General features: G+C 49.1%; 1 long non-coding RNA gene across 1 annotated transcript; it reads left to right on the top strand.

The window, feature by feature from the left end:
• Nucleotides 1-12,272: 12,272 nt before the first annotated feature.
• LOC144510352 (uncharacterized) lies at nt 12,273-42,730 on the top strand. The gene is made up of 3 exons (XR_013500622.1): nt 12,273-12,378; nt 18,629-18,733; nt 42,390-42,730. It is a non-coding gene; the product is annotated as an uncharacterized LOC144510352 (long non-coding RNA).
• Nucleotides 42,731-72,089: the final 29,359 nt, after the last annotated feature.

The following is a 72,089-nucleotide window of genomic DNA, read 5'->3' as shown; positions in this document are numbered from 1 at the left end:
TGGGGACTGACAGCATCACATGTGCCAAATGTTCATGCAAATTGGAAGGCAGGAAGCGTTAACACCAGTCAGAGATGTGCAATTATAAAAAAGCCCATTGAAAATTTGCATGTTCTTCCTGTTCTATTTAAAAATAAACTCATACAGAAACTTGACTAAATGTACATCATTACTTGACAAAGGTGAAACACGGGGTTTTCCAGCTATTTATTTTACAGCTTCTCACCACCACTGATCAACAGTCATTAACAGGAACTGCTCATTTTAGACAGGTTCAAAATAAATATAAGGACACATCAAACACACCTTAAAACAAGTGGCAACATAAGCCTTGATGACTCAACCTTTTCTGGTTCTGAGCTAACGTCATGCCCCATTGAACAACAGACTATTTCGGTGGTTTAACTCAGTATGCAGAATGCTGGATCTGTACAAGTTTCAGTCCCAGAATGAGCCTCCTCTGTCAATCAACCAATGTTTCAAATAATTCCTCCTCCCTTTTCCCACAAGATTAATCACCCTGCTCCCCTGCAGCTAACCCTGAAGGCCATTCCTCCTGCCAATTAATCTGGAGAGCATCCCTCCCCCCACCACCACTCCCCCCCCCCCCCACCCCCCCCCCACCCCCCCCAGACACACACCCACCCAACCGTACCCTGTTGCTCCTTCACTCCATGTTTGACTGGTAAAGTCTCACAGCAGTCAACATTCACTGAGTTTTAGGTGCACTGGCCACACTAAATTGCCCCTTAGTGTCAGATGGACTAGCTTCAGTCAGGTGCAGATCACAAAGACTGGAAGAGATTCTCCTTTGCTCTGAAAAGGTAACAGAAGAAATCTCCAGCAACGACTCATCCACAACCTGTAGGACCCTGTCCTATTAGCAGCAGAACTTCGGGGTGCAGGTTGGCAATCGTAGTCACCCACATACCCACTGGAATGTTAATAAACACCACAGATAATGAACATAGTCCTGCTCTGCCCAAGACCGCAAGAAACTACAAAGGGTTATGAATGAAGCCCAGTCCATCACGCAAACCAGCCTCCCATCCATTGACTCTGTCTACACTTCCCGCTGCCTCGGAAAAGCAGCCAGCATAATCAAGGACCCCGGACATTCTCTCTTCCACCTTCTTCCGTCGGGAAAAAGATATAAAAGTCTGACATCACGTACCAACCGACTCAAGAACAGCTTCTTCCCTGCTGCTGTCAGGCTTTTGAATGGACCTACCTTGCATTAAGTTGATCTTTCTCTACACCCTAGCTGTGACTGTAACACTACATTCTGCATTCTCTCCTTTCCTTCTCTATGTACGGTATGCTTTGTATAGTGCGCAAGAAACAATATTTTTCACTGCATACCAATACATGTGACAATAATAAATCAAATCAAATCAAAGACAAATAAGAACTGTCATATCTTTGACCAAGTTGCTTCCTTTATCTGGATTTCTTTAAATTTAAAAGCCTGGATTTAGACTTAATCACATAATTCTCATGCTTAATATGAATTTCTATCATTTAAGCTCAAGGAAGCATTTGGTTGAGCATGGCCCAGCAAATTGGATCAGGGGGTAAACTCGCCACTGGTTGGAGTCATACTTGGCGCAAAGGAAGATGGTTGTGGTGGTTGGAGGTCAACCATTTCAGCTCCAGGACATCACTGCAGGAGTCCCTCAGGATAGTGTCCTTGGCCTAACCATCTTCAGCTGCTTCATCAATGACCTTCCCTCCATCATCAGGATAGAAGTGGGGATGTTCACCAATGATTGCACATTGTTTAGCGCCAATCGTCACTCCTCAGATTCTGAAGCAGCCCATGTCAAAATGCAACAAGACCTGGACAACACTCAGACTTGAACTGATAAATGGCAAGAAACATTTGAGCCACACAAGTGCCAGGCAACGGCCATCTCCAACAAGACAGAATCCAAACATCTCCCCTTGACGTTCAGGGAGTTCCGGCCTGTTGCATTGGAGTGAGCCTGGTTTGAGGAAACTATAACTTTGTACCATTGTCCACTTAAAGCCTGACCTGCTTTTCCAGACAAAACACCATTTTGAGCCGGACTTGGTCAGTGTTGAAGTGGCACAGTTAGTGGTTAGCGGCAGTAAGGTGATGCAGTCAACTATTTCATTAAAATATATCTTAAAATTAACTTATATTGGAACAGATGCAATTTACACCAATGCGTGTGACTGACAAATAAACCAAAGTGCAGTCAGTATTAATCAGAGTGAGATAATGGAGCAAACTGATCACTCCAATATCCCCTATTTTGCATGGTAACACCCACCTCAGAAGTATTTCCAAATCTTCAAACCTAAAGGTTTTTCCTTCTCGGTCCTCATTATACTGAAATTAAGATTGCCATCTTCACTCATTCGTTGTCAGGAGTTAAATCTGGGTAACATCCCACCTCCCTCATTATCCATACAATCCTTACAGTGCAGAAAGAGGCCATTTGGCCCATTGAGTCTGCATTGACTCTCTGAAAGAGCATCCCACCCAGGCAATGCTATCCCCCACAACCCTGCACATTTACCGTGGCCAATCCACCTAACCGGCACACTTTTGGACACTAAGGGGCAATTTAGCGTGGCCATTCCACCTAACCTGCACACCTTTGGACTGTGGGAGGAAACTGGAGCACCCAGAGGAAACCCACGCAGACACGGGGAGAACGTGCAGATTCCACACAGTGACCTGAGCCGGGAATTGAACCCGGGTCCCTGGCGCTGTGAGCCAGCAGTGCTAACCACTGTGCCACCGTGCCACTCCAATCCATTCCTTTAAAAGAAAAGGCTTCTAAAACATGAAATCTAATCACTACTCGCTGACCTACATTGAATTACACAGAATTTACAGAATAGAAACCAGCCAATTAGCTTAAAGTCTTTGCAATGTCGTACACAAGCCTCTTCCGTTCCTTCCAGGACATTCTGTTCCTTTCTCACACATGTTTAGCTTCCCCTTAAATGCATCTACACTTCTAACCTCAACCACTCCCTGTGGTGGTGAGTTCCACATTCGCACTGAGTAAAGAAGTTTCTCGAATTGCTTACTGGATACATTAGCAACTGATATTTATGGCTCCTAGTTTTGGACTCCCCCACGTTTTATCTTTGACACTACTCTTTCCAGCCTTCAGAGCGTCCCATGAGACGTGATTGCTGTATTTTTTTAAAAATGAAGAAAGGAGATTCCCCTCCCTTGCGATGTAAATTCAACCTCACAGAAACGCCTCCCACTCTTTTCACCTGTCAGCATTCAGGGTCTAGGTTCACTGTGATTTTCTGTTTTGGAATTAAGACAGCTACAGAGTTTCCGACAATGAGACATCGTTCTGATTATGAAGAGTTATCGAGGTTTACAGCATGGAAACAGGCCCCTCGGCCCATCGTCAGCCCTTTTTTTTAAACCACTAAGTTAGTCCCCATTGCCCGCATTTGATACCCAAGCTGGGAATCGAACCCGGGCCCCTGGCGCTGTGAGGCAGTAACCACTGTGCCGCCATGCCGTCCTAATTCTCACTGATACATTTTGAAACTGATAGTCACAATAGTTGAATGAATTCCAGAAAGAAAAGTGAAATACTTGGGCCAAAGTCTTCTTCAAAGCAAAATTAATGTGAGGTGGCACAATCTCATTGTTGCCCAGACAAGTATGAATGAAATGGATTGAGTAACCTTGTGAAAGTACACATGGTTTCATTATTAGTCACGAAACAGAAATTAAACAGTTGATGAAATCACGTATCACTGAGCGAAATTCTACCCAGAATTAAGTTTCAGTTCTGCTCTGGAAGCAACAGACAATTCTTTGCGATGCTTAACTTTTGCTTTCAAATGCAAACAATCACACAATTTTGTCCCGTTGCCCCACACCCCAAGGAGGGACTTGGTGGTAATAAAAAGTCCAATAGCAAGGAGTGGATTTCAACAGCGATCGTTTATCGGGAGAGAGTTGAGGAAGTGTTGTGAAATAAACAGTTCAAAAACACCACGTGCAACACGGGATTAATCATTCAGAGGAATGGTTTATTTACACTATGAATGATTAAATAAAGAGGTTTAAAGGTGGGATTGAAGGTCATGGGCTCTGTGTTCATTTGTGGATTTATAAATGAACACAGGAAAATCATTAGAACGGCCTCATAGGTGAGGGCATTTTAGAAATATACACACTATAGTTTTAATTGTCCAACCAACTTATAAAACTATCACTCCAGAGAAATAGATGTATTTCACACTTTGATACAGGACGGCATTTTGTGAGGTTTGCCTGCCTGGTTAGCAACCGGTCGATCAGAAATATAATGGCAGCTCTGACAGGTTAATTAACTGAGAAATTTAAAGGCAGTCAGAATGAGAAAGCAGTGGCAAACACTTGTTTGTTTACAAATACAGAGCATTGATGTTATCGCATCATTGGGTCACCTGGTTCACTGAAATGCAGGGTTGGATGGTCTGCACAGTGCGCTGGTGTGGGGAATGATGCACAGCTCCTCACTTTCAAATAAAGGTTTGACAACCAAAAATCATTCCAATATCGCTTGAAGAAATATATTTCTTTAAGGGGTGGCACGGTGGTTAGCACTGCTGCCTCACGGCGTCCGGGTTCGATTCCCAGCTCGGGTCACTGTCTGTGTGGAGTTTGCACATTCTCCCCGTGTCTGAATGGGTTTCCTCCCATGCTTCACAGATGTGCGCGTTAGGTTGATTGGCCATGCTAAATTATCCATTAATGTCAGGGGGATTAGCAGGGTAAATATGAGGGGTTACAGGAATACAGCCTGGGTGGGATTGTGGTTAGGGCAGACTCGATGGGCTGAATGGCCTCCTTCTGTACTGTGGGGATTCTATGAAATATATTTTTTCAGATTTAAAGTCCTTCAGATATCCCTCTGGCAGATTGTTTCATTCAGTGCTTGTTTCATTTGTTTAAGTCTGGAACCTGTAATGGTCTCGTCCACCCAAAGACTGACCTTTAAAGTTTATTTATTAGTGTCACAAGTAGGCTTACATTAACGCTGCAATGAAGTTACTGTGAAAATCCCCTAGTCGCCAGACTCTGGCGCCTGTTCGGGTACACTGAGGGAGAATTTGGCATGGCCAATGCACCTAACCAGCATGTCTTTCAGACTATTGGAGGAAACCGGAGCACCCGGAGGAAACCCATGCAGACACGGGGAGAATGTGCAAACTCCACACAGACAGTGACCCGAGCTGGGAATCGAACTCGGGTCCCTGTGTGTGAGTGTGTGCCTGTGTGTGTGTGTATGATTGTGAGTGTGTGAGTGTGTGTGTGTGTATGATTGTGAGTGTGTGTGTGTGAGTGTGTGTGTGAGTGTGTGCCTGTGTGTGTGTGTGTGTGTGTGTATGATTGTGAGTGTGTGAGTGCGTGTGTGTGTGTGTGTATGATTGTGAGTGTGTGTGTGTGTGTATGATTGTGAGTGTGTGAGTGTGTGTGTATGATTGTGAGTGTGTGAGTGTGTGTGTATGATTGTGAGTGTGTGTGTGTGTATGATTGTGAGTGTGTGTGTGTGTGTGTGTGTATGATTGTGAGTGTGTGTGTGTGTGTGTGTGGCTGTGAGAGCATGTGTGAGGCAGCAGTGCTAACCACTTGTGCCACAATGCCACCCTTTTAATGTCATAAAGTTCAGTTCTAGTTATTGACCTGCCGATTGTGCCTTTACACTTTAGCATGGCACTTTGGGCCCTTCATATAGCACAGTGCAATCGGAAATCCTGCCTCAGAGATGCTTGTTATTAACTTTCTATTCAAGGTTCTCCTCAAGGCGCTGACTCTAGTCTGAGATGTTTGCCGGTAACCTTTTAGATTGAGCAAACCAGAGCAGCAACTGAGGAAGTGATTGCAGAGGAAGTCAAACTTTGGCACAGTGCAATGTAGAACATTGTGCAATATATATTCAGTAATAAAGGCCAAATGAAGCAAGTAAAAACAAATTACTGTGGATGCTGGAATCTGAAACAGAGAAGGTACATGGCCTGTCACCACGACTTGTCTGAGTTCCAAATTACCCTCCACCCTCCATCCATTCTTGTAGCTATCTTTCAGTGAATCAATGGATACCATGAAAGGATGGCATTCAGGTCATTTCAAACACATTAACTTTCTCCTGAAGCTTGGTGCCGACTCTTCGACCACAGAATTAGTGGGTGATCCACTTGCTGCCCACTAGTGCCCAGGGCACCTCACTGTGAGGGTTCCACTTCTAACCATAGTCTGTAAGGTAAGCATGTCAGCTGTGCTCTGAGCTGGAGCCTGTGACAGCGATATTGACAGAGGGCCTTCTTCCTCACCCTCCTACCCCCTCCTCTCTGTCAGGGGAGGGGAGTTGCGAAGTGGCTCTTCTTTTCTTCCAGGGAGTGTGCGGAGGCTCTTGTTCCTGGCAGGCTGCAGTGATAAAGTGGGAAGGGTTAGGGTTCAGAGTGCGGTCACTACCGAAGGGTGTATGGGATGAGAGTTTGTGGAGTTTGTGAGTGGGGATATGGGTTTGGGTAATCAGTGATCAGGGATCGCTGTGCAGCTGTAAGGAAGCTAGATGGTGAGCTGTCTCGAGGTGAAGTGTCCCCTGTTCTGCCACAACATCTCCCACTCTCCACCAATCATGTCCAGTACTGTCTCCTCAAAGTGACTGTGTTTGTGTGCGTGCATGCGCACATGTGTGTGTATGTGTGATGCGCGATTGATTCACACGGGAGGCTAGGACGTACCCGGGAATAAAGGCTTTTATTCACAACAAGATTGGAGCACACTACTTAACAATACTATCCCAGACTAAGGGCTACTAGGAAGTAGCAGTGACCTTTATACTCCTGTAAGAAGGCAGAGCCGAACGGAGTGTACCACATAAACAATAATAACAGGTGGAACACCCCAACCCTAACCCCAACAGTAACAAGAGTAACATATGTACAAGTACCCATAGTGATAACCATCTATGGTTCAGTACCCATAGTAGTAACCATCTATGGTTCACCACAATGTGTGATTGTGAGTGTGTGTGAGTGTGTGCCTGTGTGTGTGTGTCTGTGATTGTGAGTGTGTGTGTGTGTGGTTGTGAGAGCATGTGTGTGTGTGTGTGCGTGTGTGTGTGTTTGATTGTGTGTGTGTGTGTTTCGGTGTGATGTTCATATGTTCACATAGCTGTAGAACTGGGAGATGTGTGTGAGGTGTGAGCAGTGTGTGTGAAGGATGGTGTGTGAACAAAGAACAATACAGCACAGGAACAGGCCCTTCGGCTCTCCAAGGCTGCGCCGCTCATGTGCCCAACTCGACCATTCGTTTGTATCCCTCTATTCCAAGTCTGTTCATGTGGCTATCTAGATAAGTCTTAAACGATCCCAGCATGTCCGCCTCAATCACCTTGCTTGGGAGTGCATTCCAGGCCCCCACCACCCTCTGTGTAAAATACATCCCCCTGACATCTGTGTTGAACCTTGCCCCCCTCACCTTGAACCCCTGACCCCTTGTGTTCGTCACCTCCGACCTGGGAAAATGCTTCCCACTGTTCACCCTATCTATGCCCCTTATAATTTTATACACCTCTATTAGGTCGCCCCTCATCCTCCGTCTTTCCAGGGAGAACATCCCCAGTTTACCCAATCTCTCCTCATAGCTAAGACCCTCCATACCAGGCAACATCCTGGTAAACCTTTTCTGTACTCTCTCCAAAGTCTCCACGTCCTTCTGGTAATGTGGCGACCAGAACTGGACGCAGTATTCCAAATGTGTCCTAACCATCGTTCTATACAATCACAATATCATATGCCAACTTTTATATTCTATGCCCCGTCCAATAAAGGCAAGCATGCCATATGCCTTCTTCACCACCCTTCTCCACCTGTGCTGCCACCTTTAAGGATCTGTGGACTTGTACACCCAGGTCCCTCTGTGTGTCTATACTCCTGATGGTTCTGCCATTTATTGTATAGCTCCCCCTTACATTAGATCTACCGAAATGCATCACTTCGCATTTATCTGGATTAAATTCCATCTGCCATTTCTCCGCCCAATGTTCCAGCCTATCTATATCCTGCTGTATTCTCTGACAGTGTTCATCACTATCCGCAACTCCAGCAATCTTCGTGTTGTCCACAAACTTACTGATCACACCAGCTACACCTTCCTCCAAATCATTTATATATATCACAAACAGCAGAGGTCCCAGTACAGAGCCCTGCGGAACTCCACTAGTCACAGACCTCCAACCGGAAAAAGACCCCTCCACTGCCACCCTCTGTCTTCTCTGGCTAAGCCAGTTCTACACCATCTAGCTAGCTCACCTTTTATCCCGTGAGATTTAACCTTTTGCACCAGCCTGCCATGAGGGACCTTGTCAAACGCTTTACTAAAATCCATATAGACGACATTCACGGCCCTTCCCTCATCAATCGTTTTTGTCACCTGTGAGTTTTGTGCTGTGAGGATGTCAGTGTATGGTTAGATGGTGGGTTCAGTGTGTTGAGGTTTTGACGGTACTGCTGTTATTGAGCAATCTGTTTGTGATTTGGGCTCTTACCTGGACCATTCTTGCCAAATGGTTACATTTCTTGCTGCACTGGGGCCTTGACCTTGGTAAGGCTCCTGGCTGTGACCCACCCCTTCCACATCAGCCGCATGAGTTGCCTGTGTGGTATGCTTCCCTCATCTGCATACAGAACATGACTAATGCCCAGGACCTCCAGCACTGCAACCGAGAAGTTGAACACCCATTGGACCTGGCCCAGATCAATTCTGATATTTCATGTTGTCCATCAGCCAGTGCACTCCACATGTTCAGTCTATGGCCGTAGTTTCCCAATCCCTCCCTGCTGTGGGACCAGAAATTCCTTCCCAAAGTCAAATTATCCATCCAGCTGGCTACTTATACATCAGCTGCCTCCACTGAAGTGGAATTTGGGTAGACCAGGAGTGTGAAAGCTGGAGTGTGTAGATTAGACTAGGTAAGAGCTGGATTTGTTTGAATGGGTGTGTGCATTAGGTAAAGTACCCCTTGGATCTGATCCCAGAGCAGCTTTGGAGGAGTTAAGGTGCCCTTGAGAAAAGTAATATACCCTTTGGGTAGGTCAGCTGCTCTATTGGACTTGTTAAAAGTAGACATAAATGTATGTAAAAAGTGCATAAACCCATTACTGTCACACCCATTGGAACTATCGACAGATCTGACAAAAGATCTCTCAAAGGGATCTGTCCAGCTGTCAAGACATTTAAAGGTCCCGCCTTTTAAACATTGGAAAAAATATATGGAGTTTTTAAAAAATGCCTCCGAGTGATACAGGGCATGGGGTGGTATGGAGGGTGTGGGGATTATGATGAATGCGTACAGGGCATGAGTGGGCATGGGTTGGGCTAGGGTAGGGCATAAGGTGTGTGTGGAGGTGGGGGTGAGGACTTGAGGAATGATTTTTGTTTTATTGGTGTTTTTTGTCAATCTGTCACTTAGTGCTAATGCCAGCCTGCCTCCACACCCAGCAGCCTCAATACTCGTTCTGGGGGGGGCAGCATACTCGATTCCCGTTTCGCCCCCACCCGCCCCAAATCCACCCACCCACCTCCCCTGCCCCATCCCCGAAGAAACATTAACTTCTGGGGCTCTTTTTCCCAGCTGGGTTCAGGGAGCCAGGAAACGTGCTGACTCTGCACGCCTGGACCAGGAGCAAAAATGCCGGCGTAAGTGTCCTTTACAACCCTCCCTCAAAATGATCCTGTCAAATTCCTTCCCCATCAAACATGAGGAGCCATGAATAGGGCAGCAAGTCATCTCGTGCTCACATTGGACACCAGCTCACTGATGGAGGGAGGATATTCCCGATGGTGAGGGAGTCCAGAACCAGGGGTCACAGCCTGAGGATTCGGGGTAGACCATTTAGGACAGAGATGAGAAGACATTTCTTCACCCAAAGAGTGGTAAGCCTGTGGAATTCATTACCACAGGAAGTAGTTGATGCCAAAACATTGAATGTATTCAAGAGGCGGCTGGATATAGCGCTTGGGGCAAACGGGATCAAAGGTTATGGGGAGAAAGCAGGATTAGGCTATGGAGTTGGATGATCAGCCATGATGGTGATGAATGGCGACGCAGGCTCGAAGGGTCGAATGGCCTCCTCTTGCTCCTATCTTCTATGTTTCTGGGAAATCAATCCGGAATGAAAACAATTTGATCCATATGGTGACTAAAGTAGCAGGGAAATGTATTTCTTACCATTTATTCAGGCGGTTGGATTATTATTGTTGCACAGCTTAGCTTTCGGACCCTGCAAACAAATGGTTAGAGAATTCACCTCTGCCCATGTAACCATGACCTTATTACCAGGTTTAACGAGAACCTCATTGCCCTCTGAATCCACACTAGCGAATAGCTGTTGATCAGAAGTTGCTGACCTTAACTAGTCAGGATTTTCCCCACACCCAGGTCAAACTCAATGATTTGCATTGAGTTCCGTCACTTTGCCCAGGGGGCTAGGTGTGAGCTACACTCAACTATTTCATAAAACTTGCTTTGATGTGTGAACTAATCATACCCTGTGCTGCTTGCCAGACCTTCTCGGAATACCATTGAATTATTATTGCATCCCCTGTTTTGGATCAAACTCAATTTGCAGAAGTTCCTCTTACAATTAAAAAAGTACCTGGATGAGTACTTGGCACATCAGAACATTCAGGGCTGTGGGCCAAGTGCTGGTAGATGGAGTCAGTTGGGAGTTCAGGTGTTTCTCGCTGTGTCAGTGCAGACTCGATGGGCTGAAGAGCCTCTTCTGCACTGTATGATTCCAATTTCAATTGTATAACTTGTGTACCTGCAGTCCAACTGAATAATAATATTCAAGCTTTACTCACTCTCTGTTTAAAGACTTTGGGCTGGATTTAAAGGAGGCACTAGGGGTCTTGTCTACTGGCTGAAGAGCCAATGAGACCCCTTCCCTCACCACCTTTTTTAGGGAGGATTTGCCGAGTTGAATGCTACAGGTACCTGACAGGCCAATGGTGGGCATTTCCTGGGACCCAGAACACTGGGGTGGAAGTCCCGCCCACCAGGAGTAACCAACCAATCAGAGGCCAGCATGCTGAATGGTGAAGTGGTGGCTAATGGGCAGTACAACACCCACCCGTGAGTGAGAAACGTGGATGGACCCAGGACACTGGCGAGTGATGATGGGAGGAGGTTTCACGGGATGGGGAGTGATTCCCAACGGGCACCCTCTTCCAGATTCTGGATCGCTCGATCAGGCATTGAGAGCATTTGAATGAGGGAGTCCCTAACCTCCCCGCACCTCGGCCCCCAATGGGTCTCTGCGAACAACCCCGACAGAGTTCGCTTGTCATCCTTCCCTGCGTGGTGAACCCCGGACACTGGGTGAATATCAGCAGCTCTGGGACAAGGCTTTTAGTTGGCTTTAATTCCTTTGTGGGCCTCAATTGGCAGCGGGTGGAAGGTTGTCCACAGGCCTTCCTGCCTGGGGCGGCAGGGTGGCACAGTGGTTAGCACTGCTGCCTCACAGCGCCAGGGACCCGGGTTCAATTCTGGCCTTGGGTCACTGTCTGTGTGCAGTTTGCACGTTCTCCCCGTGTCTGCGTGGGTTTCCTTTGGGTGCTCCGGTTTCCTCCCACAGTCTGAAAGATGTGCAGGTTAGGTGCATTGGCCATGGTAAATTCTCCCTCAGTGTACCCGAACAGGCGGCGGAGTGTGGCGACTAGGGGATTTTCACAGTGTTAGTGTTAACTGCAGTGTTAATGTAAACCTACTTGTGACACTAATAAATAAACTTTAAACATGGACTTAATCAGTGTCAAGGTGGGAAGGTGGGGGCGTCTTCACCTGCCACCATTCCGCCTGATTAAATGCCCCCCCTCCACCCCCCCCCCCCCCCCCCCCCCCCCCCCCCGCCATCCTCTCCCCTCAGGATAAATTCCACCCAGTCCATTTCCGTTTTATTTCTGCTCCTGTTGAATTTGATGAGGATTTTTTTCCCTCAATCCCGTATATTTAAACTGACGAGTTCCAGAAGTGTGTGGGGAAGCAAATTGAAGCAATGTTGCATCGACTGTTTTTAACTCCCTGGATCGGGCAGCTGCTGACAGGCAAAGTTAAGGAGAGGCTGAGAAAGAGTTGGAAGTGAATAATATTGACTTGGAGCCCAGTCCTTTATGAGCTCAGAAAGCAGAGAGTGCTGGCAGCCTGCTTGTTATCACCGTCATATTTAATCCTGTCCTCACACACAGTAAACTTACTAGCAATCAGTAGCAAGAACTCTGGCTGATCTTTGTCCTCTCCAGTAACTTTATTGCCACTGTCATTAACTATAATAATCAAGTTGCTTCCTAGAGGTGTAAAGGAGCTATTGGAAGAGGTGAGCTGAAACTTGGTTAAAGATGCAGGTTTTAAAGAGAGATTGAAGGAGGAGGTGGAGGCAGAGTGTTGAGGAGATTTAGTGACAGACTTCCAGTGTACTGGGCTTAAACACGACTGTAGGCGATGCCATCAATTGTGGGCTGAAACAAGAGGCGGGTGGGCACGAGAGCAGAGCCAGAGGCTGGTGTGGACGCAATGGGCTGAGTGGCCACCTTCTGCACTGTAACAATTCTGTCATTCAAAGAAAAAAGAGCAAGAACAAAGAAAGTTACAGCACAGGAACAGGCACTTCGGCCTGTTCAGGTTCAGATCCTGCGAGGGTGAGAGGGAAGGGATTGTCGGCCTTGAGGAGACAGGAATAAAAGTAATGAAAGGATTTAGGGCACCGTGGCACAGCGCCTCACAGCGCCAGGGACACGGGTTCAATTCCAGCCTCAGGTCTGTCTGTGTGGAGTCTGCACATTCTCCCCGTGTCTGCGTGGGTTTCCTCCGGGTGCTCCGGTTCCTCCCACAGTCCAGAGGTGTGCAGGTTAGGTTGATTGGCCATGCTAAATTGCCCCTTAGTGTCAGGGGGCTTAGCAGAATAAATACGTGGGGTTATTGGGATAGGGCCTGGGTGGGATTGTGGTCGGTGCAGACTCGATGGGCCAAATGGCCTCCTTCTAAACCAGTGGTTCCCAAAGGGTGCAGCAAGAGAGGATGGCAAGTGTGGCGGGACGATTCAAGGACAATCAAAGAAACATTTAAACATGGATAGATATTTTTTCCAAAGTGATGGTTTTGTACTTTCTGGATGTCCCATGATCATATTATAAAGTAGTTGTGTTCTATGTTATGAATCAAGCACTGCTAGGAGTTGTTTTTTTTTGTTTTTGAATGTATTTCTTATCAATAAAAAATTCGGTGTGGCAAATTTTTATTCCGAAAGTGCAGCCCAGTGGAAAAAGTTTGGGAACCACTGTTCTAAACTGTAGGATTCTAAAGTCTAAAGGAATGAGTCATCTTATTCACAGAATCACCGAATGATTACAACACAGGAAGAGGCCATTAAACCCATCATGTCTGTACTGGTTCTCCAAAGGAGCAAGTTTCCTTGTGCCGTCATCCCATAGCTCCACACATTCTTCCTTTACAGATAATAATCCAATTCCCTCTGTAATGCCGCATTTGAACCTGCCTCTATCACATTCTTGAGGAGTGAATTCCAGACCCCAACCCCTCACTACAAGAAAAACTTTCTCCTTTTTTCGGCAATTATCTTCAATGTGTTCCTTTTGGTTCTTTATCCTTCCACCAAGGAATGCAATGTTTTTTCCCCGACTCTGTCTGGACACCTTGTGATTTTCTATACCTCTGTCAATAACATGGAATCCCTATACTGCAAAAGGAGTCTCCACCAACTGTCCAAAAGAGCACCTTACCCAGGCCCTATCCCCGTAACCCCACATATTTACCCCGCTAATCCTCGAACCTACACATAGAAACATAGAAAAACTACAGCACAATACAGGTCCTTCAGCCCACAAAGTTGTGCTGAACATGTCCCTACCTTAGCGATTACTAGGCTTACCTATAACCCTCTATCTTACTAAGTTCCATGTACTTATCCAAAAGTCTCTTAAAAGACCCTATCGAATCCACCTCCACCACCGTTGCTGGCAGCCCATTCCACGCACCCACCACCTCTGAGTGAAAACCTTACCCCTGACATCTCCTTTGTACCCACTCCCCAGCACCTTAAACCTGTGTCCTCTTGTGACAACTATTTCAGCCCTAGGAAAAAGCCTCTGACTGTCCATTCGATCAATACCTCTCAACATCTTATACACCTCTATCAGATCACCCCTCATCCTTCGTCTCTCCAAGGAGAAAAGGCCGAGCTCACTCAACCTATCCTCATAAGGCATGCTCCCCAACCCAGGCAACATCCTTGTAAATCTCCTCTGCACCCTTTCTATGGCTTCCACGTCCTTCCTGTAATGAGGCGACCAGAATTGAACTGAACCAGAACATCTTGGGACACTAAAGGTTAATTTTGCATGGCCAATCCACCCAACCCGCACATCTTAGAGCGTGGGAGGAAACCGGAGCGCCCAGGGGAAACACACGCAGACAGAAGGAGAATGTGCAGACTACGCACAGACAGTCACTCAAGGCTGGAATTGAACCCGGGTCGCTGGCGCTGTGAGGCAGCAGTGCTAACCATTGTGCCACCGTGCCACCCAAATCTTCACAGAATCTCTACAGTGCAGAAAGAGGCCATTAGGCCCATCTCGCCTACACGAACAACAATCCTATCCAGGCCCTATCCCCATAACCCCATATATTTACCCTGCTAATCCCCTGACACTAAGGGGCAATTTAGCATGGCCAATCCACCTAACTTGAACATCTTTCAGACTGTGGGAGGAAACCGGAGCACCCAGAGGAAACCCATGCAGACACAAGGGGAACGTGCAAACTCCACACAGACAGTGACCCAAGCCGTGAATCGAACCCAGGTCCCTGGCACTGTGAGGCAGCAGTGCTAACCACTGTGCCACCATGCCGCCCAAATCTTCATGATTTTGGTATAACCCTTCAGGTATCAGCTATTGTCAAGAGAGCAGAAGGTGAATCTTCTGGACAAGATGAGCTTGGAGAGAGAGGAGAGGTAATAGGGGAAGGTGTGCTTTCCAAGGCTAAGGCTTATGTGTTGAGGGGGAAGAAGGTCCAGAACAAAATAACTCCAAAATAAAAGCTAGCTATTGAATTATTTATTCACATTTTAAATATTTAACCACATGCTAAATTAAGGGGCTACTAAACTTTAAAACAGAAAGGAATTTCCTGAATAAATAACCAGGTAAATTAAACACATTTAATGAAGTCGTTAAAGGAAAATAAACCCTGATGCCAACAGCAAATGAATTGGGGATAATAAGTAATAAAAGTTGTCAAGGAAGTTGAACTAAGTCCATGTGATAACGATGATTTAGTATTAAGGGTGAATCAGGTAGCGTTGTGAAAATATGAATGAGTAACTGCTGCAGTATAATTATATAACCATATCGATATTGAACAGCTGGGAGCAGGATCGGTAGATACTGTGTCAGGAATATGGAAGGTGGCTGTCTGTGAACTGGAAACTTATCCCAGAAGGAGGCCTGTGGGATATTTTAGAGCCTTGAATCATTCCATCTCAGCGCCGTTGGCTGGCATTTCCTCCCGCCCCCCCTCCCCCCCCCCCCAACTCCCCACACCATTTTCAACAGGCAGGGGAAATAGAGGGGGCAAGGAATCAAAGGAGAGTCCCAAAATGGCCATCCACCAGAGAGATTTCCCTGCTCAATTGTCCCTTACAATGAAGATACTGTGAAAATCCCCTAGTCGCCACACTCCGGCGCCTGTTTGGGTACACTGAGGGAGAATTTAGCATGGCCAATGCACCAGCACGTCTTTCAGACTGTGGGAGGAAACCGGAGCACCCGGAGCAAACCCACGCAGACACAGGGAGAACGTGCAGACTCCACACAGTGACCCAAGCCGGGAATTGGACCCGGGTCCCTGGCGCTATGAGGCAGCAGTGCTAACCACTGTGCCAACGTGTTGCCCCAAAAATACACAAAGATGAGTATTAGAGTGTAATAGAGGGAGATTAACAGGTGCACCGTATAATTGAAACAATATTCCAACCCATCACTTCATATTCTTGATATAAAACCTTTTTTTTGCAACTTAACAATGTGTGCAGGGTAGGGGTGTTGGAGTGGTAGCAAATCATTTTGGATCTCCAACATTATTCACTTTCCATCATGTAAATTAGGCTAAGATCTATCCTATTTTGGTCCAAACGGATGACCTTACACTTAGCTGCTTGAAATCCATCTGCCATGCAGTTCTTTCCCTTTCATTTCATCTATCAATGTCTCTTTATAATTTTATGCTTCCATCAACACTGACTATTCCACCTTTGTGTCATCGATGAGCTTGGTTATACGGCACTCCATGTGTTATCTAAGTTATTAATCATTAATTAATGTGACGAAAGGCACAGACCCTAGAGGAACACCATTACTCATCTGCTCCCAATCCCTGTCCAAGCCCATTGTCCCCAATCACTGTCCTCCACCATCTAACCAATCTGCTAATGAGATCAATAGCTTCCCCTCAATTCCTTTCGTTCTAACGCACAGCGAGATAGTTACATGAAGAAAAATACTTGACTGACAATAATACAAACACATGAATTTGGAGCAAGATTAGGCCACTCAGCCCCTTGAGCCTGCTCTCCCATTCACTTTGATCATGGCTTTCCTCATTATGGCCTCAACTCCACATTTCGCCTACCCCCAATAACCTTTGACTCCCATGTTAGTCAAAAAGGACAGGCGATGGCCTAGTGGTATTATCACTAGACTATTAATCCAGAAACGCAGCTAATGTTCTGGGGACCCGGGTTCGAATCCCGCCACGGCAGATGGTGGGATTTGAATTCAATTAAAAAAATCTGAAATTAAGAATCTACTGATGACCATGAAACCATTGTCGACTGTTGTAAAAACCCATCTGGTTCACTAATGTCCTTTAGGGAAGGAAATCTTCCATCCTTACCTAGTCTGGCCTCTCTGTGACTCCAGAGCCACAGCAATGTGGTTGACTCTCAACTGCCCTCCAAGGGCAACTAGGGATGGGTAATAAATGCTGGCCCAGCCAGACAGTAGAGGACAGTGATTGGGGATAATGGGTTTGGACAGGGATTGGAAGTATGTGAGTACTGGTGTTCCACAGGGATCTGTGCCTTTTGCTGTCCCGTGAATGAATTTTTAAAAAATCTCCCTTTGCCTTAAAAATATTCATTGACCCTGGCTCCACCACTCTCTGTAGAAGAGCATTCCACAGACTCACAACCCTCAGAAAATCATATTCTCTTTATTCCCGTCTTCAATTTTAATACTTTATTTTTAAACTGTGCCCTCTAATTCTTCAAGTTTCTTAGTGTCACAAGTAAGGCTTATATTAACACTACAATGAAGTTACTGTGAAAATCCCCTTGTCACCACACTCTGATACCTGTTTAGGTACACTGAGGGAGAATTTAGCATAGCCAATGCACCTAATCAGCACGTCTTTCGGACTGGGGGAGGAAACCGGAGCACCCCTGGGAAACTGGAGCACCCATGGGAAACCCATGCAGACATGGGGAGAACATGCAGACTCTGCACAGACAGTGACCCAAGCTGGGAATCGAACCCAGGTCCCTGGCGCTGTGAGGTAGCAATGCTAATCACTGTGTCACCGTGCCTCCCCCTCCAGTCTCTCCCACAAGCTAGGGGGAACATCCTTTCAGCATCCACCCTGTCAAGTCCTCTCAGGATCATACATGCTTCAATAGGGTCACCCCTCTCTCTTCTAAACTCCAATGTACAGACCTGACCAACCTTTCCTCATATGATAACCGCACACCCCATCCCAGCTATCAGTCCAGTGAACTTTCTCTCAACTGCTTCTAACACAATGATATTCTTTCTTAAAGACTAAATTTGTGCAGAGTATTCCGGATAACCAGTGAAGAGCTGAGAATAGGTTGGACACATACTAGCTTTGTCCAGTACAATGTACTTACTATCTGTGGGTATAAAGAGGAAGGCTGCAGGTGAGTGGCCAGATTAATAACCGAACCAGTATGAACCAGAAACCAGTCCAAATTGAGGGAGTGGGGGGAAATAGCAGAACAGAAATGTTGCAATTATTGAGAATTTGATAATTAGGGAAATAACACAGCTTGGTATGGCTCCTGCTCTGTCCAAGACAGCAAGAAACTACAAAGCATCGTAGTCCATCACTCAAACCAGCCTCCCATCCATTGACTCTGTCTATACTTCCCACTGCCTTGGAAAAGTAGCCAGCGTAATTAAGGACCCCACGGACCCCGGACATTCTCTCTTCCACCTTCTTCCGTCAGGAAAAAGATACAAAAGTCTGAGGTCACGTACCAACTGACTCAAGAACAGCTTCTTCCCTGCTGCCATCAGACGTTTGAATGGACCTACCTCACATTAAGTTGATCTTTCTCTGCACCCTAGCTATGACTGTAACACTACATTCTGCACTCTCTCCTTTCCTTCTCTATGAACGGTATGCTTTGACTGTATAGCGCGCAAGAAACACTGTATACTAATACATGTGACAATAATAAATCAAATCAAAATCAAATCAAAATGTAGTCATTATCAGGAATCTATGGTGTGTTGTTTGTTTGATGCCAGGGATATGTAGAATCAGCTGGAAAGGAACTCGGAACGGGGGGAACGTGATCACAATGCCAGAACCAATGAGATTGGAAAGAACAGGGAGGACATATTTCTCTGGGAGTAAGTAAATTAAGAAGTAGTGTGTTTAAGTTTATTTATTAGTGTCACAAGTAGGCTTACATTAACACTGCAATGAAGTTACTGTGAAAATCCCATAGCCGCCACACTCCGGCGCCTGTTCGGGTACACTGAGGGAGAATTTAGCATGGCCAATGCACCCTAACCAGCACGTCTTTTGGACTGTGGGAGGAAACCAGAGCACCCAGAGGAAACCCTCGCAGACATGGGGAGAACGTGCAAACTCCGCACAGACAGTCACCCAGGGCAGGAATTGAACCTGCGTCTCTGGCACTGTGAGGCACCAATAATAGCCACTGTGCCACCATGCTGCCCTAAGGTTGTTGGTAGGGGATAGTGGGTCATAACGACCTTTGCCCCCAGAATGATGGGTAGTACTTTTTGGCAAGAGGGTGTATGGGTTTCCTGTTTGCAGAGCTGACATAGTTTCTCAGCCATTGTCTCCACTCACTGGAGCTGGGCTACAGGTTGAACCCTTCCGTCTCTGACTCAGAGATAGGAAAGCTATCTCTGGGGTGAAGACTGACACTGTAATCTTTGGAGATGATGCAGTAAGATCCACTCAGGAAATATAAAAAAACACACCCATGCTGGAAGAATGTAAACAGATGGCAGAACATCAGCCCTTTTCACTGCTCACATCTGATACGTTTGACTATTTGGATAGCAGGTTGACGTGGTCAAACCACAATGCAGATGGTGAGAATGTACACCGCGGAGCCAACAGTTGGCATCCAGGCTCCAGTGACAATCTTCCTCATCACACTGTGCATTGGCAAGAGAATAATGGAGAGTGTAGGAGTGTCAGAAAGGGGCCTGAACACAGCCATTAATCTGAGCATTGAAAAGGAATGTGGGGCAGAGACAGACCCAAAAGGAATGTCAGCCTGTTGTTATTGTTACTGATTGCACCAGTGCTTCACATCAACTGCAGTGTAACCTATTCCAGGATGGGGGATATGTTGGTATCACAGTGGCATAGGACTGATGAGCCTGTGAGCTTTCATTTCCCCCAACAAATATGAATGAAACTTTATCATTCCATGGGGTGGCACGGTGGCACAGTGGTTAGCACTGCGCCAGGGAGCCAGGGAGCCGGGGTTCGATTCCAGCCTGGGTCACTGTCTGTGTGCAGTTTGCACATTCTCCCCATGTCTGCGTGGGTTTCCTCCGGGTGCTCCGGTTTCCTCCCTCAGTGCAAAGATGTGTGGGTTAGGTGGATTGGCCATGCTAATTGCCCCTTAGCATCAGGGGGATTAACGTGGGGTTACAGGGATAGGGTCTGGGTGGGATTGCAGTCGGTACAGACTTGATGGGCCGAATGGCCTCCTTCTACACTGTAAGGATTGTATGATTCTGATTCTACAGAACCCCTGCATTGCATAAGGACGCCATTCGGCCCATCGAGTCTGCACAACTCTCCGACAGAACATCTTACCCAGACCCCATCCATGTAACCCCACATATTTACCCTACTAATCCCCATAACCTGCACATCTTTGGATACTAGGGGGCAATTTATAATGGCTAATCCACCCAACCTTTACATCTTGGGACACTAAAGGGCAATTTAGCATGGCCAATTCACCTAACCTGCACATCTTTGGACACTAAGGGGCAATTTAACATGGCTAATCCACCTAACCTGTCCATCTTTGGACACTAAGGGGCAATTTATCATGGCCAATCCACCTAACCAGTCTTTGGACTGTGGGAAGAAACCGGAGGAAATCCACGCAGACACGGGGGAGAACGTGCAAACTCCACACAGACAGTGACCCAAGCTGGGAATTGAACCCGGGTCGCTGGCGCTGTGAGGCAGCCGTGCTAACCACTGTGCCACCGTGCCGCCCTTGGGAAAGTTACCAAGAGAAAAACTGCAAATGCACGCTTCAGGTTGAGTCTTATCTATTCTACCCTGTTATTCTAGGACAGACTAACAGGTTATTACTTTTATCAGTGCCAGTTTATTTAAATATCAGACATTTTATTCAGAATGACCCCCATAACTATTCAACAGAGATTCAACACTTTTTAAATATATATATTTTCACAACAGCTCTTTGTTGAATGAACACTCCATGTGCGTTTGCTGGATCATTCCTCTTTGACTTGTCATAAAACATGCTGATGAAGCTTGTGCTTCTTATTTTAATGCAGCGTTTTGTGATACAAATCATTGATTCCTTCAGGTCAAATGCTACATCCTGCTAAAGATTTTTCCCCCAATACAGAGGTAGGATTTTTCCTGTGGTTTCTTTGATTTATTTTTTTGTATCCTTGACCTAGTCTGTATTTATACAGTGTTTTAAACATCGCAAAGTTTCCACAGGGGAGCTATCACACAAAATCTGACACCCACCCACCCACATAAAGGAGCTCTCAGGGAAGCTGGACAAAGCGCAAAGGTTTTAAGGAATGTCTCAGAGGTGAAGGAGCAAAAAAAAAATTGGCGACGTTTAGGGAGAGAATTCCAGAACTAAAGGCCTCAAAAACAGTCGTTAATGGCAGAGAGGTTTAAATCAGTGAGGCACAAGAGGGCAGAATTGGAAGAGTTCCGATATCTCAGAGGGGGTTTAGGGGCTGGAGGTGACAAAGATAGGGAGGGAACAGGCCATGGAGGGATCTGAAAATAAGGATAAGAATCTTAAAATCAGGTTCAGTTCAAAAGTCAAATTGATGAGAGTGTGAGTTGGGTCATTCTCAGTGTTAGAGCATTGATTAAGCAATCTTAGAATAATGCGACTAACTTCATTGGTTCCAATCTATTACAGTCAATATTTTGTTTGATTACTGTTTTCCTTAATGTTTTCACCAATATTTGATCAATTTCCTGCACCTCAAACCTGATCTTGTCAGTGTTACCCCGCTGGTGCCTGGCACTGTCAGTGTTACCCCGCTGGTGCCTGGCACTGTCAGTGTTACCCCGCTGGTGCCCGGCACTGTCAGTGTTACCCCGCTGGTGCCTGGCACTGTCAGTGTTACCCCGCTGGTGCCTGGCACTGTCAGTGTTACCCCGCTGGTGCCTGGCACTGTCAGTGTTACCCCGCTGGTGCCTGGCACTGTCAGTGTTACCCCGCTGGTGCCTGGCACTGTCAGTGTTACCCCGCTGGTGCCTGGCACTGTCAGTGTTACCCCGCTGGTGCCTGGCACTGTCAGTGTTACCCCGCTGGTGCCTGGCACTGTCAGTGTTACCATGTTGGTGCCCGGCACTGTCAGTGTTACCCTGCTGGTGCCTGGCACTGTCAGTGTTACCCCACTGGAGCCTGGCACTGTCAGTGTTACCCCGCTGGTGCCTGGCACTGTCAGTGTTACCCCACTGGAGCCTGGCACTGTCAGTGTTACCATGTTGGTGCCTGGCACTGTCAGTGTTACCATGTTGGTGCCCGGCACTGTCAGTGTTACCCTGCTGGTGCCTGGCACTGTCAGTGTTACCCCACTGGAGCCTGGCACTGTCAGTGTTACCCCGCTGGTGCCTGGCACTGTCAGTGTTACCCCGCTGGTGCCTGGCACTGTCAGTGTTACCCCGCTGGTGCCTGGCACTGTCAGTGTTACCCCGCTGGTGCCTGGCACTGTCAGTGTTACCATGTTGGTGCCCGGCACTGTCAGTGTTACCCTGCTGGTGCCTGGCACTGTCAGTGTTACCATGTTGGTGCCCGGCACTGTCAGTGTTACCCCGCTGGTGCCTGGCACTGTCAGTGTTACCCCGCTGGTGCCTGGCACTGTCAGTGTTACCATGTTGGTGCCCGGCACTGTCAGTGTTACCCTGCTGGTGCCTGGCACTGTCAGTGTTACCATGTTGGTGCCCGGCACTGTCAGTGTTACCCTGCTGGTGCCTGGCACTGTCAGTGTTACCCCGCTGGTGCCTGGCACTGTCAGTGTTACCCCGCTGGTGCCTGGCACTGTCAGTGTTACCCCGCTGGTGCCCGGCACTGTCAGTGTTACCCCGCTGGTGCCTGGCACTGTCAATGTTACCCCGCTGGTGCCTGGCACTGTCAGTGTTACCCCGCTGGTGCCTGGCACTGTCAGTGTTACCCCGCTGGTGCCCGGCACTGTCAGTGTTACCCCGCTGGTGCCCGGCACTGTCAGTGTTACCCCGCTGGTGCCTGGCACTGTCAGTGTTACCCCGCTGGTGCCTGGCACTGTCAGTGTTACCCTGCTGGTGCCTGGCACTGTCAGTGTTACCATGTTGGTGCCCGGCACTGTCAGTGTTACCCTGCTGGTGCCTGGCACTGTCAGTGTTACCCCGCTGGTGCCTGGCACTGTCAGTGTTACCCCGCTGGTGCCTGGCACTGTCAGTGTTACCCTGCTGGTGCCTGGCACTGTCAGTGTTACCATGTTGGTGCCCGGCACTGTCAGTGTTACCCTGCTGGTGCCTGGCACTGTCAGTGTTACCCCGCTGGTGCCTGGCACTGTCAGTGTTACCCCGCTGGTGCCCGGCACTGTCAGTATTATCGTGCCAGTGCCTGGCATTGTCAGTGTTACCATGCCAGTGCCTGGCACTGTCAGTGTTACCATGTTGGTGCCCGGCACTGTCAGTGTTATTGTGCCAGTGCCTGGCATTGTCAGTGTTACCATGCCAGTGCCTGGCACTGTCAGTGTTACCATGTTGGTGCCCGGCACTGTCAGTGTTACCATGTTGGTGCCTGGCACTGTCCATAAGACCATAAGACCATAAGACATAGGAGCGGAAGTAAGGCCATTCGGCCCATCGAGTCCACTCCACCATTCAATCATGGTTGATTTCAACTCCATTTACCCGCTCTCTCCCCATAGCCCTTAATTCCTCGAGAAATCAAGAATTTATCAATTTCTGTCTTGAAGACGCTCAACGTCTCGGCCTCCACAGCCCTCTGTGGCAATGAATTCCACAGACCCACCACTCTCTGGCTGAAGAAATTTCTCCTCATCTCTGTTCTAAAGTGACTCCCTTTTATTCTAAGGCTGTGCCCCCGCGTCCTAGTCTCCCCTGTTAATGGAAACAACTTCCCTACGTCCATCCTATCTAAGCCGTTCATTATCTTGTAAGTTTCTATCAGATCTCCCCTCAACCTCCTAAACTCCAATGAATATAATCCCACGATCCTCAGACGTTCATCGTATGTCAGGCCTACCATTCCTGGGATCATCCGTGTGAATCTCCGCTGGACCCGCTCCAGTGCCAGTATGTCCTTCCTGAGGTGTGGGGCCCAAAATTGCTCACAGTACTCCAAATGGGGCCTAACCAGTGCTTTATAAAGCCTCAGAAGTACATCCCTGTCAGTGTTACCGTGCCGGTGCCCGGCACTGTCAGTGTTATCGTGCCAGTGCCTGGCATTGTCAGTGTTACCATGCCAGTGCCTGGCACTGTCAGTGTTACCATGTTGGTGCCCGGCACTGTCAGTGTTACCATGTTGGTGCCTGGCACTGTCAGTGTTGATGTGGAGATGCCGGCGTTGGACTGGGGTAAACACAGTAAGAAGTTTAACAACACCAGGTTAAAGTCCAACAGGTTTATTTGGTAGCAAAAGCCACACAAGCTTTCGAGGCTCTGAGCCCCTTCTTCAGGTGAGTGGGAATTCTGTTCACAAACAGAACTTATAAGACACAGACTCAATTTACATGAATAATGGTTGGAATGCGAATACTTACAACTAATCCAGTCTTTAAGAAACAAAACAATGGGAGTGGAGAGAGCATCAAGACAGGCTAAAAAGATGTGTATTGTCTCCAGACAAGACAGCCAGTGAAACTCTGCAGGTCCACGCAACTGTGGGAGTTACAAATAGTGTGACATAAATTCTGATTCTAGGATCGCATGATAAAGACTCAGGAGGAAAAAAGCAGAAATATTTATGTGAAATAGTGTGACATAAACCCAATATCCCGGTTGAGGCCGTCCTTGTGTGTGCGGAACCTGGCTATCAGTTTCTGCTCAGCGACTCTGCGCTGTCGTGTGTCGCGAAGGCCGCCTTGGAGAACGCTTACCCGAATATCAGAGGCCGAATGCCCGTGACCGCTGAAGTGCTCCCCAACAGGAAGAGAACAGTCTTGCCTGGTGATTGTCGAGCGGTGTTCATTCATCCGTTGTCGCAGCGTCTGCATAGTTTCCCCAATGTACCATGCCTCGGGACATCCTTTCTTGCAGCGTATCAGGTAGACAACGTTGGCCGAGTTGCAAGAGTATGTACCGTGTACCTGGTGGATGGTGTTCTCACGTGAGATGATGGCATCTGTGTCGATGATCCGGCACGTCTTGCAGAGGTTGCTGTGGCAGGGTTGTGTGGTGTCTTGGTCACTGTTCTCTTGAAGGCTGGGTAGTTTGCTGCGGACAATGGTCTGTTTGAGGTTGTGCGGTTGTTTGAAGGCAAGAAGTGGGGGTGTGGGGAAGGCAAGAAGTGGGGGTGTCGCGACACGACGGACTTCCTACAGAAACTCGGCACACATGGAGCAGTTGAACCAGGAGCGCTCCTCGTCACAATGGATGTCTCAGCACTCTACACCAGCATCCCCCATGACGATGGCATTGCTGCAACGGCCTCAGTGCTCAGCGCCAACAACTGCCAGTTTCCAGATGCAATTTTACATCTCATCCGCTTCATCCTGGACCACAATATCTTCACCTTCAACAACCAGTTCTTCATCCAGACACACGGAACAGCCATGGGGACCAAATTTGCACCTCAATATGCCAACATCTTCATGCACAGGTTCGAACAAGACTTCTTCACCGCACGGGACCTTCAACCGGTGCTATACACTAGATACATCGATGACATTTTCTTCCTTTGGACTCATGGTGAACAATCACTGAAACAACTCTATGATGACATCAACAAGTTCCATCCCACCATCAGGCTCACCATAGACTACTCTCCGGAATCGGTTGCATTCTTGGACACGCGCATCTCCATTAAGGACGGTCACCTCAGCACCTCACTGTACCGCAAGCCCACGGATAACCTCACGATGCTCCACTTCTCCAGCTTCCACCCTAAACACATTAAAGAAGCCATCCCCTACGGACAAGCCCTCCGTATACACAGGATCTGCTCGGATGAGGAGGATCGCAACAGACACCTCCAGACGCTGAAAGATGCCCTCATAAGAACAGGATATGGCGCTAGACTCATTGATCAACAGTTCCAACGCGCCACAGCGAAAAACCGCACCGACCTCCTCAGAAGACAAACACGGGACACAGTGGACAGAGTACCCTTCGTTGTCCAGTACTTCCCCGGAGCGGAGAAGCTACGGCATCTCCTCCGGAGCCTTCAACATGTCATTGATGAAGACGAACATCTCGCCAAGGCCATCCCCACACCCCCACTTCTTGCCTTCAAACAACCGCACAACCTCAAACAGACCATTGTCCGCAGCAAACTACCCAGCCTTCAAGAGAACAGTGACCAAGACACCACACAACCCTGCCACAGCAACCTCTGCAAGACGTGCCGGATCATCGACACAGATGCCATCATCTCACGTGAGAACACCATCCACCAGGTACACGGTACATACTCTTGCAACTCGGCCAACGTTGTCTACCTGATACGCTGCAAGAAAGGATGTCCCGAGGCATGGTACATTGGGGAAACTATGCAGACGCTGCGACAACGGATGAATGAACACCGCTCGACAATCACCAGGCAAGACTGTTCTCTTCCTGTTGGGGAGCACTTCAGCGGTCACGGGCATTCGGCCTCTGATATTCGGGTAAGCGTTCTCCAAGGCGGCCTTCGCGACACACGACAGCGCAGAGTCGCTGAGCAGAAACTGATAGCCAGGTTCCGCACACACAAGGACGGCCTCAACCGGGATATTGGGTTTATGTCACACTATTTCACATAAATATTTCTGCTTTTTTCCTCCTGAGTCTTTATCATGCGATCCTAGAATCAGAATTTATGTCACACTATTTGTAACTCCCACAGTTGCGTGGACCTGCAGAGTTTCACTGGCTGTCTTGTCTGGAGACAATACACATCTTTTTAGCCTGTCTTGATGCTCTCTCCACTCCCATTGTTTTGTTTCTTAAAGACTGGATTAGTTGTAAGTATTCGCATTCCAACCATTATTCATGTAAATTGAGTCTGTGTCTTATAAGTTCTGTTTGTGAACAGAATTCCCACTCACCTGAAGAAGGGGCTCAGAGCCTCGAAAGCTTGTGTGGCTTTTGCTACCAAATAAACCTGTTGGACTTTAACCTGGTGTTGTTAAACTTCTTACTGTGTTTACCCCAGTCCAACGCCGGCATCTCCACATCATGACTACCATAGACACCGCAAACTGCCGGCTCCAAGTGGAGAGGATCGCCAAGAAGACCGCGCATATCGACACAGACATCAAGTTTCTACAAAGATGCAAGAAAGCAGACAAGATACCGAAAGGACTACAGATCACGAACCCACTCAGGTCAACCTATAACACAGACTACGCTGAGAGACTTTGCCGTCGCACCTCTCTCACCCTCCTCAACCACCTCATACACCAACTCTACAGCAAACGCCGCAGCCTGGAAACCAAGATCGAATCCATATTCTCAACTTGCGCTCAGGACGCAGACCAGCTGCGAAACTCTGCCAAACAGACGAGACAAAGGAACTACACCATCTACATGCACACCAAGAACAGGAAACTTGAGAAACTCGGCATCACCACCAGCAGCAACCAAGCCTCCCCCGGTACCACAGTAGAAAACAGTACCACTGCAGGGAAGTCCATTGTCAACTTGTCCGACTACACACTTCAACCAGATGAAATCGAAGTTCTCAGCCGAGGGCTTAATTTTTGCCCCACCACCAAAATAGACCCCATCAGTCTCGCAGCAGACACAGAGGAATTCATCAGGCGAATGAGGCTGAGGGAGTTCTTCCACAAACCCCAAGAGGCCAACAACGAACACAATGAGACAGCCAATGAACTGGAACAGCCGACAGAGAGATCCGCAGTGCATCCGAAGAGGAAAGAGTCGAATTGGACTCCTCCGGAAGGCCGCTGCCCTCGACTTGACATGTATGCCCAAGCCGTCAGGAGGTGCGTCAACACCAAATTCATCAGCCGCACTCACAAGACAGCCCCGAACATCACCCAAGCACAACGTAACGCCATCCACGCTCTCAAGACCAACCGCAACATTGTCATCAAACCAGCAGACAAAGGAGGGGCCATCGTCATACTGAACAGAACGGATTACTGCAAAGAAGTGTACCGACAACTCAACAACGAGGAACACTACAGACAGTTACCTGTAGATCCGACCAAAGAACACACCCGTCAACTCAACACTCTGATCAAGACCTTTGATCCGGACCTTCAGAACACCCTCCGTGCTCTCATCCCACGTACTCCCCGCGTTGGAGATCTCTACTGCCTCCCGAAGATACACAAGGCAAACACACCCGGCCGTCCCATCGTATCGGGCAATGGGACCCTGTGCGAGAACCTCTCCGGCTATGTCGAGGGCATCCTGAAACCCATTGTACAAAGAACCCCCAGCTTTTGTCGCGACACGACGGACTTCCTACAGAAACTCGGCACACATGGAGCAGTTGAACCAGGAGCGCTCCTCGTCACAATGGATGTCTCAGCACTCTACACCAGCATCCCCCATGACGATGGCATTGCTGCAACGGCCTCAGTGCTCAGCGCCAACAACTGCCAGTTTCCAGATGCAATTTTACATCTCATCCGCTTCATCCTGGACCACAATATCTTCACCTTCAACAACCAGTTCTTCATCCAGACACACGGAACAGCCATGGGGACCAAATTTGCACCTCAATATGCCAACATCTTCATGCACAGGTTCGAACAAGACTTCTTCACCGCACGGGACCTTCAACCGGTGCTATACACTAGATACATCGATGACATTTTCTTCCTTTGGACTCATGGTGAACAATCACTGAAACAACTCTATGATGACATCAACAAGTTCCATCCCACCATCAGGCTCACCATAGACTACTCTCCGGAATCGGTTGCATTCTTGGACACGCACATCTCCATTAAGGACGGTCACCTCAGCACCTCACTGTACCGCAAGCCCACGGATAACCTCACGATGCTCCACTTCTCCAGCTTCCACCCTAAACACGTTAAAGAAGCCATCCCCTACGGACAAGCCCTCCGTATACACAGGATCTGCTCGGATGAGGAGGATCGCAACAGACACCTCCAGACGCTGAAAGATGCCCTCATAAGAACAGGATATGGCGCTAGACTCATTGATCAACAGTTCCAACGCGCCACAGCGAAAAACCGCACCGACCTCCTCAGAAGACAAACACGGGACACAGTGGACAGAGTACCCTTCGTTGTCCAGTACTTCCCCGGAGCGGAGAAGCTACGGCATCTCCTCCGGAGCCTTCAACATGTCATTGATGAAGACGAACATCTCGCCAAGGCCATCCCCACACCCCCACTTCTTGCCTTCAAACAACCGCACAACCTCAAACAGACCATTGTCCGCAGCAAACTACCCAGCCTTCAAGAGAACAGTGACCAAGACACCACACAACCCTGCCACAGCAACCTCTGCAAGACGTGCCGGATCATCGACACAGATGCCATCATCTCACGTGAGAACACCATCCACCAGGTACACGGTACATACTCTTGCAACTCGGCCAACGTTGTCTACCTGATACGCTGCAAGAAAGGATGTCCCGAGGCATGGTACATTGGGGAAACTATGCAGACGCTGCGACAACGGATGAATGAACACCGCTCGACAATCACCAGGCAAGACTGTTCTCTTCCTGTTGGGGAGCACTTCAGCGGTCACGGGCATTCGGCCTCTGATATTCGGGTAAGCGTTCTCCAAGGCGGCCTTCGCGACACACGACAGCGCAGAGTCGCTGAGCAGAAACTGATAGCCAGGTTCCGCACACACAAGGACGGCCTCAACCGGGATATTGGGTTTATGTCACACTATTTCACATAAATATTTCTGCTTTTTTCCTCCTGAGTCTTTATCATGCGATCCTAGAATCAGAATTTATGTCACACTATTTGTAACTCCCACAGTTGCGTGGACCTGCAGAGTTTCACTGGCTGTCTTGTCTGGAGACAATACACATCTTTTTAGCCTGTCTTGATGCTCTCTCCACTCCCATTGTTTTGTTTCTTAAAGACTGGATTAGTTGTAAGTATTCGCATTCCAACCATTATTCATGTAAATTGAGTCTGTGTCTTATAAGTTCTGTTTGTGAACAGAATTCCCACTCACCTGAAGAAGGGGCTCAGAGCCTCGAAAGCTTGTGTGGCTTTTGCTACCAAATAAACCTGTTGGACTTTAACCTGGTGTTGTTAAACTTCTTACTGTCAGTGTTACCATGTTGGTGCCTGGCACTGTCAGTGTTACCACGTTGGTGCCTGGCACTGTCAGTGTTACCATGTTGGTGCCTGGCACTGTCAGTGTTACCCCGCTGGTGCCTGGCACTGTCAGTGTTACCATGTTGGTGCCTGGCACTGTCAGTGTTACCATGTTGGTGCCCGGCACTGTCAGTGTTACCCCGCTGGTGCCTGGCACTGTCAGTGTTACCTCGCTGGTGCCCGGCACTGTCAGTGTTACCCCACTCGTGCCCGGCACTGTCAGTGTTACCCCGCTGGTGCCTGGCACTGTCAGTGTTACCCAGCTGGTGCCTGGCACTGTCAGTGTTACCCCGCATGTGCCCGGCACTGTCAGTGTTACCGTGCCGGTACCCGGCACTATCAGCGTTACTGTGCCAGTGCCCGGCACTGTCAGTGTTACTGTGCTGGTGCCCGGCACTGTCAGTGTTACCGTGCCAGTGCCTGGCACTGTCAGTGTTATCGTGCCGGTGCCTGGCACTATCAGTGTTACCGTGCCAGTGCCTGGCACTGTCAGTGTTACCGTGCCGGTGCCCGGCACTGTCAGTGTTATCGTGCCAGTGCCTGGCACTGTCAGTGTTATCGTGCCAGTGCCTGGCACTGTCAGTGTTACCGTGCCGGTGCCTGGCACTGTCAGTGTTACCGTGCCAGTGCCTGGCATTGTCAGTGTTATCGTGCCAGTGCCTGGCACTGTCAGTGTACCCGTGCCGGTACCCGGCACTTTCAGTGTTATCGTGCCAGTGCCTGGCACTGTCAGTGTTATCGTGCCAGTGCCTGGCACTGTCAGTGACATCGTGCCGGTGCCCGGCACTGTCAGTGTTACCGTGCCGGTGCCTGGCACTGTCAGCATTACCGTGCCAGTGCCCAGCACTTTCAGTGTTACCGTGCCAGTGCCTGGCACTGTCAGTGTTACCGTGCCGGTGCCTGGCACTGTCAGTGTTACCGTGCCAGTGCCTGGCATTGTCAGTGTTACCGTGCCGGTGCCTGGCACTGTCAGTGTTATCGTGCCAGTGCCTGGCACTGTCAGTGTTACCGTGCCGGTACCCGGCACTTTCAGTGTTATCGTGCCAGTGCCTGGCACTGTCAGTGTTATCGTGCTAGTGCCTGGCACTGTCAGTGTTATCGTGCCGGTGCCCGGCACTGTCAGTGTTACCGTGCCGGTGCCCGGCACTGTCAGCATTACCGTGCCGGTGCCTGGCACTGTCAGTGTACCCGTGCCGGTACCCGGCACTTTCAGTGTTATCGTGCCAGTGCCTGGCACTGTCAGTGTTACCGTGCCAGTGCCTGGCACTGTCAGTGTTACCGTGCCGGTGCCCGGCACTGTCAGTGTTACCGTGCCGGTGCCCGGCACTGTCAGTGTTACCGTGCCGGTGCCCGGCACTGTCAGTGTTACCGTGCCGGTGCCCGGCACTGTCAGTGTTACCGTGCCGGTGCCCGGCACTGTCAGTGTTACCGTGCCAGTGCCTGGCACTGTCAGTGTTACCGTGCCAGTGCCTGGCACTGTCAGTGTTACCGTGCCAGTGCCTGGCATTGTCAGTGTCTCATCATGATCATCATCCATATATGAGTCTATTTGAATGAAGCCCAACTTTGTCCTATCTTGTAGCACTTTCTGAATAGTGATCAGGAGTGGCGATTGGAACTGGTTTCTCCCCACGTTCACCTCAGGGTCAAAGCCAATTGTTGGAACCCTACCAGAGCCCAAGGGATCAAATAGATGCAGACCTGGAACCGATCTTATCTTCTTGATTTGATTTGATTTGATTTATTATTGTCACATGTATTAGTATACAGTGAAAAATATTGTTTGCTGCACACTATACAGACAAAGCATACCATTCATAGAGTACATGGGGCGAAGGAAAGGAGAGGGTACAGAATATAGTGTCACAGTCACAGCTAGGGTGCAGAGAAAGATCAGCTTAATATATGTTTTTAAAGTTTACTTATTAGTGTCACACATAGGCTTACATTAACACTGCAATGAAGTTACTGTGAAAATCCCCTAGTCGCCACACTCCGGCGTCTGTTCGGGTACACTGAGGGACAATTCATCATGGCCAATGCATCTAACCAGCATGTCTTTCGGACTGTGGGAGGAAACCGGAGGACCCGGAGGAAACCCACGCAGACACGGGGAGAACGTGCACACTCCACACAGACAGTGACCCAAGCTGGGAATTGAACCCAGGTCCCTGGTGCTGTGAGGCAGCAGTGCTAACCACTGTGCCATTGTGCCGAGGGAAGAAACCGTTCTTGAGTCGGTTGGTCCCTGTTCTTAGACTTTTGTATCTTTTTCCTGACGGAAGAAGGTGAAAGGGAGAATGTCCACGGTGCGTGGGGTCCTTAATTATGCTGGCTGCTTTACCGAGGCAGCAGGAAGTGTAGACAGAGTCAATGGATGGGAGGCTGGTTTGCGTGATGGACTGGGCTTCGTTGACGACCCTTTGTAGTTTCTTGCGGTCTTGTCAGAGCAGGAGCCAAACCAAGCTGTGATACAATCGGAAAGAATGCTTTCTATGGTGTGTCTGTAAAAATTGGTGGGAGTCGTAGCTGACATGCCAAATTTCCTTAGCCTCCTGAGAAAGTCGAGGCGTTAGTGGGTTTTCTTAACTGTAGTGTCAGCATTCGGGGACCAGGACAGCTTATTGATGATCCGGACACTTAGAAACTTGAAGCTCTCGACCATTTCCACTTCATCCCCATTGATGTAGACAGGGGCATGTTCTCCACTATGCTTCCTGAAGTCGATGACTTGCTCCTTCATTTTACTGACATTGAGAGATTATTGTCGTCGTGGGTTCTTGGGTTGTATCACTGAGATTCTGGAAAGATCTTCTGAACCATTAAGCAGACAGACGTCACCAGCTCTGTGTGCTATTTACTGCTCCCTGGTTCTTTCAGAAAGCTGACATTTCAATGAGGCTTTAGTATCTGAGCAGAAATGGCCCCTTTCTGCATGGGAGTGAGTCAACCTCAGTTGAATCTCTGTTCAAAAGGAAACGGAGTGAGTCCCACATTAGATCAGCTACTCTATTCTTTGTAACTTTTAATTTAACACCACAAACAATCTCAGAGCGACCTTTGCCAGTCTCCTGGAGTGTGAAAACAATGGTGTAATTTAATTTTCCATGATCGTATAAGACAGCAGGAATGTGCAAGATGCCTACTCACTATCGCTCATTTTAAACTCCAGCAGTTCAGTTTAATAGCGATTCAAAGAAATGCTGGTGCTGATTATTTGACAGTGATTTTATTATTGAAAAGCTATCTGTGGATGGCACCGTGGCTCAGTGGTTAGCACTGCTGCCTCACAGTGCCAGGGACCCGGTTTTGATTCCTGGCTTGGGTCATTGTCTGTGCGGAGTCTGCACGTTTTCCTCGTGTCTGCGTGGGTTTCCTCTGGGTGCTCTGGTTTCCTCCCACACTCCAAAGATATTTGGGTTAGGTAGATTGGCTGTGCTAAATTGCCCCTTAGTGTCAGGGGGTTAGTAGGGTAAATAAGTAGGCTTATGGGGATAGGGCCTGGGTGGGATTGTGGTCGGTGCAGACTCGATGGGCCGAAAGCCCTCCTTCTGCACTGTTGGGATTCTATGGATTATGAAGTGCAGGACAGAACTGAAATCTTAGGAAGTTAGAAAGCCCTTTACTGTAGGATAAAAAATCCGGATTGGTCCTGTATTTTCCCTGTGAGATTTATAAAGAACATTGGCGATTACAACACATTCTTGTTTTAGTGAGCGGCACCTCACTCATTTAGATTCATGTCAAGGGTTGTGCTTGATGAGAATACTCCAGGAACACACTGAAGTAAGCAGCGACAGTTTATTTAGATTAAGCTAACCTCTGCCACATAAAGGCCATTCTGTTTGCTTCAGAAAGGATGTGGCAGTATGACTGGGATGTTTTGAATAACTGGCATTCAAAAGCTGCCAAACTTCCCCCCCCCTCCCTCCCCCCCCCCCCCCCCAACCCCCGCACTCCCCACCAACATCAGAAAACTGATGTAATGAATGAAAGCAAGCCCAGCTCGCAGTGACGTAAGCTTCCTGTGCGTGTAATCGGACGGTGGAGCTTGTGTTACTGTGAAGAATCAGTAAGGGTGGACAGTCCCGTGTTAGCTGCATGCAAATATCAGTTTAGTGCCATCTCGTCCCAAGATCACTGTTCCAGACGGTTTGGCACCACCTTCTTTTGCAGCAGTTTGGGTGACTGTACAATACAATTGGTCTTTTGTGTTTACACTGTATCATCTTCAATGAGGCAAACTTCTGCATACATTACGCTGAAGATCCAGATTAGATTTTAACCTGTTTCCCCTCCCTCCCCGCCCCCGTCTGACAAGGAATGGGGAGGAATTTGAGAAATAGTAGATTTCAGAGATATCCACACCAGATTGCCTCTTCCTCATGGTTTGCCGACATGTTTTGAAGATTCTTTTTGCCATCCATTCTCTTGTTACTGGCAGGACTCTGTTAAATATTGATTGATAAACTCATCCCTTATCCGATTATTCTCAGTTCAATGCAGTGGTTCACAACCATCCAGGATATTGTAGGAGAGGGAGTCAGGGGGTGGAGGGTAAGGGTGGGGGGGGAGGATACTTTTAACCCAAAAGACAATAGAATTGTTATATAAATTAGCGACGGAAACTAAATCATTGGAATTACATCAGGAGATATCATGTGGGACAGGAAAACGGTCCAGAAATAAAGTGAGCAAGTCTAGCGAAAGGATAGAATTTGTTGGAATTAATGGGGGCGATTCCCCCAAAAGAATAAGTTCCCAATGGGGGGGAATATGGGAGTTTTCCACCCGTTTTTTGGGTGAGCTGAGTGGAATTAATCTCCGGGACTCTGTGCGTCACAGAATCTGTAGTGAGATTCACTCCGGTGTGGGAGGGGCGGTGGGGGGGGGGGGGCGGTGGAGGGGGGGAGCCGGAACCCGTCCGCCCGAGAAGTAGCAATGCGCTGAGCACGACACTGCGCCAATCTGTCAGCGGGGGAATCGGCGCACTGGCCCCGCCATCACCGGCCTCCTGATCTCCGGCCACCTCATTGTTTCCCCAAACCACACCCTCTTCCCCCGCTGATCACCAGTGATCCAACCCCTCCCCCTGCCCCCCAATCGCCAGCCTCCCCGAACCCCACCCCCTGGGACAGCCCAAATCGCCAGCCCCCCCATTGCCAATGCCAAACCCCCCCTCCCCCATGACCAACCCAAACCCCCCACCCATGGCCAACCCGAACTCCCCCCCTCCCCATGGCCAGCCCTGAACACATACCCCCCCCTCCCCATGGCCACCCCGAATCCCCCCATGCCAACCCGAACTCCCTCCCCTCCCCATGGCCACTCCAAACCTCCCCCTCATGGCCAACCCGAACCCCCCCCCCATGAACAACCCAAACAACCCATGGCCAACCAGAACTTCTCCCCTTCCCCATGGCCACTCCGAACCCCCCCATGGCCAACCTGAACCCCCCACATGGCCAACCTGAACCACCCATAGCCAACCCGAACTCCCCCCTCCCATGGCCACCCTGAACCCACCCATGGCCAACCCGAACTCCCCCCTCCCCATGGCCAGCCTGAACCCACCCCCCCATGGTCAACGCGAACACCCCCCTCCATGGCCAGCCCGAATCCCCCCCCCCGCCCCCATGGCCAATCCGAACATCCCCCCCATGGCCAACCTGAACCCCTCCCCCATGGCCAACCTGAACCCCCCCCCCCCCCATGGCCAGATCGAACCCCCCCCACCCCCATGGCCAACCTGGACGCCCCCCCCCATGGCCAGCCCAAACATCCATCCCCCACATGGCCAACTCGAACACACCTCTATGGCCAACCCAAACAACAACCCCATGGCCAACCTGAACCCCCCGCCCATGGCCAACCCAAATACCCCCCCATGGCCAACCCGAATCCCCGGCCATGGCCAAACCTGAACACCCATGGCCAACCCGAACACCCCCCACCATTGGCAACCCGAACACACCTCCATGGCCAACCCGAACCTCCTACCCATGGCCAACCCGAACACCCCCCCATGGCCAACCTGAACTCGCCCATTCCCATGGTCAGCCCGGAGCCCCCCTTCCCCATGGCCAGCCCTGAACACACCGCCCCTATGACCAGCCAGAACATCCCCCCATGGCCAGCCCGAACACCCCCCCATGGCCAACTCCAACACCCCCCCCATGGCCAACCCGAACACCCGCCCCCATGGCCAACCAGAACACCCCTCCCCCCCAATCGCCAACCCGAACACCCCTCCCCATTGGCAAACCCGAACTTCCTCCTCCCCATGGCCAGCCCGGAACCCCCTTTCCCCATGGCCAACCCGAACACAACCCCATGGCCAACCTGAACCCCCCATGGCCAACCCGAGCACCCCCCCATCACCAACCCGAACACCCCCCCCATTGGCCAACGCGAACTCCCCCCTCCCCATGGCCAGCCCAGAACCCCCCTTCCCCATGGCCAACCCGAACCACTCCATGGCCAGTCCGAACATTCCCATGGCCAACTCCAACATCCTCCCCATGGCCAACCCGAACACCCGCCCCCATGGCCAACCCAAACACCCCCCCCTCTCCATGGCCAACCCAAACACAACCCGCCATGGCCAGCCCGAACACCACCCCCCCCCATGGTCAACCCAAACAACCCCCCATGGCCAGCCCGAACACTCCCCCCCACCACATGGCCAACCCGAACACACGACCCCCCCCCCCCCCATGGCCAGCCCGAACACCCCCTCCCCCTGTGGCCACCCGAACACTCCCCCATGGCCAATCCGAACACTCCCTCCTCCCCATAGCCAGCCCAAACTACCCCACCCCACCCCCATGGCCAGCCCGAACACATCCCCATGGTCAACCCGAACTCCCCCCTCCCCATGGCCACCCCGAACATCCCGCATGGCCAACCCAAACCCCCCTCCCCCATGGCCAGCCCAAACATCTCCCCCCATGGCCAGCCCGAATACCTCTCCATGGCCAACCCGAATACCTCTCCATGGCCAACCCAAACACACCCCCCATGGCCAACCCGAATACCTCTCCATGGCCAACCCGAACACCCCCCCCCATGGCCAACCCAAACACACCCCCCCCATGGCCAACCCGAATACCCCCCCCCCCATGGCCAACCGCAACACGCCCCCTCTCCATGGCCAACCCAAACACAACCCGCCATGGCCAGCCCGAATACCTCTCCATGGCCAACCCGAACCCCCCCTCCCCCATGGCCAACCTAAACATCCCCCCCCCATGGCCAGCCCGAATACCTCTCCATGGCCAACCCGAACCCCCTCCCCCATGGCCAGCCCGAACACACCACCCCATGGCCAACCCAAACTGGCCCCCTCCATGGCCAGCCTGAACACTCCCCTCCCCAGGGCCAACTCGAACACACCCCCCCCATGGCCAACCCGAACAGACTCCCTCCATGGCCAGCCTGAACACTCCCTTCCCCATGGCCAACCCAAACACCACCCCCCATGGCCAACCCCAACACCCCCTCCCCGCCATGGCCATCCTGAACACACCCCCATGGCCAAGTCCAACACCGCCCCCGCCATGGCCACCCCAAACATCCCCCCATGGCCAACCCGAACACCCCCTCCTCCCCATAGCCAGCTTGAACTCCCCCCCTCCCCCCCACAAGGCCAGCCCGAACACATCCCCATGGCCACCCCGAACACCCCCCCATGGCCAGCCTGAACATGTCCCCATGGCCAACACAAACACCCTCCCATGGCCAGCCCGAATGCACCCCCATGGCCAACCTGAACACCCCCCGCCATGGCCAACCCAAACATCCACCCCCATGACCAACCCAAACCCCCCACCCATGGCCAACCCGAACTCCCCCCCTCCCCATGGCCAGCCCTGAACACATACACCCCCCTCCCCATGGCCACCCCGAATCCCCCCATGCCAACCCGAACTCCCTCCCCTCCCCATGGCCACTCCAAACCCCCCCCTCATGGCCAACCCGAACCCCCCCCCCCCATGAACAACCCAAACAACCCATGGCCAACCAGAACTTCTCCCCCTCCCCATGGCCACTCCGAACCCCCCCATGGCCAACCTGAACCCCCCACATGGCCAACCTGAACCACCCATAGCCAACCCGAACTCCCCCCTCCCATGGCCACCCTGAACCCACCCATGGCCAACCCGAACTCCCCCCTCCCCATGGCCAGCCTGAATCCACCCCCCCATGGTCAACGCGAACACCCCCCTCCATGGCCAGCCCGAATCCCCCCCCCCGCCCCCATGGACAATCCGAACATCCCCCCCATGGCCAACCTGAACCCCTCCCCCATGGCCAACCTGAACCCCCCCCCCCATGGCCAGATCGAACCCCCCCCACCCCCATGGCCAACCTGGACGCCCCCCCCCATGGCCAGCCCAAACATCCACCCCCCATATGGCCAACTCGAACACACCTCCATGGCCAACCCAAACAACACCCCCATGGCCAACCTGAACCCCCCGCCCATGGCCAACCCAAATACCCCCCCATGGCCAACCCAAATCCCCGGCCATGGCCAAACCCGAACACCCATGGCCAACCCGAACACCCCCCACCATTGGCAACCCGAACACACCTCTATGGCCAACCCGAACCTCCTACCCATGGCCAACCCGAACACCCCCCCATAGCCAACCCAAACCCCCCACCCATGGCCAACCTGAACCCCCCCCCCCTCATGGCCAACCTGAACCCCCCCCCCCTCATGGCCAACCTGAACCCCCCCTCATGGCCAACCCGAACCCCCCACCCATGGCCAACCTGAACCCCCCACCCATGGCCAACCCAAACACCCCGCATGGCCAACCTGAAACCCCCACCCATGGCCAACCCAAACCCTCTACCCTTGGCCAACCTGAACCCCCCCATGGCCAACCCGAACGCCCCACCCATGGCCAACCCGAACACCCGCCCCATGGCCAACCTGAACCCCCCCATGGCCAACCCGAACCCCCGCCCATGGCCATTCCAAACCCCCCATGGCCAACCCGAACCGCCCACCCATGACCAACCCGAACACCCCCCCATGGCCAACCCAAACCCCCGCCCATGGCCAACCCAAACCCCCGCCCATGGCCAACCCGAATCCCTCGCCCATGGCCAACCGAAACCCCCGCCCATTGCCAACCCAAACCTCCTGCCCATGGCCAACCCGAACCCCGCTCATGACCAACCCGAACCCCCGCCCATGGCCAACCTGAACCCCCGCCCATGGCCAACCTGCACCCCTCGCCATGGCCAACCCGAACCCCCACCGATGGCCAACCCAAACCTCCCGCCCATGGCCAACCTGAACTCGCCCATTCCCATGGTCAGCCCGGAGCCCCCCTTCCCCATGGCCAGCCCTGAACACACCGCCCCTATGACCAGCCAGAACATCCCCCCATGGCCAGCCCGAACACCCCCCCATGGCCAACTCCAACATCCCCCCATGGCCAACCCGAACACCCGCCCCCATGGCCAACCAGAACACCCCTCCCCCCCAATCGCCAACCCGAACACCCCTCCCCATTGGCAAACCCGAACTTCCTCCTCCCCATGGCCAGCCCGGAATCCCCTTTCCCCATGGCCAACCCGAACACAACCCCATGGCCAACCTGAACCCCCCATGGCCAACCCGAGCACCCCCCCATCACCAACCCGAACACCCCCCCCCATTGGCCAACCCGAATTCCCCCCTCCCCATGGCCAGCCCAGAACCCCCCTTCCCCATGGCCAACCCGAACCACTCCATGGCCAGTCCGAACATTCCCATGGCCAACTCCAACATCCTCCCCATGGCCAACCCGAACACCCGCCCCCATGGCCAACCCAAACACCCCCCCCTCTCCATGGCCAACCCAAACACAACCCGCCATGGCCAGCCCGAACACCACCCCCCCCCATGGTCAACCCAAACAACCCCCCATGGCCAGCCCGAACACTCCCCCCCACCACATGGCCAACCCGAACACACGCCCCCCCCCCCCCATGGCCAGCCCGAACACCCCCTCCCCCTATGGCCACCCGAACACTCCCCCATGGCCAATCCGAACACTCCCTCCTCCCCATAGCCAGCCCAAACTACCCCACCCCACCCCCATGGCCAGCCCGAACACATCCCCATGGTCAACCCGAACTCCCCCCTCCCCATGGCCACCCCGAACATCCCGCATGGCCAACCCAAACTCCCCTCCCCCATGGCCAGCCCAAACATCTCCCCCCATGGCCAGCCCGAATACCTCTCCATGGCCAACCCGAATACCTCTCCATGGCCAACCCAAACACACCCCCCATGGCCAACCCGAATACCTCTCCATGGCCAACCCGAACACCCCCCCCCCCCATGGCCAACCCAAACACACCCCCCCATGGCCAACCCGAATACCCCCCCCCATGGCCAACCGCAACACGCCCCCTCTCCATGGCCAACCCAAACACAACCCGCCATGGCCAGCCCGAATACCTCTCCATGGCCAACCCGAACCCCCCCTCCCCCATGGCCAACCCAAACATCCCCCCCCATGGCCAGCCCGAATACCTCTCCATGGCCAACCCGAACCCCCTCCCCCATGGCCAGCCCGAACACACCCCCCCATGGCCAACCCAAACTGGCCCCCTCCATGGCCAGCCTGAACACTCCCCTCCCCAGGGCCAACTCGAACACACCCCCCCATGGCCAACCCGAACAGACTCCCTCCATGGCCAGCCTGAACACTCCCTTCCCCATGGCCAACCCAAACACCACCCCCCATGGCCAACCCCAACACCCCCTCCCCGCCATGGCCATCCTGAACACACCCCCATGGCCAACTCCAACACCGCCCCCGCCATGGCCACCCCAAACATCCCCCCATGGCCAACCCGAACACCCCCTCCTCCCCATAGCCAGCTTGAACTCCCCCCTCCCCCCCACAAGGCCAGCCCGAACACATCCCCATGGCCACCCCGAACACCCCCCCATGGCCAGCCTGAACATGTCCCCATGGCCAACACAAACACCCTCCCATGGCCAGCCCGAATGCACCCCCATGGCCAACCTGAACACCCCCCGCCATGGCCAACCCAAACATCCCCCTCCATGGCCAACCCGAACCGCCCCCCCATGGCTAGCCCAAATATCCCCCCCCATGGCCAGCCCAAACATCCCCTGAATGCCAACCTGAATGCACCCTCATGGGCAACCCAAACACCACCCGCCCCATGGCCAGCCCGAGCATTCCCCCCCACCCCTATGGCCAGCCCAAACACCCCCCCCTATGGCCAGCCCAAACACCCCTCCCCCATGGCCAGCCCGAACACCGCCCCCCCCACCATGGCCAGCCCGAACACCCCCCCCCCCCCCCACCATGGCCAGCCCGAACACCATCCCCCCCCACCATGGCCAGCCCGAACACCATCCCCCCCCACCATGGCCAGCCCGAACATCCCCCCCCCCCCCCACCATGGCCAGCCCGAACATCCCCCCCCCCCCCCCCCACCATGGCCAGCCCGAACACCATCCCCCCCCACCATGGCCAGCCCGAACACCATCCCCCCCCACCATGGCCAGCCCGAACATCCCCCCCCCCCCCACCATGGCCAGCCCGAACATCCCCCCCCCCCCCCCCACCATGGCCAGCCCGAACACCATCCCCCCCCGCCACGGCCAGCCCATACTCCCCCCTCCCCATGGCCAGCCCCAATCGCCCTCTCTCTATAACTACTCATACAGAGTGCATAGTATTTCTCCCTCCCACAACCAGCGATTGGCCCTGCCCCCCCCAGTAGACCCTGCCCCCTGTGACCCCGCCCCTAGGCACTACCCAGGCCCGGTGCGCAGTGCCATGGTGCCAGGCTGGGGATCAGCTTTAATTCCTGCTGGTGGGAACCTCTCCTGGCATTGGGGGGGGAGACATTACAAAGCCCGGACAATACCGTCCCGGGCTCGCTAACGATATGGAAATGTCAGTTTCAGTGTGCGAATCAGCTTCGTGCTGATTTCTGGTGCAAGACTGATTACGTCAAAAAAGATAGCCTGGGAGAGTCACGATTGGCTGGATGTCAGTCGCGAACCCCACTACAAGACCCCCCGCTGATACCTCCCAGCATGCTGCGCTGCTCGAGTAGCACAGCGGGCCTTGAGTATCATCCCCAATACCTGCTTCCTGTTCCCCAAAACTGTTATATTGACAACAACAACTTGTGTTCAGATAGCGCCATTAACGTAATGAGGTGCCCCCAGGTATTCCACAGGAGCATCATAATATCTCTATTTATCTCACTTATCTCCTGTTTTCAGGCAGTCCCTCGAGGGTGCCTTGCTTCCATTCCAGTTCGATGGATCCTGAGATGCTGATGAGTCCGATACGTAATCTGCAGCTCTGCCACATGTGGACAGGTCGTGCTGGAAGGGCTGGGTGGATGGGCAGTTTTGAGGCTTGTGCATTCCCTCCGATGCTTCGACTTTACCTCCACACACTCCCATCAAAGTCTCTCGATGTAATCGCTGCCTTCCCATGTTGTTTCAAGTTGATTTATTAGTGTCACAAGTAGGCTTACATTAACACTGCAATGAAGTTACTGTGAAAATCCCCTAGTTGCCACACTCCGGCGCCTGTTCGAGGAGGGAGAATTTAGCAAGGCCAATGCACCTTACCAGCACGTCTTTCGGAGTGTGGGAGGAAACCAGAGCACCCGGAGGAAACCCATGCAGACACGGGGAGAAGGTGCAGACACCGCACAGACAGTGACCCAAGCCAGGAATCGAGCTCAGGTCTCTGGTGCTGTTGGTTGCGATCCAGGGGACTCCGATGAGTTGGCAGGCAAATTAAATGTTGGCATCTATTACGAGGGGACAGGAAAATAAACTCAACAGGACATTGATGGGATCATATCTGGAATACTGTGTACAGCATTGGTCTCCTTATCTGAAAAATTGTATAATTGCATTAGCAGCAAGTTCAGAGAACGTTCACACTACTCATAGTCTTACGAAGAAAGGTTGAACAGGTTGGGGCTGTACCCATTGGAGTTTAGAAGAATGACAGGTAATCTTATCAAAACATGCAAGATCATGGGACTGGATCACCAACTGGATCATTCGGTCCCACCGAAAATCAATAGACTTTTGTCTGGGCCACCAAATCCCCTCCAGTTGGTCCCACAACAATGGAAAATCCTGGAAAATCCCAGCCCATGAGTGGACTGGACTGGGTGGATATCAGAAGGGTGTTTCCATTCACAGGGAAGCCTGGAACCAGAGGACGCAATTTGAGGAGGGGGTGTTCCCTTTTACCACAGGAAAGAGGAGAATTTTGGTCGCTCAGAGGGTGATTTGATTTGATTTGATTTATTATTGTCACATGTATTAACATACAGTGAATAGTATTGTTTCTTGCGCGCTATACAGACAAAGCATACTGCTCATCGAGAAGGAAAGGAGAGAGTGCAGAATGTAGTGTTACAGTCTGTGGTGAACCATCGTTGGTTCCCACCAGGTAGTACTGAGCCAGGGTCTGGCCAGTACTATGAGTCTGTATATATGTTGCTGTTGGGGTTAGGGTTGGGTTGTTCTACATGTTACTGTTGGGGTTAGGGTTGGGCTGTTCTACCTGTAATATAGTTATTATGGTACATCCCAGTCGGGCTCCGCCTCCTGGGAGAGGTATAAAGGTCACTGCTCTGTCTGGGACCCCTCAGTCTGGGATCGTGTATTATATATGGTAGCTCTATTGTAGTAGTTAATAAAAGCCTTTATTTCCTCGAGCATCTCTGGCCTCGTGAGTTATATCGCGCATCACAGTCATAGCTAGGATGGAGAGAAAGATCAACTTATTGCAAAGTAGATCCATTCAAAAGTCTGACAGCAGCAGGGAAGAAGCTGTTTTTTGAGTCGGTTGGTACGTGACCTTAGACTTTTGTATCTTTTCCCTGATGGAAGAAGTTGGAAGAGAGAATGTCTGGGGTGCGTGGGGTTCTTGATTATGCTGGCTGCTTCTCCGAGGCAGCGGGAAGTGTAGACAGAGTCAATGGATGGGAATGGGCTTCATTGTTGAATTTGCTTCCCCAGAGAGCAATGGAAGCTGGATCAATGGTTCTGTTTGTAGTAATTTAGAAATGCCAGTTTCCCATCAACACCCTTTATTGTGAATTGTAACCACTTTAATCAGGCAAATGAGGTGGGCCTGTTAGAATATGAACTCCTTTATTAAGGGCCTAATTGATGGGCCAATCAGGGAACCTCTGGTTTTGTACTGAACCTGAGTGTCAGTTACTCTGGGACTCCGAGTGTAGATTGCTGACTGAAAGCTCTCTGTATGCTGTTGTCAGACTTTAAATAAAGGGATTTTGGTGAAGGGACTTCTGCCTCCGAGGACTTATTACATGAACCAAAGGATAAGGCCACTCCTGCGGTTTACACTCAGCTAGTCTTCACCTTGGGACTACAGCTCCGGTCCTGGTAAAGTTACAGGCTTACAAACTCCTGCTGACTGCTTCCCATTGGGCAAACCTCTGCTCCCTCAGTGAGGTATCTTGTACTCCATGAAGCCGTAGATCTATTGATGATCCTTTGTGGCCTTCACAGTCAAGACACCATTCAAGGCTGATTTAGATGGATTTATGATAGAGACAAGGGAATGGTTATGGGGTAGGGAAGAGACAGGAAAATGGAGTTGAGGCCACAACCAGATCAGCCATGATCTTATTGAATAGTGGAGCAGTCTCGAGGGGCCGAATAGCCTACTCCTGCTAAGTTGCTGTGCATGTTTGACCTCATCAGGGATGCTTTGAGGACACCCATGTATTTCCTGGGAGTCTCCTGCCATAGCCGAGTTTTGTGTCAAGCAATCTAGATCCGTACACCACCCTCTGACTCTGCAGCCAACATTTCATTTGTTGTTCCGTTTGTTATATATTGTCCTCATATTGAAAGCTACAACATTCCCTAATTTCATCTTTCTTTGCTATTTTATTCTATGCCCATTACTGTATCATGGGTTTTCCACATTTTTTGCAATCCTGTGTATTAAATTTCTGCTGTTTTGCTTTCTGCCCCGGTTGCATAACTAATTGAAATTATTCTGCAAATCATTCACTGCCTTTTCTGTCCTTTTCCCCCCGTTCCAGTATTGTTTGCAAATTCACCAAGCTTCCAAGTAATTTGAGATATTTTCATTTTAGCGCTCACAAACACTCCCCACCCCACTCAAGAGTCAAGATTGTCTCCAACCTTGTACTAACCTCCCATTGGCACTCTTTCTTTTTACTGAGTCCCATATTCCCATGGTTTTTATTTTCATTAGAATTATAAATAATATTTCCTGAAAGTCCAAACAGTCTGCATCATAATCTGTTATTCATAAAACTCTCAAAGATGCTTTGTCAACTGGAACCTTGGCTGTCTAAATGAATGTTGGCTGTTTTGCATTAAGGTGTTGCTATAGATACCACATTCGCATAATTTGTGAAGTAATCTCCATTATTTTAGTCACTATTTATGTTTGGCTAATGCGCTTGTCAGTGCCTTGGTTAGATCCTGCAGAATGGCTCCAGGGGGAACCGGGTGGGTGCTGAAATGTATCTTCAATGAGGTTATAAAACAGGGGAATTTGAATGTAGCCGCGCATTATACATCCTGTCTAAGTTTCCTTACTATTCACTGGCTCTGACTAACTTGTCTGGAACCAAGTTAGTTGGAGGCAGCCAAAAATCAGAGCAGTTACAGAATCAAGACAAAAGTGAACATCTCATAGAATCCTACAGAGCAGAAGGAGCCACTCATCAAGTCTGCACCGACCACAATCCCCACCCAGGCCCTATTCCCACAACCCCATGCATTTACCCTAGCGAGTCCCCCTGACACTAAGGAGCAATTTAGTATGGCCAATCCACCTAACCCACACATCTTTGGAGTGTGGGAGGAAACTGGAGCACCCGGAGGAAACCCACACAGACATGGGGAGAACGTGCAAACTCCACACAGACAGTGACCCAAGCTGGGAATCGAACCCGGGTCCCTGGTGCTGTGAGGCAGCAGTGCTAACCACTTTTTAGTTTAGATTTCCATAGACCAGGGATTGCTCTGACACTAGTCACAGTCAACAAATCCTCATGTGTCTGTCAAATTAAAGTTTCAAATAAAAACATGCTGATGTTACACTCTTTTAGATCTCTATCAGATACTGCATATCCAGTGATGTGATTAAATGGGACTTTGATTTACTATCCAAATTCCCACCAAACCTTTTTCCCTCCCTTTGCTCGTTGACCTAGTTTGATTCCTGGCTTGTCCGTGCCTCAGTTTTAAAATTCTCTTCCTTGGTTTCAAATTCCCCCAGGGTGTTTCCCCTTCCCATCACTGTAATTTCCTCCAGCAATATTATTTATTTATTTGTTTATTAGTAACACAAGTAGGCTTACATTAATACTGCAATGAAGTTACTGTGAAAATCCCCTAGTCGCCACACTCCGGCGCCTGTTCGGGTACATTGAGGGTGAATTTAACATGGCCTCCATGTCAGGAGGTGAGTTACTCACCAGCAAATGCCCAGGCTGTGGCCTGCTCTGGTGACCGCAGTGTTTATATGGCTCGTCCAGTTCAGTTTTCAATGAGGGATTTGGCAATGGTAATGATTGTCGGGGGCGGGGAGGGGAGATGCTTAAATTCTTTCATTTTGCAGGTGGGCGTTACCTGGCATTTGTGTGGCATTATTGTTACTAACAATTTCTCAGTTCAAGTTGATGCGTCCTTGCTCACTGCGGTTGCAGCATGCTTTCCGATCACATCTTGGATTCCACATAGCTCTCATTGTAACTGTCTCTGCAGATACTAAAGTGGATCCAGAGACCTTGGCCATGGCTGAGATGCCCATCCAACTTCTGCCATTCTCCAAGGCACATAAGCAGATACTGGGATAGGTGGTCAAAAAGGTAGATTTTCATGAGCATTCATAGAATCCCTACAGTGCAGAAGGAGGCCATTCAGCCCATCGATTCTGCACCGACAACAATTCCACCCAGGCCCCATCCCTGTAACCCCACATATTTACCCTATTAATCCCTCTAACCTATGCATCCTGGGACATTAAGGGGCAATTTAGCATGGCCTGTCAACCTAACCAAACTCTGTTCAATTCAATTCCGGCCTTCGGTCACTGTCTGTGTGGAGTCTGCACTTTCTGTCCATGGCTGCGTGGGTTTCCTCCGGGTGCTCCGGTTTCCTTCCACAGTCTGAAAGACGTGCTGGTTAGGTGGATTAATATTCATAATTTACAGTGTTTTGTCTGTGATGCATACATTGTCTATTTGGGACAGGTCAGAATCTCCCTTGTGAGCAGATCCTGGATTGATGGAAATGCTATCTGGAGGATAGCAAATGTTGTCCCCTTGTTCAAGAAGGGGAGTAGAGACAACCCTGGTAATTATAGACCAGTGAGCCTTACTTCTGTTGTGGGCAAAGTTTTGGAAAGGATTATAAGAGATAGGATTTATAATCATCAGGAAAGGAATAATTTGATTAGGGATAGTCAACACGGTTTTGTGAAGGGTAGGTCGTGCCTTACAAACCTTACTGAGTTCCTTGAGAAGGTGACCAAAGAGGTGGATGAGGGTAAAGCAGTTGATGTGGTGTATATTGATTTCAGTAAAGCATTTGATAAGGTTCCCTACGGTAAGCTATTGCAGAAGGAGGCATGGGATTGAGGGTGATTTAGCGGTTTGGATCAGGAATTGGCTAGCTGTAAGAAGACAGAGGGTGGTGGTTGATGGGAAATGTTCATCCTGGAGTTCAGTTACTAGTGGTGTACTGCAAGGATCTGTTTTGGGGCCACTGCTGTTTGTCATTTTTATAAATGACCTGGATGAGGGCGTAGAAGGATGGGTTAGTAAATTTGCGGATGACACTCAAGTCGGTGGAGTTGTGGACAGTGCGGAAGGTTGTTGCAGGTTACAGAGGGACATAGATAAGCTGCAGAGCTGGGCTGAGAGATGGCAAATGGAGTTCAATGCGGAAAAGTGTGAGGTTATTCACTTTGGAAGGAGTAACAGGATTACAGAGTACTGGGCTAATGGTAAGGTACTTGGGAGTGTGGATGAACAGAGAGATCTTGGTGTGTATGTGCATAGCTCCCTGAAAGTTGGCACCCAGGTTGATAGGGTTGTTAAGAAGGTGTACGGAGTGTTAGCTTTTATTGGTAGCGGGATTGAGTTTCGGAGCCAGGAGGTCATGTTGCAGCTGTACAAAACTCTGGTGCGGCCGCACTTGGAGTATTGCGTACAGTTCTGGTCGCCGCATTATAGGAAGGATGTGGAAGCATTGGAAAGGGTGCAGAGGAGATTTACCAGGATGTTGCCTGGTATGGTGGGAAGGTCTTAAGAGGAAAGGCTGAGGGACTTGAGGTTGTTTTCGTTAAAGAGAAGAAGGTTAAGAGGTGACTTAATAGAGGCATACAAGATGATCAGAGGATTAGACAGGGTGGACAGTAGGAGCCTTTTTCCTCGGATGGTGATAACTAGCATGAGGGGACATAGCTTTAAATTGAGGGGTGATAGATATAGGGCAGGTGTCAGAGGTAGATTCTTCACTCAGAGAGTAGTAAGGATGTGGAATGCCCTGCCTGCAGCAGTAGTGGACTCGCCAACATTAAGGGCATTTAAAGGGTCATTGGATAAACATATGGATGATATTGGAATAGTGTAGGTTAGATGGGCTTTAGATTGGTTTCACTGTTTGGCGTAACATCGAGGGCTGAAGGGACTGTACTGCACTGTAATGTTCTATGTTCTATGTTCTCTAGCACCAATTAGGGGAAACAGGAAATTTCAACCACCACTTACAACCCACTTGTGCTGGACACAGGTTCAGACAGCCTAATAATGATTTAAGTGAGAATAGACCAAATAATGAGTATATATTCGCCTCTCTTTATAGAATCCTACAGCGCAGAAGGAGGCCATTTGACCCATCAAGTCTGCACTGACCACAAACCACCTAGGCCCTATTCCCATAACCCAATACATTTCCCCTAGTTCGTCCCCCTGACACAAAGGGGCAATTTAGCATAGCCAATCAACCTAACCTACATATCTTTGGACAGTGGGAGGAAATCAGAGCACCCGGAGGAAACCCACGCAGACACAGGGGGAATGTGCAAACTCCACACAGACAGTGACCCAAGCCAGGAATCGAACCTGGACCCCTGGTGCTGTGAGGCAGCAGTGCTAACCATTGTGCCACCATGCCGCCCTAAGAAGTAGATTTCTAGCTTGAGTTATCAGCTGTGATTCAGATGGTAACAATGAATCAGAAGGTTGAGGGTTCAAGTCCCGCTCTATCTCATCTGAAAGACAGTACCTCCAGCAGTGGAGCACACCCTCAGCGCTGCACTAGAGTGTCAGCCTAGATTTTTGTGTTCACTTCCCGGGACTAGACTTCTGGTTGTGCTGTCTTTCAGATGTGATGTTTAACCCGAGTCCTGTCTGTCCAAAGTGGATGCAAAAAATCCCGTGGCACCATTGTGAAGAAGAGGAGGGAGATCCTTCCAGTAGTTTTACCACATTTATCTCGCAATCTACATAAACCCATCCAATTTACCACGTCCAGATTTGCTACAGAGGAACATAGGAGTAGTAATTGGCCATTCAGCCTATTGAGCCTACTCCACCATTCAATACAATTAGAACTGTTCATCCACTTCAATGCCTTTTCTCCACACTATCCCCATATCTCTTTACATCATTGACATTTAGAAACCTGCCAATCTCTACTTTAAACATACTCAGTGACTGAGTTTCCACAGCCCTCCGAGGGAGGGAATTCCAAAGATTCACATCGATGGGCGGTGATGCGCGATATAACTCACAAAGTACAAAGAACAAAGAACAGTACAGCACAGGAAACAGGCCCTTCAGCCCTCTAAGCCTGTGCAGCTCCTTGGTCCAACTAGACCAATCGTTTGTATCCCTCCATTCCCAGGCTGCTCATGTGACTATCCAGGTAAGTCTTAAACCTTGTCAGCGTGCCTGCCTCCACCACCCTACTTGGCAGCGCATTCCAGGCCCCCACCACCCTCTGTGTAAAAAACGTCCCTCTGATATCCGAGTTATACTTCGCCCCTCTCACCTTGAGCCCGTGACCCCTCGTGATCGTCACCTCCGACCTGGGAAAAAGCTTCCCACTGTTCACCCTATCTATACCCTTCATAATCTTGTACACCTCTATTAGATCTCCCCTCATTCTCCGTCTTTCCAAGGAGAACAACCCCAGTCTACCCAATCTCTCCTCATAGCTAAGACCCTCCATACCAGGCAACATCCTGGTAAACCTTCTCTGCACTCTCTCTAACGCCTCCACGTCCTTCTGGTAGTGCGGCGACCAGAACTGGACGCAGTACTCCAAATGTGGCCTAACCAGCGTTCTATACAGCTGCATCATCAGACTCCAGCTTTTATACTCTATACCCCGTCCTATAAAGGCAAGCATACCATATGCCTTCTTCACCACCTTCTCCACCTGTGTTGCCACCTTCAAGGATTTGTGGACTTGCACACCTAGGTCCCTCTGTGTTTCTATACTCCTGATGACTCTGCCATTTATTGTATAACTCCTCCCTATATTATTTCTTCCAAAATGCATCACTTCGCATTTATCCGGATTAAACTCCATCTGCCACCTCTCCGCCCAATTTTCCAGCCTATCTATATCCTGCTGTATTGCCTGACAATGCTCTTCGCTATCCGCAAGTCCAGCCATCTTCGTGTCATCCGCAAACTTGCTGATTACACCAGTTACACCTTCTTCCAAATCATTTATATATACAAATAGCAGAGGTCCCAGTACAGAGCCCTGCGGAACACCACTGGTCACAGACCTCCAGCCGGAAAAAGACCCTTCGACCACTACCCTCTGTCTCCTATGGCCAAGCCAGTTCTCCACCCATCTAGCCACTTCTCCTTGTATCCCATGAGCCTTAACCTTCTGAACCAACCTGCCATGTGGGACTTTGTCAAATGCCTTACTGAAATCCATAGAGACGACATCCACGGCCCTTCCTTCATCAACCGTTTTTGTCACTTCCTCAAAAAACTCCACCAAATTTGTAAGGCACGACCTCCCTCTTACAAAACCATGCTGTCTGTCACTAATGAGATTGTTCCGTTCTAAATGCACATACATCCTGTCTCTAAGAATCCTCTCCATCAACTTCCCTCCCACGGACGTCAAGCTCACCGACCTATAATTTCCTGGGTTATCCCTGCTACCCTTCTTAAACAACGGGACCACATTCGCTATCCTCCAATCCTCAGGGACCTCACCCGTGTCCAAAGAAGCGACAAAGATTTCCGTCAGAGGCCCAGCAATTTCATCTCTCGTCTCCCTGAGCAGTTGAGGATAGATGCCATCAGGCCCTGGGGCTTTGTCAGTTTTAATGTTCCCTAAAAAACCTAACACTTCCTCTCTTGTAATGGAGATTTTCTCTAACGGGTCAACACCTCCCTCCGAGACACTCCCGGTTAACACACCCCTCTCCTTCGTGAATACCGATGCAAAGTATTCATTTAGGATCTCCCCTATTCCCTTGGGTTCTAAGCGTAATTCCCCTCCTTTGTCCCTGAGAGGTCCGATTTTCTCCCTGACAACTCTTTTGTTCCTAACGTATGAATAGAATGCCTTAGGATTCTCCTTAATCCTGCCTGCCAAGAACATCTTGTGACCTCTTTTTGCCCTTCTAACTCCCCGTTTGAGTTCTTTCCTACTCTCTCTGTATTCCTCCAGAGCTCCATCTGTTTTCAGTTGCCTGGACTTAACGTACGCCTCCCTTTTCATTTTAATCAGATCCTCAATTTCCCTGGTTATCCACGGCTCTCGAATCCTACCTTTCCTATCTTTCCTTTTTACAGGCACATGCCTATCCTGCAGCCTTATCAATAGTTCCTTAAAAGACTCCCACATGCCAGACGCGGACTTACCCTCGAACATCCTCTCCCAACCAACATCCACCAATTCGTGCCTAATCCGGCTGTAGTCAGCCTTCCCCCAATTTAGCACCCTGCCCGTAGGACAGCACTCATCCTTGTCCATTACTATCCTAAAGTTAACAGAGTTGTGGTCACTATTTGCCACATGTTCCCCTACCGAAACTTTGACGACCTGACCGGGCTCATTTCCCAGAACTAGGTCCAGTATAGCCCCCTCTCTAGTCGGGCTATCTACATACTGTTCCAAAGAACCTTCCAGTACGCATTTTACAAATTCCTCCCTGTCTGGACCCCCAGCTCTCAGCACTTTCCAGTCTGTGCCAGGGAAATTAAAGTCCCCCACTACAACAACCCTATTTTTTCTGCACCTATCCAGAATCTCCTGACATATCCTTTCCTCCACTTCCCGTGGGCTGTTGGGTGGTCTGTAGTACACCCCCAGCATAGTGACTGCACCCTTCCTGTTTCTGAGTTCCACCCACAGCAACTCAGTACATGACCCCTCTAAGTTGTCTACCCTCTGCACCACGGTAATATGCTCACGAGGCTAGAGGTACTCGGGGAAATAAAGGCTTTTATTGACTATAACAATAGAGCTACCATATATAATACACGATCCCAGACTAAAGGGTCCCAGACAGAGCAGTGACCTTTATACCTCTCCCAGGAGGCGGAGCCCGACTGGGATGTACCACAAGAATTATATTACAGGTAGAACAGCCCAACCCTAACCCCAACAGTAACATGTAGAACAGCCCAACCCTAACCCCAACAGTAACATATATACAGACTCATAGTACTGGCCAGACCCTGGCTCAGCACTACCTGGTGCGAACCAACAATGGTTCACCACAGGCGGCACGGTGGCGCAGTGGTTAACACTGCTGCCTCACAACGCCAGGGACCTAGGTTCATTGTCTGTACGGAGTTTGCACGTTCTCCCCATGTCTGCATGGGTTTCCTCCAGGTGTTCCGGTTTCCTCCAAAGATGTGTAGGTTAGGTGGATCAGCCATGCTAAATTGCCCCTTAGTGTCCAAAGATGTGCAGATTAAGGGGATTAGTGGGGTTATGCTCTGTCAGAGAGTCGGTACAGACTTGATGGGCCGAACTGCCTTCTGCATTGTCGGGGTTCTATGATCTACAACCCTCTGAGTAAAAAAAAACTCTCCTCATCCTGCTCCTAAGTGGCTCCCCCTTATTCTGAAATTGTGTCCCCTGGTTCTAGACTCCCCATCCACGGGAAACATCTTACCTGCATCTACCCTGTCTATCCCTGCTCTGTTCCTGCATCATTACAGCGATTACATTTCCAAAGTACCTCAATGACTGTAAAGCACTTAGGAACATCCAGCGGTTGTGGAAGGCGCTATTTAATGCAAGTCCCTTTTTTCCAACCAAGTAATCAAAGCTCTGAGCTAAGATACCCACGATAAAGCTATCAATAGTGTCTGCCACAGCAGAAGCAACAATTTCCCTTAAATCTTCTGAGGTTACATTGCTGCAGAGATCTCGTAAATTGCCACACTCTGCATGTGCTAACATTCCCCTGCACAGTGTGGAACTCCTCCAATTTATTAAATACTTGCAGCATATGAGAGGCAATTTCCTGGCTGACTGAATGGGATTTATAGTCCTGAATTATAGATGATTTGCACATTGAACCCTGCGATCCGGATCATTGAGATCTGGGCCTCTGGACTCAACCCAGATCAGCATTCCCTGTATCCTCGCTATATGAGAGTGGCACAGTGGTTAGCACTGCTGCCTCCCAGCGCCAGGGACCCAGGTTCGATTCCCGGCTTGGGTCACTGCCTGTGCGGAGTCTGCACATTCTCCCTGTGTCTGCGTGGGTTTCCTCCGGGTGCTCCGGTTTCCTCCCACAGTCTGAAAGATGTGCGGGTTAGGTGCATTGGCCATGCTAAATTCTCCCTCGGCGTACCCGAACAGGCGCCGGAATGTGACAACCAGTACTATTGCTTCACAGTAACTTCGTTGCAGGGTTAATGTAAGCCTACTTGTGACACTAATAAATAAACTTAACCATATCCTCCAGGAGCATTTGATGAATCCACCATTCCCACCCAGCTCCTCATCATCACTGATGCTGTGGTGATGATCTTAACTCCATTATCCCAGCAGAAACAGGGCCGGTAGGCAGTTAGAAACCACAAGTAACTCAGTCGCCAACTCGCTGCGTGGGCCTGGCTGTCTCCAGCTTCAGTTTCCTCCTTCTGATCCATAGAAACAGACCTCACCTGAATTTGGCAAGGACTTTCTGCAAAGAAGAATTATTGGACCTAATTGCAATTTTAAATCTGATTGGAGAAGCCAGTGTGAAGAGGATAAGGGACCAAAAGAGATCAAGTAAGGTCTGCTTATTTTTCCAGGTTATCTCCTAGGTTCTGTGGAAGTATTTCTGAAGCCACACCCCATCGTGAGACCATCCAAACCCCCCTGCCCCGTAACTTGGTCCAAAAGACGTGCTGGTTAGGTGCATTGGCCATGCTAAATTCTCCCTCAGTGTACCCGAACAGGCATCGTGGTGACTAGGGGATTTTCACAGTAACTTCATTGCAGTGTTAATGTCAGCCTACTTGTGGCACTAATTAATAAATAAATACTAGAATAGACCAATAGATTCCTGCCCCCTCAGCCAATTCCCATCTATTATGGGCAGATCCTGGCCAATCAAATGCTGCTGAACTTTGGAGAGATTTAGGACTCACCTGGTTCCAGCTGCTGGTTAAATTTAGGGTTTCTGTGTTCCATCCGGTAAGCCATCCTCACTAATTATATCCTCCCCAATAGGTGTACCTGGCTGGCATTGACCGAGTACAGAACTCGGTACAAAAACACTCTGCAGCTACCACAGAACAATGCAATGGTCATTAATTGTAGGAAGGGGCATTCTTGTTTGTTCAAAAGACTGAGCAATGATTAGAAAATAGGAGCAGGAGGAGGCCATTCAGCCCTTTGAGCCTGCTCCACCAATCATTATAATCATGGCTGATCGTCCAACTCAATAGCCTGATCCTGCCTTCCCCCTCATATCCTTTGACCCCCTTCACCCCAAGAGCTATATCTAACTCCTCCATGAAAACATTCAATGTTTTGGCCTCAACTGCTTTCTTGGCAGCGAATTCCAAAGATCCACCACTCTCTGGGTGAAGAAATTTCTTCTCTTGTCTGTCCTAAATGGGCTACCCTGTAATCTTAGACTATGATCCCTGGTTCTGGATTCCCCACCATCATTAGAAACACCCTTCCTGCATCTAACCTGTCTGGTCCTGTAAGAAGTTTATAAGTTTCTATGAGATTCCCCCTCAGCCTTCTGAACCCCAGTGAATATAATCTTAATTGACTCAATCTCTCTTCATCCATCAGCACCACCCCCCCATTCCCAGGAGTTTTAAAGTTCAAAGTTTATTTAGGTGCTAACCACTGCGCTACCGTGTCTCCCTGATGGTCTGTTCTGTAACGATGCAGTAACACTCCAAGCTGAATTGAGTCTGCTGTCATTCCCAGTGATCAAATTACGCAGTTTAATGGCACCAGCCATAGCTGGAGTGCTTAACCTTGAACATCCTGACACATTGCTCTGACTGAACAGTTCAGGCATCTTTGACTGTTGGAGAACAAAAGAGTAACACAGCGTCCAACAACCACACCAAGATTGCTCTGGCCGACGGCACGCACAAACTGCACAGAATGAAATCCCCTCCTGGTGATAAATGGTAGTTTGCCGATTAAAGCCACACGGACTGGAGGAGAATCTTGCCATTTGATAGCATGGAAGGATTTGCTGACATTGCTCTGCCGTTTCATGGGGAATAATATGAAATCTATAACTAGACAAAACAGGACATTTCCCAAGAGTTGAATGCAGTCTTGCACTGTTAAGTGAGGAAAGCCCGGTGACATTATAAACTGTAGCTGTGTTAGCATTGCAGCCACTGACAGGAATGTTCCCCTAATAGAAATAGGCTTCAGACCTTCAACATTCTCTTTCTCAAAGCCTAGAACCAATGAAACTCAAATAGGAGGAATTTATTGGACTGGATTTTGCTCTAAGTGGTGATTGTTCCGATGTTCACCTTGTAAAGTTTATTTATTAGTGTCACAAATAGGCTTACATTAACACTGCAAACAACTTACTGTGAAAATCCACTAGTCGCCACACTCCGGTGCCTGTTCAGGTACACGGAGGGTGAATTTAGCATGGCCAATGCACCAAATCAGCACCTCTTTCAGACTGTGGGAGGAGACCGGAGCACCCGGAGGAAAGCTGCACAGACACGGGGAGAACGAGCAAACTCCACACAGACAGTGACCCAAGTCGGCAATCGAACCGGGGTCCCTCGCGCCGTGAGGCAGCAGTGCTAACCACTGTACCACCATGAATGTACAGTTATTCAAATATTTTTTGTTGGCCTGTTAATGGAGATTTCTACTAGTCAGGCAGCTTGCTCTGTGCACTACAGAGTTGAAATCTGTGAGCAAGCTAGCAATAGGAAGACTCTTCAAGCAAGCAGGTTGAAGAATTCTCACTGAAATGCTGATTGTAAACCTGGGAACAGAAAACATCAAATATAAGTTACAGGACAAAGCAGCCCGCTTACCCCCACCTTATTAAACATTCATTCCCTCCACTGCTAAGGCACAGTGGCAGCCATGTGTACCATCTATAAGATACATCCCAGCAACTCATCAAAGCTCCTTCAACCGCACCTTCCAAACCCGCGACCTGTACCATCTAGAAGGACAAGGGCAGCAGATACCTGGGAACACCACCACCTGGTTATCCCCCTCCAAGTCACTCACCATCCTGACTTGGAAATATATTGCCATTCCTTCACTGTCGCAGGGTCAAAATCCTGGAACCCTGTCCCTAACAGCACTGTGGGTGTACCTACACCACATAAACTGCAGCAGTTCAGGAAGACAGCATTTATTGCAATTAGGGATGGGCAATAAATGCTGTGCCTAGCCAGTGACGCCCAGATCCCATGAAATAATTTTAAAAAGCGACAATTAAATTATCCAGGAAGCAAAATAAAGATTAAAACATACAGGTGAGATTAATTGCACGTGTCTAAATGCCTGAAGTTGCTGTCAGAGTTATCCTTTACCCAGAGTGCTGTTAACCTCACCATTATTATTACAGATCTTTTACCTGTTTTCAATTAATCCCACTTTAAAATCTTATTCCCTGTGAACCTGATAGCTCAGTACTGTGGGCCAATGAAAATCATTCCTGTTCTTCAAATTCCTGTAGAAAGATTGGGTTAAATCTAGGAGGCATGGGGGTGGCTGGAGGACTTGCCTGCTGGGTGGCCAGCGGGGGAAAGCCACCTTGGGGGTCATCCGCCAAGCCATGGTCCAATCAGGCTGTTGAGAGGCCACCGGTGCGGCAGTGCCCAGGATCAGGGCCCCAGGGGCAGACGTCCTGCTTACTGAGAGCAGCTGACCAATCAGAGGACTTTGGCTCCGTAGCTCACCTCTGCCACTGGGGAGGTGGTGGTTGCTGTGGGGATGATACCGACTGGAGGCCCAGGATCACGAGTGGCCAGGGCCACAGGTAAGTAGTGGTGGGAAGGGTTTTGTGGGGCTGGAGACGTAGGGAGAGGGGTCTAGGGGGAGAAAGACTGCAAGGACAGGAAGGTGGCTCTCAGTGGGTCATTCACCCATCCTGATGCCAGGCTCCTTGATCAGGAACTGAGTGCCTTTGAAAGAGGAACCCCCTCCAAACCTTGCCTGCCACCTCCAGGGCACAACAAACAGCAAGGCAGTTTACTTATTATTTTATTCATTCAAGGGATGTGGGCATCGCTGGCTAGGCCAGCATTTATTGCCCACCCCTAGTTGCCCATCAGATGGTGATGGTGCAGTGCCTTCTTGAACCATTGCAGTCTCTGAGATGTAGGTACACCCACAGTGGTGTTAGGGAGGAAGCCCCAGGATTTTGACCCAGCAAGAGTGAAGGAATATTTCCAAGGTGAGTGGCTTGGAGGGGAACTTCCAGGTAATGGTGTCCCCAGGAATCTGCTGCTCTTACCCTTCTAGAGCAGTGGTTCCCAAAGGGTGCGGCGCGCCACACTGGTGCGGCGAGAGAGGATGGCAAATGTGGTGGGAAGATTCAAGGACAATCAAAGAAACATTTAAACATGGTTTGAACAAGCATTATTTTATACTTTATGGATGTCCCATGATCATATTATAAAGTAGTTGTCTTCTATGTTATGAATCAAGCACTGCTAGGAGTTTTTATTTGTTTTTGAATGTATTTCTTATCAATAAAAAATTCGGTGTGGCGTGAGCAAATTTTTATTCCGAAAATGCGGCCCAGTGAAAAAAGTTTGGAAACCACTGTTCTAGAGGGTTGTGATTGTGGGTTAGGAAGGTGCTGCCAGAAGACCCTTAGTGAGTTGTTGCAGTGCATCTTGTAGACGGTACACACAGCTGCCACTGTTTGTCGGTGGTGGAGAGATTGAATGTTTGTGGAAGGGATGCTTTGTCCTGGATGGTGCCGAGCTTCTTGAGTGTAGTTGGAGCTGCACCCATCCAGGCAAGTGGGGAGTATTCCATCACACTCCTGACTTGTGCCTTGTAGAAGGTTGGACAGGCTTTGGGGAGTCAGGAGGTGAGTTACTCTCTGCAGAATTCCCAGCCTGTGACCTGCTCTGGTAGCCATAGTATTTATATGGCTAGTCCAGCTCAGTTTAAGGTCAATGGTAACCCCAAGGATGTTGATAATGGGAGATTCAGTGATGGTAATGCCATTCAATGTCCTGCTCCCTGCATGGCGACAGGCCTGCCTGAGTTGGGTTAATGCCAGTGGCAGGGGTAACGAGACCATGAAGTGATTGTTAATTATCCATGTAAGGGGCTGCTAGTCATTGACCACCAGCAGGACTGGAAGATCCCACAGCGGGAATGGCTGGAAAGTCCTTTCTTGTTATAAAAAATATAGGAGTCGGGACAGAAAAGGGTGTTTGACAGTCTGGATCATCCAATCGAACCAGGAAGAGTTTGTTTACTTTGTGAATCAACGCCTCTACTTTCTCAGAAGACTAAGGAAATTTGGCAAGTCCTTTATGACTCTCACCAACATTTTACAAATGCATCATAGAAAGCATTCTTTCTGATTGGTATCACAGCTCCTGCTTTTGCCCAAAACCGCAAGAAACTACAAAGCGTCATGAATGAAGCCCAGTCCATCACACAAACCAGCCTCCCATCCATTGACACTGTCTAAACTTCCTGCTGCCTCGCAAAAGCAGCCAGAATAATCAAGGATCTCACGCACCCCGGATGTACCCTTTTCCACCTTCTTCTGTCGGGAAAAAGATACAAATGACTAACGTCATGTACCAAGTGACTCAAGAACAGCTTCTTCCCTGCTGCCATCAGACTTTTGAATGGACCGGCCTTGTATTAAGTTGATCTTTCTCTACACCCTAGTTATGACTGTAACACTACATTCTGCACTCTCTTCTTTCCTTCTCTATGAACAGTATGCTTTGTCTGTATAGTACTCAAGAAACAATACTTTTCACTGTATCCCAATACATCTGACAATAATAAATCAAATCAAATTTTAAAAAAACAAGGTTCCATGAGGATGAATGTGTCTGGTGGCTAATAGCAGGAGTGGAGCACTGAGATTTCCAAATCTGCTGTGTATTACCAGTATCTTCAGTTTTGATGATCATATTTACAGTGTTTATAACTGAACTGGCAAGATTAGAATTTCCATGAGGATTCTCCTGCTGTTAATAATGTTTCTTCTCTACTTCCATCAAAGTTGAAGTCGGAGATTGGGAGAAAACCCACCAACAGCCTTAGAGCCAGAGTTTAATTTGTGCCATGGCTGTACATCATTGATAAGAGTCATAGAGGTTTACAGCATGGAAACAGGCCCTTCGGCCCAACTTGTCCATGCCACCTAGCTTTTACCACTAAGCTAGTCCCAATTGCCCGCGTTTGGCCCATATCCCTCTATACCCTCTTATTCATGCAACTGTCTAAATGCTTTTTAAAGACAAAATTGTACCAGCCTTTACTACTATTTCTGGCAGCTTGTTCCAGACACTCACCACCCTCTGTATGAAACAATTGCCCCTCTGGACCCTTTTGTATCTCTCCCCTCTCACCTTAAACCTATGCCCTCTAGTTTTAGACTTCCCTACCTTTGGAAAAAGATATTGACTATTTACCTTGTCTATGCCCCTCATTATTTTATAGACCTCTATAAGGCCACCCCTCAGCCTCCTACACGCCAGAGAAAAAAGTTCCAGTCTATCCAGCCTCTCCTTATAACTCAATCCATCAAGTCCTGATAGCATCCTAGTAAATCTTTTCTGCACTCTTTCTAGTTTAATAATATCTTTTCTACAATAGGGCAACCAGAACTGTGCACAGTATTCCGAGTGTGGCCTCACCAATGTCTTGTACAACTTCAACAAGACGTTCCAACTCCAGTGTTCAATATTCTGACCAATGAAACCAAGCATGCTGAATGCCTTCTTCACCACCCTGTCCACCTGTGACTCCACTTTCAAGGAGCTATGAACCTGTACCCCTAGATATCTATGTTCTATGACTCTCCCCAACACCCTACCATTAACTTAGTAAGTCCTGCCCTGGTTCGACCTACCAAAATGCATCACTTCGCATTTATCTAAATTAAACTCCATCTGCCATTCATCAACCCACTGTCCCAATTGATCAAGATCCCGTTGCAATCCTAGATAACCTTCTTCACTGTCCACTATGCCACCAATCGTGGTGTCATCTGCAAACTTACTGACCATGCCTACTAAATTCTCATTCCAATCATTAATATAAATGACAAATAACAGTGGACCCGATCCCTGAGGCACACCGCTGGTCACAGGCCTCCAGTTTGAAAAATAACGCTCCACAACCATCCTCTGGCTTCTGTTGTCATTGATGAATAAATGTGGAGTTTATACACAGCATGTATTTTGCATTGCAGTTGCAGATATTATGAAACAACATCGTTGCCAATCTAGGTAGTGTCAGAACGATTTTCATTTTTCTGTACATAGAGACAAGATGATGGCTTCATTGCCATGAGCATGTTCCTGCACTGACGGGCAGTGGCACACGCTGTGCTTGACAAACTATTTGCTGACATGACGTTCCAGGCACCTTTACCAAACAAACATCAAAAGAAAAGTAGCAGAAAAAGTCTTTGTCTGCCGCTCTGTCTGCCTGCCTCCCCTCAGCACTGAATGTAAACTGTTCAGACACACATGCCTTTTGTGAATAGTGCCCAATTTGCTAGCACTGTACGATGCAAAACTAATATTTGTTTTCTATCAGAGACTGGCAAAGTACACATTTAAATAAATACTACTGTGAATAGTGTTTCAGAAATCCTATTGCTTGCATTCCCCGACGCACAAAGCTTAGAATAACACATTTAATTAGGTGAATAATTTATGGAGTGAGTGCTTAGTAAATGGACCTGGGAGCTAAAGATCCATCTATCAGTTACAAAGCAGCATTAATGTGGCTTCCTCTTCCTGAAACATTAGATGTACCACATCAGGCTATAATAAGAAAATTCCATTTCTCATGGAAAACCTCGTGTTTACAGTGAGGGAGGAAGTATCACATTCTTCTATTTCTTGGCTTCAGTGGGATGATTTGGGTGTTAAGTCATTTTCTTTTCCTCCACATGTACAGAGGTGGGTAGAGATACAAGGCTAGAATGCTTGATTTTCAGATTTGAAAGAGTGATGAAGGCTTATATAAAATGTCAGGACACTTCATTTTCTGAAACTTGTTTTGCTTAATTTACAATTTTGGTCTCATTTCAGACAGACACAGTTCAGTGGCCCTCGAGCTGCTACCATTGCCCCTTGAGGGGTGATGCACTGCCAGGAGGAAGAGCAGGGGAGAGTGGTCTGTCTTGGTGGAGAGGTTGCATTCTTGCCTCTGAGCCAGGAGCCAGAATTCGCCATCCTCGCCTGCGGCTGGGATTCTCCAATCCCGCTACAGGGAATGGAGATTTGGCTGAGCGTCAAGCTCTCCGTTCTGGCTGGCAGCGGTAGCAGGACGTACGAGACTGGAGAATTCCGGGCAGATCATATCCCGGGATCATAATTACTGGGAGCAATACACTGTAGAAGGTGCCAGCTTTCCTCTTGGATGGATGTGAAGCATCCTGTGGTACTATTTCATAGAATCATAGAATCCCTACAGTGCAAATGGAGGCCTTTCGGCCCATCGAGGCTGCACCAACCACAATCCCACCCAGGCCCTATCCCTGTAACCCCATGCATTTACCCTAGCTATTCCCCCGACACTGAGGGGCAATTTAGCATGGCCAATCCACCTAACCCGCACACCTTTGGACTGTGGAAGGAAACCGCAGCACCCGGAGGAAACCCACGCAGACACGGGGAGAAGGTGCAGACTCCACACAGACAGTGACCCAAGCCGGGAATCGAACCCGGATCCCTGGCGCTGTGAGGCAGCTGTGCTAACCACTGTGCCACCGTGCAGCCCCGTTGGCCAGGGCACAGGGGAGAACGTGGGTAACATGTTCCCTCCCCTGTGCCCTGGCCAACTGTGGTGATGATGTGGAGATGCCGGCGTTGGACTGGGGTAAACACAGTAAGAAGTTTAACAACACCAGGTTAAAGTCCAACAGGTTTATTTGGTAGCAAAAGCCACACAAGCTTTCGGAGCTCTAAGCCCCTCCTTCAGGTGAGTGGGAATTCTGTTCACAAACAGAGCTTATAAAGACACAAACTCAATTTACATGAATAATGGTTGGAATGCGAATACTTGCAACTAATCAAGTCTTTAAGAAACGAAACAATGTGAGTGGAGAGAGCATCAAGACAGGCTAAAAAGATGTGTATTGTCTCCAGACAAGACAGCCAGTGAAACTCTGCAGGTCCACGCAACTGTGGGAGTTACAAATAGTGTGACATGAACCCAATATCCCGGTTGAGGCTGTCCTCGTGTGTGTGGAACTTGGCTATCAGTTTCTGCTCAGCGACTCTGCGCTGTCGTGTATCGCGAAGGCCGCCTTGGAGAACGCTTGCCCGAATATCAGAGGCCGAATGCCCGTGACCGCTGAAGTGCCCCCCAACAGGAAGAGAACAGTCTTGCCTGGTGATTGTCGAGCGGTGTTCATTCATCCGTTGTCACAGCGTCTGCATAGTTTCCCCAATGTACCATGCCTCAGGACATCCTTTCTGTGGTGAACCATAGTTGGTTACCACTATGAGTGCTGAGCCATGGATGGTCAGCACTATGGGGTTTGTAGATGTGTTACTGTAATTACTGTTGGTGTTAGGGTTGGGCTGTTTTACCTGTTGATATTGTTCTGTGGTACACTCCAGTTGGCTCCGCCTATCAGGGGAAGTATAAAGGTCACTGCACTGCCTGGAGACCCTTTAGTCTGGGATTGTATTGTATATAGTGTGCTTCATTCTTGTCAGTAATAAAAGCCTTTATTTCCCGGGTACATTCTAGCCTCCCGAGTGATTTAATCGCGCATCACCAACATTCATTCCTCAATCAACACCTCAACCAAAACAAGTCCCAACATCTAACACAGGTGACTTGGTCATTTATCTCATTGCTGCTTTCAGAAAGGTGCTCTTCACAATCTGGCAGTTGGTTTTCCTGCATTACAATAGCAGCCATACTTTATTTGGGTTCTGAAAGATCCCAGGATTGATGATTCCTAGTCTGCGTTTTGTCTTTTTAATGAAGGAAGATGCCAATCTCCCCACTCCCTGAACATAGCATCATTATAATGTTTATCTTCTTCCATCAATGTTCTCGGCAAGTCTTCTCCGAAACACATCAGAGGGATTTTTTTGAGGAAGTGGGGTGATGACAGATGATTTGAAGACTAGTGAAACCATACCAGAGACAGGGAATGTCATCAATATGAGCTACCTGGGGACAGGAAAGAAAGGTGGAGTGGGGTTTGGTGGGAATGGGATCAAATGGAAAAAGGAGTGGATCTCTTGGACAAGAGCTGAGAGGGCACGAGGGGGTGGCACAATGTGTGTGCACACATGGGGTTGTGTGCAAATTGGCTACATAGGAATATAAAAGCAGCAATAGGCCATTCAGCCCATCGTGCCTACTCTGCCATTCAATATGATCATGGCTGATCATCCACTTCAATGACTTTTTTCCACACTATCACATCTCTTTACATCACTGGCATTTATGAACCTGTCAAACTCTACTTTAAACATACTCAGTGACTGAGCTTCCACAGCCCGCTCGAATAGAGAATTGCAAAGATCCCCATTGATCGGTGGCACAGTGGTTAGCACTGCTGCCTCACAGCGCCAGGGACCCTGGTTCGATTCCCGGCCTCGGGTCACTGTCTGTGTGGAGTCTGCACGTTCTCCCCGTGTGTGCGTGGGTTTCCTCCGGGTGCTCCGATTTCCTCTCACAGTCCAAAGATGTGCAGGTTAGGTGGATTGGCCATGCTAAAATGACCCTTAGTGTTCAAAGAAATGTAGGTTAGAGGGGAATAATGGGGTAAATGCAGGGGGTTACGGGGTAAGAGTCTGGTTAAGATGGTCTTTTGGAGAGTCAGTGCAGACTCAATGGGCTGAATGGCCTGCTTCTGCACTGTAGGGTATCTATGGTTCTATGAGTGAAGATATCAGGAAACGGGAGGGACTAACAGGCACAATTTGTTTTGGTATTGGGGTTTGCGACCTGTCTCCTCTTGTTATTATGGAGGTGCAGGCAGCACACAGATTTATTGCTGTCTTGTTTAACTGGTTGTAGCATTGGTCCAAGAGGGGCCCAGACTGCCACTTTCCTGCACATTCAGCAAGGGACCAAGTCGCGTTCACAGAGAGCACGTTGACTGCCTGCTCCTCTTAAAGGCTGTCTGTCCCTCTTAAGGGAAAAACTGCACCAAATCACAGGAGCTGCGGATGAATGCTAATGCTGCAATTCTAAACACATGCTCGGCTGGAGAGGGACGCCAGTGAATGCAGTGCTGGAGATAGTGGTCGAGGTACACAGGCGCTGGGAGGCCATGTTTCTACTGGGTGTCCTCAAGGAACACTCTCAGTGGGGAATGGGAATAGGTGGTCAGGGAGGTCAATTCCCAGAGTCTGGCAGCAGTACCGCAAGACACTTAATGACCTCACATGGGTTGTCAAGTTAATGCATCTTAACCTGAGATCTTTTACCCACTTCAGCACCAATCTCCCTCATTGCTGAATGCATCGCACCCTCCCCCCAAGGCCTTCCCCCCCTCCCCACACACAGAGCACTCTCTGCACACAGGGCTGATATCGAGATACTCCATCTCTCCTCACACGGCACGGTAGCACAGTGGTTAGCACTGCTGCTTCACAGCTCCAGGGTCCTGGGTTCGATTCCCGGCTCGGGTCACTGTCTGTGTGGAGTTTGCACATTCTCCTCGTGTCTGCGTGGGTTTCCTCCGGGTGCTCCGGTTTCCTCCCACAGTCCAAAGATGTGCAGGTTAGGTTGATTGGCCAGGTTAAAAATTGCCCCTTAGAGTCCTGGGATGTGTAGGTTAGAGGGATTAGCGGGTAAATATGTGGGGGTAGGGCCTGGGTGGGATTGTGGTCGGTGCAGACTCGATAGGCCGAATGGCCTCCTTCTGCACTGTAGGGTTTCTATGTTTCTATGTTACATACCTTCCAAAGGTCAACTCTCAATGCCTCCATATATCTACAGTTAGACAGTTTTAGACTCCTTATCTAAAGGGAGTCTGATGAAGACCATAAGGTGTAGCAGCCGAATTTGATTTGATTTATAATTGTCACATGTATTGGTATTTAGTGAAAAGTATTGTTTCTTGCGCGCTATACAGACAAAGCATACCGTACATAAAGAAGGAAAGGAGAGAGTGCAGAATGTAGTGTTACAGTCATAGCTAGGGTGTAGAGAAAGATCAACTCAGTGTGAGGTGGGTCCATTCAAAAGTCTGATGGCAGCAGGGAAGAAGCTGTTTTTGAGTCGGTTGGTACGTGACCTCAGACATGGAAGAAGTAGGCCATTCAGCCCATCGAGTATTCTCCACCGTTCACTGTGATTCACCATACTGGTTCCTCGGCAGAAGGGATCGTCCTACAAAGGGAAATGGAATGGGATAATGCCACATTTCCTGAAGAATGAAAGGTGACTGAATTGATACATATAGAATTTGCTACCACCAGGTGAACATGATGACTCTCCTCTTTTCCTCATCTGCCTGCAACAGGTTATTAAAAACAGGATGTTCTTGTCAGGAGTGTTTACGCGCTGTGGCTATAGAAGGAACAGACAGTTTTTCTTGAGTTGTTCTAAAAAAAGAGAATAGTATTTATTGTACTTAACCCGGTCTAAGTAAGATAATAAAAAATGCTCCAACTTCCTTGCACACACTTGAAGTTCACCCATAAACAAATAGATTACAGAGTGGGAGGACAGATGAAGCAATTGAGAGATGGATAAGGTTAAAGGCTTGATGACAGATAGAACTCAGCGGTCCTTCTAGTTTTGACTGGGTTGAAGCAGTGAAAGTGTTGATGCTCGATTGATCTCTGCTTCCAGCTGGTTGGTTAACTCTTTACTCTCTGCCACACCTGGATAGTCAAATAGTCAAACTCACCTGAAGAAGGGGCTTAGAGCTCCGAAAACTTGTGTGGCTTTTGCTACCAAATAAACCTGTTGGACTTTAACCTGGTGTTGTTAAACTTCTTACCTAGTCAAATAGTAGACAGGGTTCAACATTTTCAACTTGAATGGAGAGAGAGGTGGGGGGGAGGTGGTGGGGGAATCCCACTCAGGGTCTTGCTTCTTCAGCATTACTTGAGCTGCTCAGAAGAAACAGTTGTTTAAACACAAGCAAGGTTAGCTGGCTTGTCACATGGCCCTCTCGCTCCCCAACTGTTCTGTGACACAAATATGGTCACGGCTTATGGATTCCAATTGCCTGGCTTACACGATTAGATTACATCTGGGCACATTCCTTTCATAACCAGGGTCCCATTGTCCCAGTGATTACATCGAAAGGTTTGTGCTCACACAGCTGAGTGCCCAGACGATTGTCGAGATGGTTTAGCTCATAGTTTCGGAGATGGCTCCCATCCAAACTCCTTCAAGGTGTTCTCCCTGGTGAGACTTGTAGACAGGTTGCCTCTGCTTCAATGGCTCTGCTACAGTGATGCAACTGTTCAGCCATTCCTGAGACCGCAATGTCAAGTCATTGGAATTCATCTTTTTAAAAAATCAATTGGAACATAAGGCAATGACATTAGAACATAACTGGTTTGATTAGTAAGTTTGCGGACGACACAAAGGTTAGTGGAATTGTGGATCGCAATGAGGACCGTTAGAGGATATTGATCGGTTGGAGACTTGGGTGGAGAGATGGCAGGTGGAGCTTAATCCTGACAAATGTGAGGTAATGCATTTTGGAAGGTTTAATACAGATGGGAAATACACAGTAAATGGCAGAACTCTTAAGAGTACTGATAGGCAAAGGGATCTGGGTGTACAGGTACACAGGTCACTGAAAGTGGCAACGCAGTGGAGAAGGTAGTCAAGAAGGCATATGGCATGTTTGCCTTCATCGGCTGGGCATCAAGTTTAAAAATTGGCAAGTCATGTTACAGATTTATAGAACCTTAGTTAGGCCGCACTTGGAATATAGTGTTCAATTCTGGTCGCCACACTACCAGAAGAATGTGAAGGCTTTGGAGAAGGTATAGAAAAGATTTACCAGGATGTTGCCTGGTATGGGGGGCATTAGCAATGAGGAGAGGTTGGAGAAACTTGGTTTGTTCTCACTGTAACGACGAAGGTTGAGGGACAATCTGATAGAAGTCTACAAGATTATGAGGGGCATGGACAGAGTGGACAGTCAGATGCTTTTTCCCAGGGTGGAAGAGTCAATTACTAGGGGGCACAGGTTTAAGGTGCAAGGGGCAAGGTTTAAAGGAGATGTACGAGGCAGGTTTTTTACACAGAGGGTGGTGGGTGCCTGGAACTTGCTGCCAGGGGAGGTAGTGGAAGCAGATACGATTGTGACTTTTAAGGGGCGTCTGGACAAACACATGAATAGGATGGGAATAGTTAGGGGGTTTTAGTTCAGAGGGCAGCATGGTCGGTGGAGGCTTGGAGGGTCGAAGGGCCTGTTCCTGTGTGTAATTTTCTTTGTTCTTTATTCTTTGTTCTATAAGAAGTAGGAGCAGGAGTAGGCCATTCAGCCTCTCGAGCCTGCTCCGCCATTCAATATGATCATGGCTGATCTCATCTCTGCCTCAACTCCACTTTCCTGCCCATTCACCATAGCCTTTCAATTAAAAATGTGTCTATCTCCTCCTTAAATTTACGCAAAGTCCTGACATCTACCGCACTCTGGGACAGTGAATTCCACAGATTCACCACCCTTTGAGAGAAATAATTTCTCCTCATTTCTGTTTTAAATCTACTATTCCTTATCCTAAAACTATGACTTCTTGTTCTACATAGAATCATAGAATCCTACAGTGCAGAAAGAGGCCATTCGTCCCATCGAGTTAGTTTACAGTGCCCCACAGGAGGAAAAGTCCTCTCTACATCTACCCTGTCAATCCCCTTTAGCATCTTAAATACCTCAATTAGATCTCCTCTCATTCCTCTAAACACTAGAGTATAGGCCTAAATTGCTCAATCTCTGTTCATAAGTCAAGCCTGGAAGCATTCTAGTGAACCTCCTCTGAACTGCCTCCAATGCATCCATATCCTTCTTCAAGTAAGGGGACCAAAACGTACATAATACTCCAGGGGCGGTCTCACTAATGTCTTGTACAGGAGCAGCAACACTTCACCAATTTTATATTCTATTCTTTTAGCTATAAATGCCAAGATTCCACTTGTTTCATTCCTTATTACCTTCTGTACCTGCATATTAGTTTTCTGCAATTCATGCACGAGGACACCCAGATCCCTCTGCACCGAAGCACGACAAAGTTTCTCTCCATTTAGATAATAAGTTGTCTTTCTATATTTATGGCCAAAATGGATAACCTCACACTTTTCCACGTTAAACTGCATCTGTCAAATTTTGGCCCACTCACCTAACTTATCCTTGTCCATTTGTAAATTGAGTATTTTTTTATGACAACTTGCTTTTGTGTCATAAAGAAATACTCAATTTAGTTTAGTGTCACCTGTAAATTCGGCGATAGTCCTTTCTATCCTGCATCCAAGTCATTAATATAGATTGTAAATAGTTGGGGCCCGAGGGCTGAATGCTGTGGTACACCTTGTTACCAACCAAAAAAAGACCCATTTATCCCACTTATCTATTTTCTGTTGGTTAGCCAACCCTCTACCAAGCTAATAAATTATCTCACACCCCATGTGATCTTACATTGTGTGGCACCGTATCAAATGCCTTCTGGAAATCCAGACATATGACATCTAAAGGATCTCCATTATCCACTTTGCTTGTTACTTCTTTGAAGAACTCGAGAACTCCAGGATTCCCTAGAGGATCCTGAAGTGTGAGATCAATTACCCCTCCTCATTACACAACACCAAATCCAAAATTCCTGCTCCCTGGTTGGTTCCACAACATATTGCTCCAAGAAACAATCACGGTGGCTCAGTGGTTAGCACTGCTGCCTCAGAGAGCCTGGGACCTGGGTTTGATTCCTGGCTTGGGTCACTAACTGTGTGGAGTTTGCACGTTCTCCCCATGTCTGTGTGGATTTCCTCCGGGTGCTCCAGTTTCCTCCCACAGTTTGAAAGGCATGCTGGTTAGGTGCATTGACCCGAACGGGCACTGGAGTGTGGCGACTCGGGGAATTTCACAGTAACTTCATTGCAGTGTTAATGTAAGCCTTACTTATGACTAATAAATAAACTTTACTTTAATACATTCAATGAACCCTCCCTCAAAGCTACCCTTACCAAACATGATCTACCCTTCATAAAACCATGTTGACTCTGATCGATTGAATTTTGACTTTCCAAATGTCCTATTATTACTTCCTTAATAATGGATTCTAACAATTTCCCAACTGTTAAACATTTTGAATAAGGGCATGCATTATATTGGCACATTTCCAATCCACTGGAACCATTCCTGCATTCAGGGAATTTTGGAATATTGTAACCAATGGATCCACTATCTATCCACACCACTTTCTTTAAGAACCTAGGATGTAAGCCATCAGGTCCTGGGAACTGGCCTGCCTTCAATCCCCATAGTGTGCTCCGCTCTTTTTCCGTATTGATGATGATAGCCCATAATTTACCTTTGCTATTTTATTACTTTTTAGTGACCTTCTGTTGATCTTTAAATGTTTCCCAACCTGCCAGTAACCTTTGCATTATGGTATGCCTCAGTTTCTGTCTTTGTCTTATCTTTAATTTCCTTGCTTAGCCATGGATGTTTCTTACAGTCTTTTTTCCTCGCTGGAATGTATTTTAGGTGTGAAGAATTGAGTGTCTCCTTACACATAGAACATAGATCATTGAACATTACAGCACAGTACAGGCCCTTCGGCCCTCGATGTTGCGCCGACTTGTGAAACCAATCTAAAGCCCAACTAACCTACACTATTCCAATATCATCCATATGTTTATCCAATGACCATTTAAATGCCCTTAATGTTGGCGAGTCCACTACTGCTGCAGGCAGGGCATTCCACGCCCTTACTACTCTCTGAGTGAAGAGACCCTCTGACATCTGTCCTATATCTATCACCCCTCAATTTAAAGCTACGTCGTCTTGTGCTAGCTATCACCATCCGAGGAAAAAGGCTCTCACTATCCACCCTGTCCAATCCTCTGATCATTTTGTATGCCTCTATTAAGTCACCTCTTAACCTTCTTCTCTCTAACATAAACAACCTCAAGTACCTCAGCCTTTCCTCTTAAGACCTTCCCACCAAACCAGGCAACATCCTGGTAAATCTCTTCTGCACCCTTTCCAATGCTTCCACATCCTTCCTATAATGCGGCGACCAGAACTGTACGCAATACTCCAAGTCCGGCCGCACCAGAGTTTTGTACAGCTGCAACATGACCTCCTGGCTCCGAAACTCAATCCCTCTACCAATAAAAGCTAACACTCCATATGCCTTCTTAACAACCCTATCAACCTGGGTGCCAACTTTCAGGGATCTATGCACATGGACACCGAGATCTCTCTGTTCATCCACACTACCAAGTATCTTACTATTAGCCCAGTACTCTGTATTCTTGTTACTCCTTCCAAAGTGAATCACCTCACACTTTTCCGCATTGAACTCCATTTGCCACCTCTCAGCCCAGCTCTGCAGCTTATCTATGTCCCTCTGTACCCTGCAACAACCTTCCGCACTGTCCACAACTCCACCGACTTTAGTGTCATCCGCAAATTTACTAACCCAGCCTTCTACGCCCTCATCCAGGTAATTTATAAAAATGACAAACAGTAGTGGCCCCAAAACACATCCTTGCGGTACACCACTAGTAACTGAACTCCAGGATCAACATTTCCCATCAACCACCACCCTCTGTCTTCTTATAGCTAGCCAATTCCTGATCCAAACCGCTAAATCACCCTCAATCCCATGCCTCCATATCTTCTGCAATAGCTTATCGTGGGGAACCTTATCAAATGCTTTACTGAAATCCATATACACCACATCAACTGCTTTACCCTCATCCACCTCTTTGGTCACCTTCTCAAAGAACTCAATAAGGTTTGTGAGGCACGACCTACCCTTCACAAAACCGTGTTGACTATTCCTAATCAAATTATTCCTTTCTAGATGATTATAAATCCTATCTCTTATAACCCTTTCCAAAATTTTGCCCACAACAGGAGTAAAGCTCACTGGTCTATAATTACCCGGTTTGTCTCTACTCCCCTTCTTGAACAAGGGGACAACATTTGCTATCCTCCAGTCTTCTGGCACTATTCCTGCCATCATCTCACGTGAGAACACCATCCACCAGGTACACAGTACATACTCTTGCAACTTGGCCAACGTTGTCTACCTGATA

This window comes from Mustelus asterias, chromosome 23, assembly GCF_964213995.1.
Source record: "Mustelus asterias chromosome 23, sMusAst1.hap1.1, whole genome shotgun sequence".
Lineage (NCBI taxonomy): Eukaryota > Metazoa > Chordata > Chondrichthyes > Carcharhiniformes > Triakidae > Mustelus > Mustelus asterias.
Note: the sequence above shows the minus strand (reverse complement) of the source record. Positions and strands in the feature narration are given on the sequence as shown.